Source organism: Tauraco erythrolophus, chromosome 17 (assembly GCF_009769465.1).
Source record: "Tauraco erythrolophus isolate bTauEry1 chromosome 17, bTauEry1.pri, whole genome shotgun sequence".
NCBI lineage: Eukaryota > Metazoa > Chordata > Aves > Musophagiformes > Musophagidae > Tauraco > Tauraco erythrolophus.
In genome coordinates this window covers 16,341,704-16,410,594 of record NC_141481.1, presented here as the reverse complement: position 1 = coordinate 16,410,594, position 68,891 = coordinate 16,341,704, and the positions used below count along the sequence as shown (strand labels likewise).

The 68,891-nt window shown below is 57.7% G+C and overlaps 2 protein-coding genes across 2 annotated transcripts; both read left to right on the top strand.

Moving 5' to 3' along the window:
- The first annotated feature begins 7,335 nt into the window (after positions 1-7,335).
- On the top strand, positions 7,336-7,974 carry LOC147527591 (noggin-2-like). Its single transcript, XM_086622395.1, has one exon. It carries the CDS (start codon positions 7,336-7,338, stop codon positions 7,972-7,974), a length of 639 nt encoding a protein of 212 aa, XP_086478521.1.
- Positions 7,975-36,345: 28,371 nt separating this feature from the next.
- On the top strand, positions 36,346-63,797 carry NTN3 (netrin 3). The gene is made up of 7 exons (XM_086622340.1): positions 36,346-36,386; positions 39,769-40,736; positions 47,641-47,829; positions 54,142-54,291; positions 55,203-55,256; positions 63,120-63,194; positions 63,469-63,797. Exons 2-7 carry the CDS (start codon positions 39,770-39,772, stop codon positions 63,795-63,797), a joined length of 1,764 nt encoding a protein of 587 aa, XP_086478466.1. The 5' UTR covers positions 36,346-36,386; position 39,769.
- The last annotated feature ends 5,094 nt before the right edge of the window (positions 63,798-68,891 follow it).

The following is a 68,891-nucleotide window of genomic DNA, read 5'->3' as shown; positions in this document are numbered from 1 at the left end:
CTTGGGGCAGACTAGAAGAGGCAGCACAAGGAAAGTGCTGTGTCCTCCAACAATGTTTGCTGGCGGATGGATGTCTCCAAGAAGACATGTGTGGCGAGTGGGCTGGGGAAGGGCCGTAGCTGGATCTTTGGTCCAGCTGAAGCTGGAGGAGGTTCCTCGTAGCTGCGTTGGGCCATGGATGTTCTGGCTGCATTGTGCAGGGCTGCAGCTTGTCCCGAGCGTCTCCATGGTGAGAGTTCCCATTGCCAGGCGTCCCTGCGTTTCAGGGTGGCACAGGGCAAAAGGTGGGGCTTGTCAGAGCGGAAGGGAGGGGTGGCAAATTTGGCAAAGTCTTATCTCACCGGGTTGGCCTGGGGCTGGTCATTTGGGTTTGGTTTACACTGACAGCAATGTGTTCTCCCTGAAGAGTGGCTCGGGAGTCCCCGAGGCAGAGCTGATCCCTGGCATGGCCACCCTTAGCAGAGGGCCGTGTCCCCGAAGCATGCTCTAGCCCTCTTATTCAGGACATTTTCAAAAAATAGCTGCCCTGAGCAGTTCTCTCTGCCTTGGACTAGTGTTGACAGCGACTGCCACGTACAACATGACGTGGCAGCATTGCTCTGTGTCAACACATGTGGTGACAGATGTATGCCAAGTGGGTAGACATCTCAGAGCTCCATGTTGTTGGTTTTTAATGTTGGCGGCTGTCCAGGGATCATTCCTGGTCTCTCCGCCAAGGAGTGTTCCTCCGGGTGCCCTGGGAGAGGAGAGCTCACCCTGTTGAGTTTTTGAGGACTCCATCCTAACATCCCAGCTTCTGCCGAGCCCTCAGGCTGCGCAGTGGATGTTTCAGGCCAGAGCGGGGTCAGAAAGATCAAACTACTCCATCGAGGACATTCCTTCTGCAAATTCCCTCGCTGGAGGGTGAGGTCCCCTGCCTGGGAGTGCTGGGCCACAACGACTGATGCATGTGAATATTTACCAGGTGAATGACAACAAAACTGCTGATGGCTGCAGAGACACGACCCTCCTTCTTCCTCTCTGCAATGCCGACACCTGCCTAGAAGAAGCTGAGCAAAGGACACCAGCCTGGTCAACACAACCCATCAGGTGGCAAGTGTTACAGTCACTACGAATGGGTTGGGACCAGCTGAACCTTTTGCTCCGTGCAACCTTCTCCACCACCCTGGCATCACCTGTCCCAGCTGTCTAGGCTACAGGACACAGCAAATTGGACATAATCAGCCCCAGGTTGTAAGGAAGAGGGAGGAAACCCTCCCCCTTGGATTTCTTCACATGTAATGGCGATAGGGTAGGGTTTTCTGCAGCATTTAGGACATCTGGCACTACTGGAAACGTGCCAGGATTCGGGCAGACTGTTAACTGGAACCAGTAGAATGATTGCCGGGCTCTCCGGGACAGCAGGGAAACAGGGGGCTGGGGTGAGGGGTATCGGGTATGGGAGACCAAGGGGCTGCAGCCAGCACACAGCGCAGGCATCCACGGTGCAAATGTCGAAGGACAAAGTCCAGGCGGCTGATGGGGACTGTAAGGTACAGCTGCATGGAAAACAGGGAGATACAGGGCCAGGCATACAGCAGGAAATCAGTTTGGATCAGAAATGGGTGAGGCAGCGAGGGACGGGGCACAACACCATGGTGGCAAGATGAAGAAAGTCATGAGCTTGAAAAGCAGAAAAATACCTGATAACAAGGACAAAAAAGGACATCAGGAAGCTCAGAATAGCAAAAACACCCTACTTGGTATAGAGAAAATGTGTTTCTGAGACACAAGTAATCCCCTCCCCGTCCCTGGAGCTTCAGGGATGTTTTTTGTCTCCCATCAGCTCTTTGACATATCTGAACTGGGTGTGGGGTAAGTGCCGGGTGGTGCTGAGCTCCCAGGAGTGTGGCTATGAGGTCTCACCAGGGCACTGTTAGCTTGGCTTCTCAGAGGAGACCTTTGCCAGATGCTCCTCCGCAGCCTCGCTGAAGAAGGGCAGCACTGAGCAGCCGAGGGGGATTTGTGGGGGCTGGTGGCCCTTGGCTGTGGAGGAGGGAGCTGGGGGTGATACTGACCTGCACAGATTTAAGCCCCTAAAGCAGAAGGTGGCTGGGGCCACCTTTCTTCCCATCCCATTTCTCCTCCCATCCCAATCCTTTCCTAACGGGATGGGAAGAGAAACCTGTGAGCTGGTGAATACCTTCGTTAATGCCAGGGCTACTGAAACACTTACAGAAATTAAACTTAAGTAGGTCTATGATGAAGATGAGAAACACTGTGTGTGTGCATCCCCAGGTCCTGTTCATTTGACCCTTACGGTGACATTTTTGCCCCAGAGGAACCCGGCCGTCTAGAGACAACTGAGTCGTGCCCCTGCCCGCCGCAGCCGGAGGTGTGTGCCGAGTCACAGCCGGTGCCAGCCGCCTGCGTGGGCCTTGCCATCTCCTTCGCCTTCACCAGGTTTTGGGGCCAGCCAGCCGCTCTCAGCCTCGGAATTCTTCCTGCTCGAAGCAGACCGCTGGGAACCGGCAAGCCCGTGAGCTGCTGCAGGAGGCTGCTCCGTGGACCCCTGCCAACCACTTGCCATGGCATACTTTGGGAACCGCTCCTTTAGACACACTGACGAGAGCAGGGTAATGTATTTCTACTGGAAAATAAACATATCTCTAATGAAAACCTGGTGCACTGTTGTTTAGTCCTTTTTTTTTTTTTTTCTGGTTCCATAAGTGAAAATTAGGGATTTTGTCTTGTCAGACCCAAGCCTTTCCCTATATTTGCTATGCCAGCCCATCGGCATTATTTCTCAAGCATAAAGAGAGCCTGGAAAACTTAAACAAGCAGACAGAAAGCAACAGAAAAACCCAAAAGAGACAAAGGATGTTTGGTTGGGAATTGGGTTCTTCTCTTCTCTTCTCTTCTCTTCTCTTCTCTTCTCTTCTCTTCTCTTCTCTTCTCTTCTCTTCTCTTCTCTCCTCTCCTCTCCTCTCCTCTCCTCTCCTCTCCTCTCCTCTCCTCTCCTCTCCTCTCCTCTCCTCTCCTCTCCTCTCCTCTCCTCTCCTCTCCTCTCCTCTCCTCTCCTCTCCTCTCCTCTCCTCTCCTCTCCTCTCCTCTCCTCTCCTCTCCTCTCCTCTCCTTTGTTTTCTAGGTTTCCAAGAATGGGCTTCCTGCTCTCCTGGACTGGGCAAGAGGGTTTTTCATGGTTTAAGATGTGGATTTTGTGCCCACAGCTGAAGGAATAGGAATGACTTCATAACAAAGATCATTTTGTTCTGTATCTTTACCCCAGCTTCGAGTTAAATTACTGCTGCCTGAAACAAGCTAAAAGGTAAAAAACTTTGTCAGTCCAGTAAGTGTGTTGCTAAGACAGTATCACTGATGTTTTGCTCTTACTAGGAATTTACTTGCTTGTGGAGCCTTCCAGTGAAAACAGAGTAGGCACCACCTAAGTTTCAAACGTGAAACAGAAATGCCCTTTTTCTTTTTTCATAAAATTTTTCAGGTCTTCTTTAGATGGCAAAAGGATGCCAGATAAGGGAAAGAAGCAAAAACAAGTAGCTTGCAATCATTTTAGCCTTCAGAAGGTGCCTTTAGCATCACGTCTTTCTTCTTACATGGAATTATTTTGATATGGCTTTTCTGTATGCGATACGTACCCTTTCCAACTTTAAATCCTTTAATTAAGGGCTAGATTGTGAGTTGGGCTGTGTGCCCGCAGAGAGCAGCAAGAGGGAAGGTACATGAATGCATAGCACTGCTCAGCCTCTTAGTCCACGCACGCAGCCATAAATAGGATTTCACCCCAGTGCCTCTGGTCCCGAAGAGAAGAGAATGGGAAGGGGCTGGAGAAGGAGCCTTTGGCTGGTGGACCCCTTGGGCGGAATTAAGCCTTAAATTTCCTGCCCAGAGGCTTGTCTTCATTCCTCTCACTCCTTGAAAGGTTCAGAAGAACGCCCACTGAAATGCTGCACGCCGGCTAGCACAAGCGCACGGCGGTTAGCCCATGGTGTGTTGCCCGCTAGAAAGGCTGGGAGGGTCTTCCAAGCCCCCTGCAGACCTCTGAGCCTTCCCTTGCCACTCCTGGGATGTGCCAAGCACCATTTTCCAGGGATCTTGCCTCCAAAAAGGGAAACCTTCTCCAGCCCACCCTGGAGAGCCTCTCCTCTCCCACGGGAGACCTGTCGAAGAGACGTGAGCACGCCCAGACCAAAGCCATCTTCGCCTGGCGCGGGATGATTAAGAAGCGTGTTTATAAAGTCCAGGAGACAGCTGAAGGAATTAAGTTACTCGAGTGCTTTGGGATCCTTCAGGATGAAAAATGCTGTATACACATCGGATTTTATTATTACAATTACAGTCAGATGTTAATCCCCTCACCGGGATTTACTAAGGCAGCAGTGCCAACAGCAGTATGTCTCACTGAGTAATTGCCCCGTTGCTGACTCTGGGGTGTCTCTGCCCTGAGCTGCTTCTCGTTACCGTGTTTGCTTTAATCCTGGCACTGCTGGGAGACGCGCGTTTTCCCACCCAGCAGCGGGCGAAGGCAGATCCCCGTCTGCCCGCGCATCGAGGCTGACTTCGGTTCAAGTATCACATTGGGGTCCGGAAATCGGTAATGAGAATGTTTTACTGACAAGACTCGGTGTCGAGGAATAACGGTCCTGATCTCTTTCGCAAACTGTTTCGAGAGCTGATGGTAAAAGAGCTGGGGAACAGCGTTGTTTCATCACTCTAATTACAGAGCGTGCGTGAGCCAAAGGAGCGAAGAAAGGCTCAGCGTTCAGCAAACCGAGCCGGGATCGCGATAGCGGAAATCCGCAGCAAGGGAAGAAAGGTTGGATCCGTTTAAACCGTGCGCTTTAATCCTGTGCGCTGCAAATAACTGGGATGCACTGTGACCAGCTCCTGAGTTGTCAGGCAGCTTTGTCTCCCTGAAGGCCAGGGGATGCCCTGACTTCGTGCAGACTCAGGGCTGGATCTCCGACCTCTCCGTTTTTGGGGGGATTTGGTTTCTTTTCCTGTCTCAACCCACCGTTTGGCGTTTCGGGGATACCGAAGAGACACAAACCCAGGGGTAACGCTCCATTCGTCAGCGCCACGCACGCTCAGCGCGCAATGGTGGGATGCTCCCGGCCAGCCCGCCGTTGCAGCCCTTCGCGTTGCTTGGTGGGTCGCAAGCACATCGCAGCGCGAAATTGGTCTCGCAATCTGCCTCCTTCCCTCCGCGCCCTGCCTTGGCCCCAGTGGGTAGCTGGTTATCTCATGCCTTTGGGAGGGAGTGACTGGCATGGGCAGGAATGTTCTTACACACTGTCAGCCTGGAGGAACCAGCTGTGTGTCCAATTTCTGGATGTGGTTCAAGTGTGAGCTCAGTGCCGAGCAATGTGGAGGTAAAAGAGGTGAGAAGGGTTTGGGTTTTCGCTGTGTTGACACACACCAGGCTCCCACCCTCTGTTCCTCAAAGGTTGTGGGTCCAGCTCTCCGCCAAGAGATTTAGCCCCACACTGCTGAGAAGGGGGTGAAGAAAGAGCCGCTGATTTAACCCGGCATGCTGTCACACCGTGTCACACTGAGGGATGAGAGGACACTTCACCTCTGGTGAGAGTGATGCTCCTGGAAGGCTGTAACCTCCCTTGCTGAGCTGCCGATGCTGGAGCGAATCCGGTGGTTCCACGCTGGTGTGCTGCCCCAGGGGTCCTGCCCAGGAGGGGCTGTTGGGACATGGTGCCCTACTCATCTTTTAGCTGGAAGAGAGTTTGGAAGGTGGCGTGGGCTCTTGAGGAGACGCAGCTATGGCGGGGCAGCAGCGTGGATGTGGCAAGCAGAGGCGGAGCGAGGGCCCAGCTACCCAGGAGGTCCGTGCCGGTGCCGGGACCACCCTGGGCTGGCGCAGACGGAGGATGCCGAGGGCAAGCAAGGGCCCCTTCTGCCTCGGGGGCCGATGCGACGAACCCAGTGCCGCGCCCGCTGCTGGGCTGGTGGCCCCGGTTCCTCTCCGTCCAGCCCCGTCCCCCCCCCTCCCCGGTCTGGCCCCGGGGCCGGCAGGTGGGACGCGCTGCGCGGCGCTGGCCGCTCCCGGGGCGGCGGCGGCAGGACCCGGCGGCGGCCGCGCGCGGCGCGGCTGTCACTCAGCGCGCGGCGAAAGTGACAGCGGGGGCGGGGCGGGCGCGCGCCGGGCGCGTATTTAAGTTGGGCGGCGGGCGGCGGCGCGGCAGTGCGCGGCGGGCGGGCGGCGGGCGCGGAGCGGAGCGGGGCTGCGCGGCGCGGCCGAGGCGGGACGGCACCGGACTGCACCGAGCTGCGCTGAACCGAGCCGAGCCGAGCCCCGCCGGGCTGGGCTGCGCTGAACCGAGCCGAGCCGGCAGCGCAGGGCACCGAGCGGGCGAGGCGCGGAGCCGAGCCGCGGCTGGATGCGCTGAGCGCGGCGGGGCCGACCGGGCCCCCGGAGCAGCGGCAGCATGGGTCGCCGGGGTTGCTGAGCGGCGGCCGAGCCCGCCCCTGCCCGCCCCCCCCCGCCGAGGAGCCGCGCGGAGCGGCGGGCGCCGCCAGGGACCGCGCCGGGAGAACGGGGCGCGCCGCCTCGCCGCGCCGCGCCGGTGCCGGGGACCATCTCCTCCCCCCCCGCCACTCCTCCGCCGAGGATGCCCCGGGGGGGCCGCGGGCCGCCCCAGCCGCTCGCCATGAGGAGGAGCCCGGCCGGGCCGCGGGCGCTGCCGGCGCCGCCCGCCGCCGCCGCCTGAGCCCCGCGCCCCGGCGGTGCCCGCGCAGGGGCCGCCCGAGCGGGCCGCGGCGCCGTGACCCTCCTCCCCGCCCCTCGCCCGGCTCGCCCGGCTATAAAGGAGGGTTTTATTCTCGGGCTCCGGTCTCACGCCAAACCCTGTCACACCGTCTAGACAAGCTGTCGTGGGGCTCGGCCCAGCTGTCACCATGGCGATGGAGACGAGTCCGCTGTGAATTTTGGGGGGGAGCGAGCGAGCGAGAGCGGCGGCGGAGGACGAGGAGGAGGAGGAGGAGGAAGGCTCGGCCGCCGCCGCCGTCGTGCCCTGCCCTGCCCCGCCGCCGCCCGCGGGGGAGGCACGGACCCCCCGGCGCTCTCGGCCGCGGCTGGAGCCGGCCCGGCGGGGAGCCCCGGGGAGCCAGCGGCCGCGGGCGCGGAGCGAGCCTCAGATGCGTCTGTCACACAACCCCGGCCGAGCTATTTAAAGTAACGGGCCTCGCCGGACTTTTGTCTCTGCCTATTTATGAGTCCCCGGGAGCTGGCAGGCGCCGCCGGGCAGCGCTAGGAGCCGAGCCCGCAGCGCCAGCCCCGCGGGGAAGCCAGCGGCGAGCCGGGGCCGGCGGGGGCCCGCCCGGAGCATGACGGCGATCCGGGCGCTCCTGCTCTGCTCCTGCCTGGGGCTGCTGCGACCGGGAGGCGGGCAGCCCTTCCTGCGGCTGCGACCCTCGCCCAGCGACAACCTGCCCGTCAAAGACATCGTGGAGCACCCGGATCCCGAGTACGACCCCAAGGAGCAGGACCTGGACGAGAGGACTCTGCGGAAGAAGCTGGGAAGCCATTTCGACCCCGGTTTCATGGCCGTGGCCGTGCCGGGGCCGGCCAACGCCTCGGGCGCCGAGGCGGCGGCGGGGCGGGGGCGGGCGGCGCTGCCCGCCGAGCTGCGGCGGCTGGAGCTGGGTCCGCCCCAGGGACCGCGCCTCAAGGTGGGCAAGAAGGCGCGGCGGAAGGTGCTGCAGTGGCTCTGGGCATACACCTACTGCCCCGTCCTCTACACCTGGAAGGACCTGGGCGTCCGCTTCTGGCCCCGCTACATCAAGGAGGGCAACTGCTTCGCCGAGAAGTCCTGCTCGCTGCCCGAGGGCATGTTCTGCAAGCCCGTCAAGTCGGTCACCAAGACCTTCCTGCGCTGGCACTGCCAGGGCTGGTCCAGCCAGAAGTACTGCACCTGGATCCCCGTGCAGTACCCGCTCATCTCCGAGTGCAAGTGCTCCTGCTAGCCTCCCTCGGCCCCTTGCACTGCCGCCTTCTCTCGTTTGGATGATTATTTTTTGGGGGGAGGCGGGGAGGGGATTGTTGGTTTGGGGTGTTTTTTTTCCCCACCCACACCTCCCCCAGCGCGGGGCTGGGGGGGGAGGAACCGGGGAGTTGGGTGGGTTTATTTTTTTTTTTTTTTTGGACTTATTTTAATGTTATTTTATTTGAAAGGGGAAAAGCGAACCCAGGAACTGCAGGGCAGGCCAAAGGCACAGTAAAGCACTACAATCAGATGTCTATTTTTATACTTATATAGCCTTCTAACAAAAGGAAAATAAAAAACTAAAAAAGAAAAAAAGGAAAAAAAAATTACCAGCCGTGTAAATAGAGAGATTTTAAAGGAAATGGGGAAATTGCAGCTGTTTTTTTATTATTATTATAATTATTATTGTTATTATTATTATTTTAAAGACATAGGACCACATTTTAAACCCATCCCCACAGAACCTGAGTGCTTTCCTGCTGAAGGGAAGGGCTGAAATTTCCTGTAAAGATGATTTTATCAAAAGGAGAAGGGGGGGGGGGAGGGTGAAAACAAAAAAAAAGAACGGCAGCATCCCCGAAGACGGTTGTTTCTCTGCTGTTTTGTTTTGGGTTTTTTTATCTTCTTCAGACCTTGTCACTGATGTTTGAACTAATCTGCCAAGCTCTCTCGTTTTTTTTTTTTTTAAGTGTATAACGATTAATTAAGGAGGAAATTTTAAAGAAAAGTACAAATCTATGAAAAAGTGGAATCGTTTTGTTGTGTGGGAATACATATAGTCGTGTAGAGATGTTAAAGGAAATTTTCTGTGTACAGTTTATTTATTTTTAACGTTTGTGTATAGGAAAAAAAAAGCTAGAGATTATGCCAGAAACTATTGGAAATGTTTACTTGAATATTCCTTTAAAAACATATCAATGTAAATATGAGCTATCACTGATCAAAACATTTTTAGCAATAAACTCTATCTTTGAAGAAAAAAAAAAAACAAACCCGTGCAGCACCCCAGCTCCCTGGGAGACCAGCGGAGACTCGAAATCTCGCTCGGAGCAGGTGATGAGTAAAGGGCTTTGGCTGGGCCACGCTGGGGTGAATTGTGAGACGCCCCGAACGTTGGTAGAGCTCCACCGGTTTACGCCTCTCCGGGATCCCACTCTGGGTTTTCTTTGCGTATATAACCTGTTCGGGAGGAGAAAAAAAAAAAAAAAATATGGGAGAGAAATGGCTCGTTAACGCATAGAAGAGCTGCGATGTCCCGGACAGGAGGTGTCATCTGAAGTCCTTGGAAGATTCCTGCTTCATGTCGCCCGTCCAGGGCTCCCGCATGCTCCGTGGCTCTTGGATTCGGCTCTCCCGCTGGCAGAGGAAGCAGTCGAGGTTACCGCCCCGGCCATCAAAGCGCCTGACACAGCTTGGCAGCCCTGTGTGTGTCAGAACAAATGTTTTTTTCTCGGCTGCCGCCACTAGCACAGGAGGGAAGGATGGAGACGAGCCCCGTGCCCGGCCCTGCTGCCGCGACAGAGCCCCGGGGTTGGCATCTGCCCCCGCAGCGCAGCCGGTTGCGGTCCGGGGTCGGGAGGAAGCGCTGATCCTGTGATGGTGCTGGAGCCCACGGAGCCAGGGCAAGGGAGAGACGGGCCGGCTCCGCACGGGCAGGCTGCCGGGGGCACTGGCAGTGCAAGCCCGCTCCCAACGGAGATCTGTCTGTCTGTCTGTCTGTCACAGGGCTTGGAGCGGGGCCCTGACGGGCTGCCAGACCGTCCCCCTGCGTGCTCCACGTGGGCTGCTGATGCTGGAGGGGAACGTCTGGCTGGTCCCTCCGGTGTCTGAAACGCACCCCGCGTCCCCGAGGAACAAACCGCTGCCGAAGGCCCTCGCCAGCGAGGAGCCACGCTCTGCCCGGCTGGCTGTAGAGCGGCGGGAGACCCCGTCCCACTCCAGTTTGGCACGCAGCGGAGGAGAGCAGCATGACCCCGAGCCCATGGGAAGGCGCTGGGACCCTCCGAGGGGTCCGGCTCGCATCCCTCCATCCTCCTTCGAGGGGACCACAGTCTGGTGAGCCCCCCTGGAGCAGGCCTGCAGAGCCCGGAGGTCGTGCACGGGTTGCAGCTGAAACAGGGAGAGAGCTTTTCTAATGGGCATGGTGGGGACGAGGCGAGAGGGACTGTGACATCCAGAGCCCCGCACGAGGAGGCAGGTTGGCCTTTCCACGCGTTCATCAGCGAGGGACCGGGGAAGGGGGGGACACGGAGGGCAGGGTGGAAAAGAGACCTCGGTGAAGGCAATGTGCGAAACATCAGGGGCATTTGGGAGAGGAAGGGGAAAGCTCATTTTGCAAGAGGAACAACATCTGTGGTGTGGGGGCCGAACATCTGTAGGAGGGAGCATGGGGGGAGGGCATTCTGGGAAAATATTTCTGACATAATCCCAACAGTATCTGGTGTGTTGGGATTTGGTTACAAATGGCCCTCTAACGTCTTTGTGCGTTTTGTTCTGCTGGTTCCAGGGGCACACAGAGACCCCGGCTTTGTGCTAACCTGGGAAATAAACCATTCGCTGGGCTCAATGGCTGAGTTCAGTTGCGCGGGAAGGGGGGGGGTGGGAACGGGGAAGGCGAGATTTGTGTGAACTCTAGCGAAAAACAGCCTAAAAGCCTCCGTGCCATGTGCTGGAGGGAGGAGGGGGGCTGCCTCCGTCTCTGGGAAGATCTCAGTGGTCCCGCTTGAGATGACGGCTTGTCTGGAGGCAAAAGCAAAGGAGCCGAGCGACGAGGTGCTCGGCGCTGGCCAGGGAGCAGAGGGCAGCCCCGTGGGGTGCGTGCCAGCTTCCCCGGCCATGCCTCGCCAACCTGCCGCCGCGCCGGCGTGTGCTGACCTCGTGCCGGTGCGTGGCGACCTCGTGCCGAGGCGCCTCCTGCTCGGCTGCCTGGGGGAGGCGATGAGTCGGACCTGTGATGGCCTGGCCGTGGGCGAGATGGCTCGCCTCATCTGCTGAGCCTCAAAGGAGCAAAAGACAAAGGGGAACAAGCCTGGTTCTTTGGTGCGGTTACTTCATTGTCTCCCCAAGCTGCTTGTGATTAAGGGACAAGCTGGGGGGGGGAAAGGGGGTAGAACAGGCAGAACCGGCAGAGCCCCGAGATGTGGTGGGTGCCAGCTTCTGAAGACATGGGTCTTTCCCCCTGTGCTCTGGGGTGGTGGCCCAGGAGATGGGCCCAGAGAGCCGAGGGTGGGTGTCATCCTCTAGGTTGGGTCACACTTGTCATCATGTTGGCAAGAGACGTGCACGGCCGTGGCCACACACTGACAGACGCATGCACACCCGCTGCCGGGCACGCAGCCGGTCCCTCCGTTCACCCAGTATTCGCAGGGGGACCGTGCCCATGCCCTGCAAAGCTGCCGTGAGCCGCATGCTTTGCAGGCTCCCTGCTCTGCGCTAAGGCTCAGGGCTCAAGCAGAAGGTGGTTAGTGGGACCAGCGGCGGTTTAACCCCTTCTTCCTTTGGGCAGGGTAGAGCGGATGTGGCGGAGGAGGCTCCGCGGGACCTGACGGCTGCCCCGTGCGCTGCGGGCACACGGTCACTGGCGAGACGGGGAAGTGAAGGTGGCTTTCCTCTCCACAGCCAGCGCTGGCCAGAGCTCACCTGCTCCGACACCACGTGCTGTGCTGGAGCAGCTCCCTTGGCTGGAGCACATCCAGATCTCTTCACTGTAGTCCCTACAAAGCCCAGCTTGAAGCAGAGAGCCCCTCTCTTCAGTCCATAAAGGTCTCCATTTCTTCCTTCTGCATGCCAGGGCTCTTCTGTCACCTGCTGAATTGCCCTCCCATGCCTGAACCCCAGATTTAGACGATCTTGTTTGTCTTGGGAGAGAGCGTGAGCTCAAGGATGGCTTCTGGCATTTGACTCCGTGGTAACGAGACACTTTTCCATTTGCCTTTCACATCCCGGTTTGGTTTTGACACCAGGAGCAGGGTAACTTTTCTGTCTCTGTTGTCAAAGGGTGTTTCATCCCCCTTTTCCCATGCTGCATTGCCCCATTTAGCTCAGGTCCCCTCAGCTAAGCCCAGTCCCAAGGAATGCAGCTTCTGTTGGCGTGCCGGCTCTGCCAGGGTGACCCAGATTCACAGGGCCAGAGCTCACAGATGTCTAATGCCAGGTCTTGAGATATCTGACTCAGGCCCGGGTGATGATCTAAGCCCATCACTCATCATTCCTAGAAAGGCAGATGAATGGTCGGGAGGCCAAAGGAGCATCCCCTGCAGCCCTGGCTGGAGCAGTTGGGGTGGGAGTGTCTCGGGGGCCAATTACTGTCAAGCTCAGGCTAAACTGGGACTTTTCTCAACATGCAAAATTGTGTTTGTCTCCTCTCCCAGTGCTGTCACTTGCCTTCGCAGGCTGGCATGGCCACCAGGAGCTGTCAGAGAAAGCCAGTCCCCCTGCACGCCCTGCTTGGTCCACCAGCAGGTCCCTGGTGAGCCCGTCCTGCTGACTGCTGCTGTCCAGGAGCTCCAGCTGAGCTGGACCTGCTGCTTCCTTCAGCCACCTCCAGCTCCTCGTTTGTCACCACGATGGAAAACACGCAACAATGTTCAGGTTAACAGTGCCAGTACAGGCCAGGGTGGACCATGCTGACCGCAGGCATGCCCCACGGGGTGGACAGAGGTGGGCTCTTGTCTCGCCATCTCCCCAGGGCTGCTGGGCGCGAGGGTGCGGGTCTGCTTCCTCTGTGCAAGACCCACCTCAGGCTGACTTTCTCCCTGCTCCTTTGCAGTTCTCCTTAGCTGCTTGTGTCTCCACGTATACTAAACCCAACCACATGCCCAGTCGCTACTCGGCGGAGCTGGGCCCTGACCTCTCGCCAGCATGCGTGTAAGGGCATGCAGGGAGTGTCTAAAGCTTTACTTACCATCGCTCCAAAGGTGTCAGATGGTTCATCTGCAAAAAACGGGCATGAACCTGCCTTTCCCCTCGGTGACGAAAACCAAACATTAGCAGCAGCATCATCCAGGAGACACGGTTGCTCTTTGGCATTAGCTGTTTGGTATTCAGCTTAAAAATGTCAGACACCCCGTCAAGGAGAAGGGAGCACGTCATGTGGTGCCTGGAGCCCAATCGGAGAGACGGAGAAACGACGAGCAAATCACGACTAGCTGGGAGGCAGCACTCGCAAGCCGACCATTGGCTAAAATGGCTCTTTCAGGCGGCCGCTGAATGAATCCATTCACAAAAAAAAGCAGGGCTAGTTTGCAAACAGCAAAACAGTCTACATATTTTTTTTTTTTTTTGCACTGGATGAGCCTTCCAGAGAGACATTCAAGGCCTGAAGCAGATGTGTGGGACGTGACTGGTGCAGCTGTGCCCAAGCCCAGCGTAGGTGCAGCGAATTCGGGAGGACCGATTCCGCCTCTCTCAGCTTGCAGGCCCTGCTTTTCCTGCCGGGGAGGTTCGATGCCCTGCCCGGAGAACCTCAGCCTCCTGCCAGACTCCCTGGAGTGGGGCACAGACTGCCAAGAGCCCACGGACCACTGTTGGGGTGTGGTAGGAGACCCTGTTCTCCAGCATCGCACAGATGTCCTGAAAAGGGAGAGGAGCCCTCGCAGAAGCTCATGCTCCCAGAGAGCTGACAGAGCGTATGATGGGAAAGGCTTCTCCTTGGATCTGGAAGCTGGGGGTGACGGGCAGTACTTGGGGGGTGCACGGTTTCTCATAGAAGGCTCAACTAGGTCAGCCATGCCATGTGCCTTGTCACCTGGTCCTTGGAAACCAGTTATCTCCCCATACTGGAGAGCAGAGAGCGAAGTGGCCAGCAAGCTCACTGGCCGGCCACATTAGTTAGGATCTGGACTTTTCTCCCCAGCGAAGTCTTACAAGCCACTACGAAAAGCTTTGGAGCCAGTGCTGCCAGAGCTGCTGGGGGTCCACAGGGAGGATTCTGCATCTCCCAGGATGGCGATTCCACACACTGAGTGGCAGCAGGCCCAGCACACACCATGTTGCAGCTCCTCTGTCTCAGCGTTGGCTGCTTTGGAAGCAGCCTTTGGGGAGGTGGCAGGAGGCAGAACTGAGCATCAGGGATGCTGAGAAGGGAAGTAAAAGCTACCTCTCTGGGTGCCAGGGCAGGACAGCCTTTGGGGAGCAGGCTCTGAGTCTGGGGTGGGAAAGAGAACGATGATGCTGGAGAAAGAGAGCTCCTTGTCATGGATACTGGCTCACTCTGCAGAATCACGTTCAGGTGTTGAGGTCTATATGCTCCTCGGAGGGTTGTGCAAGAGCCATCAGACCGCCTCTGAGCCTGGCTGTGTCCTCAAGCGTTAGCTGGTGTGCTTCCATCCCATTTACTGCCAAAAGACACTTTCTCTCTGGGAGATGATGCTAACAAAGGACTGGGCCTTCAGCCTTGGCTCAGTTTATCTACTTTATTGGGACAGGGACCATATTTCATCCTGGAGCTGAGATTAAGCACTGAGCTGGACTTGGTGTTCCACTCTTTGATCATATTTTAGGAAAGAGCTTACTTTTGCCTTTTCTCTTCCCACCGGGAACCACAGCCAACAATCCCCTTGGTCACCTCTTTGAGCCAGCGCAGGCAGCGTGCAGCTCAATGCCTGGCCGTGGACTTTGCCGATGATAACGAAGGATGTTGGTGACAGCGTGCGCAGTGCGGTGGCACCCAGCGAGAGCCCTTGGCTGAGCTGTACCAGGAGGTGCCCTCAGCCACCGGCTGCGGAACTGAGCTGCGACGTGGTTTCCCCACCTGGAGCACGGGGTGCTGCTTCCTCCCAGGCACTGCTCTTGAGCTGGTCCCAGTGGGGGACAGGGGACCCCAAAGCAGGCAGAGGTACCCCGACCCCGGCGCGGACAGCGGTGCCGAGGGCAGCGCCGCCGCGGCCGCCCCCCTCGCTGGGAAGCTCCGGGGCTCGCCCCGGCCCCTGGCCGCCCGTCTCCTCCCCCCCCCCCGCCTCCTCGGCGCCGGTGCCGGCAGCGCCGGGCAGCGCCGGGCAGGGCACACCCGGGGGCCGGCGCCGGCCGCCGCGGGCGCCGTGACCCGGGAGGAGGGCGCCACCTGGCGGCCGCGGGGCGCCTCTCCCCGCACACGGCCCCGGCCCCCCGGACCCCGCCGGACCCCCGCAGGCCGGTCCCGGGCGGCCACCGCGGGTCCCCCGGGGGCTCTGGCTGTGCCCGCTCCCCCGCAGCTCCTTCCCCGCGGCCCTGCCCGCTCCGGGGGGCGACTGGCGGGGCCCCAGCACCCGCCACCGGCCCCGAGGAGCGGGCAGCCGGAGGCTTCGGGCCCCGCTGAGCCGGAGGGGAGCCGGCGGTGGCGAGTGGGCTGGGAGGGGATCGTGTCGGAGAGGAGTGAGGAGCGGGTCCCGCCGTCGGAGCTGTGCGCTCCCATGGAGTGACCCGGGGCTCTCGGGGCCGAAGCTGCGAGCCCCGGTTGGGTGATGCATGTTGGACACGCAGCAGCTCTCCGGGAATTCCAGCGTCTCGCCTATGATCACCGGCCCCGGAGGTCCCGTTAGGCCACCCCGGTGTTGCAGGAGTTGCCTTTTCCTCTCGCCACTGCCGCAGGAATGGCAACCACTGGCCAGCGAACAGCCCCGAGAAGTCCAAAGCCCTCCACGACTTTCTTCTGGGCCGAAGTGAATTTGTTCTTCATGAGGAAGTTCAGCATGTCTTGAATAAAAGGGCTTCCCATGGGGACTGACTAAGCAGCCCTCCATCCTCCCGAAGGGAGTGGTGGAAGAAGCACAACCAAAGATACCCTGCCTAGAAGAAAGGAGACATCCTCCACGGATGCTCTGAGTGAAGTGGGATTCATCTAGGCCCCTCCATCTCCGTTGTCTATGCACCGAGTGTCTGTACACAGTTGTTGTCCTGGTCCAGGTCCAGCCCTGTTGTCCAGCTCAGTTACTTCAATAAGCCTTCAAATTGCTTAACAAATACCACACAAATGTTTCAACCCTGAGAATTTGTACTCTGGGCTCAAAATGTGATTTATCTTCATCTAAGCCTGCAAAATTTATCAGCCCCAATTAAGGGAATGGCTGCGCTCTTCAGAGTGTGGTTCTAGTCAGAAAAAACAACTGGAGTCTCCTCTCAGTAAGTAGGATACATGGCCAAACCAGAAGGGAAAAATTGAGAAACATTTTTCTAAAAAAATCCCTGTGTTTTTTGGTAAAAAATTTGGAAGCATGGCTGAATTTAGAAACATTCAACCAACTCTGTAGTGAGCCAGGAGTCAGGAAAGGAATTGTGAAAATTCAGTCATTTTTTTTTTCCTCTGTTCTTCATCAAAATTTCATATTTTTCATCAAAAAGTGCTGGCAAGCACTATGCGGCACATCTGCCTAAGAAAGGCTGTCTGCAAACCTCCGCCCCTTTGTAGTGCCAATGGGAGATGTCTCTGTGGATGTGGACACAGGAGAAAGTAAGAGCACTTGTTCATGTGCTCTGGGCAAGCCTGCTGAAGCATGGGACGTGAGGACTTAATCCTGGGCATAGAGGATTGCACTGGTAGATACAGCAGTAATTTCTACTAACAAACCCTGCAGATTTGCAATTCCGATCATCGCTACCGCTCTTCTTCCTTTCTTCTTGCCGTGACACTGAGCTCCCAAGGTGGGAGGCTGGCTCTGCTATGCCCTGAGAGCTGTTGGAGCAAGGCCAGGATATTCCAGTGCTGTGGACAGCTTCAGAGAACATGGAGTCTGTTCTCCCCTCTTAAAAGCTCTTCAGTTCGATCTCTGAAGTGCAGGCCATGCTCAGAAGGACAGGTCCGAAAAAACCCAACCTCCAACAGGATAAAACCTCAAACAAGGCAGAGTAGATTATACAAGAAGATGGACCATTGAATATTTGTCACTAGGATCTAGAGAGACCAGCTTTGGAGCCAGATGACATTAAGCCAGAGCCATACTGTTAAATGCACCTCGTCTGGAAGTGGGAAGGCACGGAAGATGGGTGCAGAGACCCATGCTGGAAAGGAACAGCCCTGGGAACTGGATATGCTATTGGCACGAAACTTTTTCGGACCAAACTTACCTTGAACCCATAGATTTTGTCTATCTGTGCAATTTCCCATCAAATTAAATAGTAGCCAAAAAAAAAAAAAGTCATGATAGGGCATTCTAGAGGTTTCCTTCAGACAGCATCAGAGCCCTTGATCCAGTTTGGAGCCCCTAGACTCTGTACATTCAGATTGTGGTGCTGGTGTGGTCGCAGTGACGCAAGGCAAAAAGGTCCTTTCAGGCTGGATGGTGGATGTGATCCTTTCCCAGTAAGTGCGAGAAGAATGTTTTATTCCTCTTCAACTTGTCTGGGTCAGTATGTTTTTCTCCCCTAAAGAAAATCCTTTGTAATTAAGCCTTTTCTGTGCAGTATTTCAGGGTGCATAACTGAACGGATTTTCCTGCCTGGAAGTAGTGTGCTGTTAGACATTTCTAGCTACAGCTCTCGGACTGGAGGTACGGAACAAAAATCTGACCTTTTGTGCCCACCATCTTTGACGCTGGGAGGGTCCCGATTTCAATCTCAGCAACAAAGGGCACATTCAAGTCTTGATTTAAAAGGTCTGAAATGGCTCTCATCATCTCCTCTGGCTGCTTGTCTCATCCAGCCAGTCTCACCTCATCCCGCCTCACCTGGAGTCAGGCACAGGCATCTGGATCCCATCCGCACCACCATCTCGGCCAGCATGTGAGTGAGATCATCGGGGCCAGATGTCCTGAGGTGGGGGCTCGAGGGGCACTATCCCCCTGTTAGTACCCACGTCACATAGCGCGGCCGTGCAGCTGTGCGGTCCCCGCAGACCTGACCCAGCCTGGTTGTCGGTTAGCCCAGCCGTGCAAGAAGCCATGCAAGGACAGGAAGAAGCCCCAGGACTGACTCTTTCCCAAGGCTGAGCCAGACCCATGACGAACGAGGAGCCCCAGGAGATGCCCTTCTTTCCCCTACCACCATCAGCAATACGTTCTGCAGCCAAAGACCTGAGAGCAAGCCCGGCCCAGCTTCCACAGTCCCCATGTGTCACCAGTGACGCCTGGTACCGGCTCTGCCCATACTCATCCCCTTGGCTACGTCACGGAGGATGCCAAGCAGCTGGCATCCTGCTGTCTCTGTCTCACACACCGTTTGGCGCGCAGACAGCAAAGGGCTGAGAAGATGTGCAATCAGGAGTCTGTAGGGATTACCTTGCCATTGCCTTTGCAAACACTTTTAACTAAGAAGAGATGATAACCCACTGACTGGCAGGTGGCTGCCAATGAGCAGAGTCCCTGCGCAGCGCTGCTGGCACTGGGAGTGCAGCAGGCAATATGCTCCCCACCAAAGAGCATTAGCTGGCGGCGCGTGCGGTTTTTGCCCAGACGGCGAGGTGGATCACAAGTACAAAAAAATGTTCCTGATGCTGCCAGTGCCTCTGAGACACCAGGTGAAGTAAAAGCAGGGTCATGGTATCCGTTATCTCAGGATCTCTCCTATGCAGGCAGGCGTGTCTGGGCAGATGTGAATGAGTTAAATCGCACCAGCAAACGAGATGGCCTCCTTACGGGATGCGGGAGCTTGGCTACTGCTCAACGTGCTCTGGGAGTCGCACTCAGCATCACAGCCCTGTGCCTTCAGTCAGCGATCTAAGAACTGCAGCCAAGGCTGCCCGGACCCCTCCCCAGGACTCCCTGGGCATGTCAGAGGGCTGTCCCTGGGGTCACTCTTCATCCTTGGCTTTGTTTAGTGTCCCCAGGCCTTTCCTATAAGAGGAACTGCTGGAAGTGGGAATTTCTGTGCCTCAGGACTGCTCGCTGGAGCACATGCACTCCAAGAACCAGTGAACAAAAGAACACGGTCCCATCTCTTGCTGTAGCTTCAAAACCTGTCTCCTTCTCCTTGCCTAGTGTCCTACTGTGGGAATCTGCAGCTTTCCTATGCCTCCTGGTTAGGAGTAGAGCTGTGGGGTTGTGAGGAACACTTCACTTTCACCTACCTGCCCATGGGCAAGTTTCACTCCTATGTGTGCTAGTTCTGCTTTTGGACAAGCCAGGGGACCATCTGATGAGTGTTTGAGTCCAAAGCTTGGTCCCAGGCTACAACTCTCCCAGGTCTGAGCTACTTTTGAGACATCTGCCGCCCAGGGCTGAGAAGAGGTTCCCAGGCCTGCTCAGGAGAAAACCATCGCTGCCTGCTTGGCACCAGAGCTTGGACGGGAATTCTCTTGTTTTTCATGAGCAGGCTGAGCGGTCAGCACATACCACGAGCAACAGTCAGAGGAGCAATAAATAGCCTACCCAGACCAGAAGGAGACAACCTGCTCAGACTGGACCGCTCATCCCCTGCGCTGGGCAGAATGACTATTGCTCTGCGTCAAGGTCTCGTGCGTGCTGGGGAAAGAAAGCCTCCAGCCTGGCCCGGACTGCACCAAGTGGGTCCTCCAAAGAGGAGCCATGGTTACTGCTTCGATCGGCACGTCTCAAGGAGGTAGTAGGCGGCCATCAGGGTTGTCTTTGTTCCAGTGGGACGTTTCACTCCTGCTCCCGAAACTGTGCCAAGAGGCAGATGCCACTGCCGCAGGCTGGCTGTGGACTGCTCCTCCAGGGCTGGTTCCCATTTGGGATCACTGCCCAACTGTATTCCTGCATCCCAGCGAAAGTCCCAGCTTTGCTCATTCTCCAGGAAAAGGAGCACTTTGAAAACGTTATGGTTCTGTAACTCACCCCAGGAAAACCCTGTTTTCCCAGATGATGTTTCTTTGTGGTCTTACGCCACCCATAAGGCTGTGGGGAACAGGACAGATCCTGAACGGTCAGTGCAAGCCCATCACGTGGCGTTTCCCCTTCTTCCCTTTCAGATCTACAACAGAAGTAGGCATGAAGGGTGTTCCTACGGCTACAGGCCAACATTTCCTCCTAGTCACCTCGTGCCGAGCATCAAATATGGAATAGCAAGGGGTCGTAAAGTGCTCTGAACCTGAAAAGTGCTAACTAAGGAAATAAAGCACAACACGAGTGTTATTAATAAAGGCCAGCCGCTGTTATATAACTCCTAATCATGAGCCGCGTCTTTCGGCCCCAATTGTTCCATTGTCAGGCCCCATTATCTGGGAACTCTTACCCACCGACCACAAGAAATAGCCTGGGCTCTGTGGGTTTGCAAACTTTGTTGTTGGAAAGCTTTTCATGCAATTGTTTTCGCTTTGCGCCGTTGCCTTCCTTATTGTACAGATGTGGGTGTGTATCGCAGCCCACACCCTCTGACTTTTGCCTCGGGATAACTTTGGAAATGAGCTGATCCGTCTCAGCGAGTGTTTTTCCTAAGAATTCTCTTTAACAACAACAACATTCAAACCAAAGAAACCCTCGTTTTCCTGAAGTGAAGCTTGCGCTGAGGAAGGATGCTGGCGTGCCATCCCAGCAGAATGAAGACGGCGCTTTATCCTCAGAAGAGACTCCCCGCAGGACTGGCAGTGCCGTAGCCCAGGCCTGAAGGAAGAAGGAAGCGTGGGGTAACCGGGTTTCTGGGCTCGTTCGGAGCAGGGCATCTCTGTGGTTGCAGGGCTGGGCGATCCGTCCTCCCCTACCAGTCTATGAGCTTGCAGCAACCCCACGTTAGTGCTTCTTGTCCTCAAGGTGGGCTTCCACGTGGCGTTTCTACCTGAGGGTCAACTGAAAGGGTTGTCAGCCACTGGAATAGGCTGCCCAGGGAGGTGGTTGAGTCCCCATCCCTGGATGTGTTTAAGAATAGGGTGGATGATCTACTTGAGGATATGGTTTAATGGGGATTAGGGACGGTTGGACTCGATGATCTCTAAGGTCTTTTCCAACCTAGAAATCTATGAATCTATGAATCTATGAAGCTCATCTGGTGCCGGCACAAGCTTGTGAGCCTCAGCTCTCCTTACAAGCTAATCCAGATCCGTGGAAAAGTTTCCGTGCCCCGATGAGGGGTGCGTGGATCTTCGTGGCACCTTCACACTGGTCGGTGTAAGCTGCAGCAGCGTGGGAAGCTGTGCAGGCTGGGGCATGGCTGTTCACGTTAGAAGGGCCGTCGTTTCCCAGGGCTCAGGCTAGAACTGACCGCATCGAAAAATGGCTTTCTGGTCAAAATGAAAAATTTTACTGAACTTCATCTGGGTTTGGAAGAGAAATCATAAATCAAAACCAGAGAATGTCAGGCAAAAAGCTTTTGGTGTTCGGTTTCTGAGGCCTGTATTTTCTCTACCAACATGTTTTAAAAATCAGTGCGTTTTTTCCTTCCTTTCGCTGGAAAACCTGAAATGACACAGGAAGCTAAAAATAGTAACAACACCCAACCAAGTCATTGGTGTTTTTCAATCAGCTCCAGTGCAAACTTTGGTGTTGTCTCGGGCAGGATTTGTTATTTTTCTGACCAGGACCTACATTAGAGTTGTGAATATATCCAACCAAAATGGTCTAGGAAAGCCACCAACCCGTTCCTGAATGGTTTTCCCTGGAGCTCATCCAGCGCCTCGCACCTTCAAGCAGCAACATCCAGTAAGCGCAGTGATGCTTTTGGGATGGAGAAGGAGGTGAGGAGCGCCCACGGCAGCACTGCAGTGTGACCGTGGTGTGGTTCATAAGCCTGGGGCTGCAGCCCTGGGATCACCCTTCCTCACCCTCAGGAGAGATGGGCTCTGGGACACTCTTCCACAGGACCATCCTTGGTGGCTGCTTCTCCTCCCCAGATGAGTCTGAGCTCTCCCAGGTGGCCGTCCTCTGGCCCATCCTGTGTTTTGCAGTGAAAGGTGGATGTAGGACATGCGTGGCCACCACAGGGCATCTTCTCACCTCCTTCTGCCTGGCCAGTCCCAGTGCTTTCCCTTTAAGAGGGAGTGAGATACAAGGCACAGTGGTTGTGTGTGCTGTGCAGAGAGCTGGGGCGGCCCAGGAGACCACTCTCCTGGGACCTCTGCATGGCACAGAGACGTCTACCTAACAATTGAGGGAATATTTTCCGCCCAAAGAATCCATCTCATGGTCCCCTCTTCGTTTGTGACACAAGGGAAAATGTGAAGCAGCCAAGACGCGTGAATCACTGTCCCAAACAACATATAATGAACTCATAAAATCAAAGGCAGGGTTTGTTTCAACCCGTGCTGCCAGGGCTCCTTGGACATTGTCTGGAATGAATTTAAGTTGTTACAAAACTCTCTGTGTCTCTATGTGTCTCTCAACCCCCCAACTCGTCTTGTCTTCCCCCTTCACGCTCTGCTTTCCTATGAGCTTCTTTCCGCTCCTTTCCCTCCCACTTTTCCTCTCCCTCTCTTGCTTTCCTTCTCTCCCTCTTCACCCTGGTCCCTCCTTCCCACCCTTTGCCCCAGCCCTTCCCCTCGGAGCCCTGATCCCTCCAGCCCTCCCTGTGGCTGGGGCCAGATACCCCCCCAGTCCAGCTGGACTCATTTCCAGGACAGCTTCAAATGAAGACCTTCAGCCAGTTCAACAGGGGCTGGTCATTCCTGCTCCATGCGATGCGGCCACACCAGGAAACACCTCCGGGCTCTTCCCCAGCCGGAGCTCAGGCCCACCATCAGCAGAACCTGGGTGGAGAGGTGACTTTCCCGGGTAGTACCTGGAGCTGGAGGAGTGTGGCCACAGCGAAGCAGCCTGAACCCCACTGCGAGCGCTCTGGCTGTCTGTAGCCCCAGCAAGTGCCACGCTGGGGGCTGAGGGCGGGGGCACGCTGGCCCGTGCAGGATGCCACAATGAGGGGCTTTGGCAACACGGCAGCAGCCGTGCTTGGAAAATGCCTGCACAGCCCGTTTGCACACACTGGCTTCAGGAGAGCGTCACGCTCTACCCCGCCGCTGCTGGGAGCACGGGTGTGCTCTGTGGTCTGTGCTGGGTGTGATGGTGCTGACAGTGGCACAGACGGCTGGTCCTGCCGGCACAGCAATTTCACCAGGTGCTCATGCTCCTACTGCCACCCAGGAATTGCCTTCATCCCTACAGGCCTGCCCGTGTGCCAGCACCCCCAGAGAGGACAAGGAAGCAGGCACTTAAATCCCGTCACCACTTCAAAAAACCAAGGATTTGTTTCCATCATGCAAAGTGCTGCTGCTCACAACTGAGCAGGCTCTGGAGCTGCAGGCTACTAGCTGAGACTGTGGGGCACTGCCCGAGGCAACTTTGGGCAGCAGCAGGTCCTGCTGCTTTGGGAACCTGGGCTGGCATCTCCGTGCTGTGACTCATGGTCCCAGCAGCAGGCTGGGAGCAAACCAAGGGCCCCCTGCGCCGTGCCCGGCTGAGTGGCAGAGGCACAGCCTGAGCTGCTGAGGCTTTCTGGAATCCCAGCCCAAATCTACCCGAATGCTAAAGGCTGAATTGGTTTGGAGCAACCAAGACACAAGAAAATCTCAACCTCGGCCATGCCAGAGCCAGCCTAGCGAGCTACTGCTGTCTTGCACAGGACAGCCTCCATCTGCCAGGCAGGTTTGTGGACCTCTTCCCTTGGCGTCTCGCTGGGAACACCCCTGTGGCACCAGGAGCGTGCTGTGCTCCGATTGCAACATCAGCAGCCACTTTCTGTGGGGAACATCTGCTCCTCCAGCGCTGCACATGAGGTGTCCTCCACCAGCCAGCATGGCTCAGGTTCCTCCAGGGCAGGAAGACATGGCCTCCAGACCCCTGCAGTAAGCCCAAGGTTGGTGGCACCTGGCTGGAGCTGGGAAGTGAGAGCAGACAGGAGTAGGGGCCCCAGCATCTGAAGGTGCTGGGGTCCCTAATGAGGCTGATTAAAACAGCTCCTTGTGCTAAAGCCAAGGTTTGCTGCTGACCTCAGGCGGGTGGACAGTGTTTGGGCCCTTGGAAAGCCGCGCTCAGAGGTCAGATGAGATGTTTTCCAGGAGAAACCCTCACTCTGCATCCACACAACCCTGCTGAGCAGAGATGCTTCCCGGAGAGACCCAGCCACGCAGGGAGCGTGCCGGAGACTCCCGCGATCACACGCGCAGGCGTGCAAGGCACCGCACAGCCTCCTCCTGCTGCTGAAATCACAAATTTAGCTGAAAATGCCCCAGGTTACAGGTTTTTCATGAGTTCACCGCACCGAACCACCCGCTCCCGGGCTGCCGGAGCCTCTCCCCGCCCGAGCCCCGAAGAGCCGGGGCTGCTCCGGGGGCTGCGAGCCCGCAGCTGCGGGGAAACGGCACCACCTCGCGGCTGCCCATCGGGGCCGCATCAGGCCGTGCACCCACGGCCACAGCTCGCCCACCGACCGTCGCCCGCGGCTGCTGCTGCTGTGCCTCGGGGGACAGCCCGGGACATGCGTGTCCCTTTGCCTGCCGTGGGGCCGGGAGAGGCCGGCTGCCGCAGCCGTCACTGCAGAGCAGGGGGTGCCCGGACACAGGGTGGCGAGGGGGGGTGACGGAATTCCTGGGCGATGGGCATAGTTGAGAACGAACCGTAGCGTGGCTGGAAAGGGCCAGGCTCAGGGCACGCGGCTCAGAAAGCTGCCAAGGGAGGGAAAGAGGCACCAAATCAATTCCTGCCCCCCACTAACAGCTACTTGCCAAGTCTGGGGACCTGAGGTTTAGCTGGACACACGCATCGCGTTCGGCATTGCCCAGGGCATGACTTCACCATGGCAGTTAGCATCAGCAGGGGCACGCCAGCTGCCTTCATCGTGGGGCGAGGGCAGCCGCAGGGGGATGACACAGAGCCGGAGACATGCTGGAAGAGCAGGATCGGAGGTGCCTGCGGAGCTGCAGCTTGCTGTGAGCACAGAGGGTGTTCAGGGAGGTGTTGCACATCTTTCCTGGTCTCTGCGCCCTCCTCCCATAGCATCCCCCCAGCCCAAGGGTGATGGGGAGAAGGGTGATGGTTGCTCTACAGCTGGCACTGGCATGTAGCCTGGGCACAGACTGGCATGGGTTCAGCATCCCTCCGGCATCTCCCCGGCTCCATCCTCCCAGGGAAGCTGCAGGGTGGGCTGGCTCTCGGTCTGCCCCTAGTGCTTGGTCGTGGGCTGTGAGCTACAGCTCCAGGTCTGACCCATGTGATGTTCATTTACAGCATCCTCCAGGTGGGCAGGGTTGAGGTAGGAAAAGACCCAAGTAACGTCGCTCTGCAGTGGTGTTACATGCTGGACCTTGTGATGTTGCACCTTGATTTTTTTTTCCCAAGCCACATTCATTGCACACCTTTCAACTGACAATCCCTATCCCCACCGGGGTCTGGCTCTTGTGTCTGCTTATGCTTGGAAACAAATATTTATGTCAGTGGTGAAATGGCTCATGTATACATGAGGCTTGAGCCCCAGATGCTCAGCTTTCCCCTGGAGACGGCCGGCAGAGGCAAAGGAGTGTGTCTGTCTGTGTTTCTGTCCGTGGTAACATCGTGCTGATTTTACGCACGCTTGTAGGGGCACCCAGACTTGAAAATCTCACCGTGAGCTGCCCCTACCAACCGTCCTGGGTGGCAGAGAAGAGTTGTTATGGCACAGAGCAGCACTACTGGTGCCCAGGAAAGGCCTATTTGGGCTGCCCCACAGCCCCACGATGTGCAAACCCCGGGCTCTGCCTGCACCTGGACCGCAGGGTGGGCTGGCAGCCAGGGCAGTCTCTGTGCTCTGGCCAGGCAGAGCAAGAACAAGGACCTCAACACGCCATGGGTGTGCTGGGCCTGCAGGAAGGCTGGTGGTGAGCAGGAGGCTCAAGGCTGGAGGGGGCAGACCCCATGGGCTGGGGAGCCACAGGTGAGTCCCGAGCTGATGTCATGATGGAGTTGTGGCAGGACACCTTGAGTAAAGCACATCCAGTGAGGCAGGGTGTTTGTACTTCTCTGCATGTCCTGGGAAGACCACGTTTCAGTTCCTGGAGACAGATGGTGTGACCTGCACTCCAGAAGAAACCAGGTGTGAGGACAGGCTCTGAAAATGGCGTGGGAAGGGAGATGTGTCTACCAGGAAACTGGCAGCCCAGCAAAGGAGGAAGGTGAGACACAGAGCATCCCTTTGAAGAGTAAATGGCACAGAAGGAAAGGAAATGTGAGAGTTATGGAATCATCCGGAAGACGAGCTGGTGGCTAAACCAGGATCCTTGTCTCTCACTGCACTGGGGCAGGGGCCTGCTGGGACCACCTGAAGGAAGAGTCCTCCCTTCTAGCGGCCAACCTCTTCCTTCTCCAGTGAAGACATTAAAGAAGGACTCGAGGAAGGTGGTAAGTGGGGTCTCTTCCCTGCCTGCCCAGCAAGGTGGCAGGACCTTGCCTGGGAACATGAATCTCTGACTCTTCGAGCGTTTCCTACACGCTGGGCCGTGGAGACAGCGATGGGGCTGGTGCTGCCTGGTGCCAACACACTCCCCTTCCTCTGGCGGGGCTGGGGGCTGCGGCCGTCCTGCTGCGGGTCTGGCAGGTGGCACAGCCTCAGAGTCCCCGGCTCTTGCATCCCCGTGCCTTCCCGCACCCACCTCCGCTCCCGCCTCGTCCCGCCCCAGCTGCGGCTGAGCAGGAGGGCAGGGAGGTGACCCGAGCTGTAGCGCGCCGTTCCCTGCCCGGGCGGCCCGAGGGCACTGCAGGGAGGGGGGTGCCGCCCGGCAGGGGGCACGCGAGGGCCGCGCAGCGCCGCTCCCGCCGCCGCGCCGGAGCCGGGGGGGCCGCGGTGCGGGGGGCTCGAGCGGGCACCGGGGCAGCCCTCCCTGCAGGGCGAGGGCAAAGGCCGAGCAAGTCCTCCGCGGGGCTGCACCGGCTGGGAGCGTGCGTCGCGGAGAGGAGGGGAGATGTTGGTTGGCGAAAGGGAAGAGAACAACGGAATGAAAAGGAAAAGGGAAGATGAAAAAGAAAGAAAAAGAAAAAAAAAGAAAAGGAAAAGAAAAAGATGAAAAAAGAAAAAAGAAAAAGAAAAAGAAAAAGAAAAAGAAAAAGAAAAAGAAAAAGAAAAAGAAAAAGAAAAAGAAAGGAAAAAGAAAAGAAAAAGAAAAAGAAAAAGAAAAAGAAAAAGAAAAAGAAAAAGAAAAAGAAAAAGAAAAGAGAAAAAAGAGAAAGAGAAAAAAGAAAAAGAAAACAGAGAAAAAGAGAAAAAAAGGAAAAAGAAAAAGAAAAAGAAAGAAAAAGGAAAAGGAAAAGGAAAAGGAAAAGGAAAAGGAAAAGGAAAAGGAAAAGGAAAAGGAAAAGGAAAAAGAAAAGGAAAAGAAAAGAAAGAAAAGAACAAGAAAAAGAAAAAAAGGAAAAGGAAAAGGAAAAGGAAAAGGAAAAGGAAAAGGAAAAGGAGAAAGAGAAAAAAGAAAAAGAAAAAGAGAAAAAAGAGAAAGAGAAAAAAGAAAAAGAGAAAAAAGAAAAAGAAAAAGAAAAAGAAAGAAAAAGAAAAGAAAAAGAAAAAAGAAAAAGAAAAAGAAAAAGAAAAAGAAAAAGAAAAAGAAAAAGAAAAAGAAAAAGAAAAAAGGAAAAAAGCAACTGAGGTCAAAGTACCGTATGTACAGCCTAGGCCAGTGTGGTGCCATCAGCTGGGAGCGCTTCCCGATGGGACAGCGGGCCTGCAGGGCTGTCTGGAGGAGAAAGCCAGGCTTCACTCCTGCTTTTACATCCCGGTTTCCTCCTGGGTGAAGCCTTTGGGATCAAAAATTGTTAGAGGGCTGGAGTATATCTCCTATGGGGAAAGGCTGAGAGAGTTGGAGTTGTTCAGCCTGGAGGAGAGAAGGCTCCAGGGGACCTTACTGTGGCCTTTCAATATGTAAAGGAGGGTTATGAGAAAGATGGAACGAGACTTTCTATCAAGGCCTGTAGCAACAGGACAATGGGCAACAGTTTTAAACTACCAGAGGATAAGTATAGATTGGATATAAGGACGGAATTTTTTACGATGAGGGTGGTGAGGCACTGGAACAGGCTGCCTAGAGAAGTTGTGGGTGTCCCGTCATTGGAAGAGTTCAAGGTCAAGTTGGACAGGGCTTTGCGCAACCTGGTCTAATGAAAGATGTCCCTGCAGTGGAGTTGGACCAGATGATCTTGAAAGGTTCCTTCAACTCAAACCATTCTGTGATTCTGTATCTGCCCCAGCTGACTCAGAGCTGGAGCCGTAGCTTTTGCTCCAACAGCTTGTGGATGTCTGTGTCCTTCCAGCAATCCTTCATTAAATGAGAAGCCTGGCTGGCACCAGACGTCGTGCCTTCACACGGCATGAGAGCAGGAATGGATGCACATGCAGAACGGGAGCTTGCAGAGGGCAGAGCTTCCTGCAGACATCAGGGTGACAGAAACCACACGGTGCATTTGCCCTCTCCTCCTCCCAGTCCTTGCAAATCTGTCCAGGACCGCAGTGAGCACTGGGTACCCAGTTCAGGGTAGTGTTGGTATGCTGAGGGACACCCAGCAGGGTCTCAGCAGTCCAATTCCTACTACGTGAGTGTTCCATTGCAGCATCCCCATTTGCCAAACCCAGATTCACGTTTTTCTGTCGGACTCTCCATCCTGCAAAGAGGGAATATGGAGGAAACAGTGGAAATGGAGAACCAGGAAACAGCTTCTGCTCTTCTCAGCTGGGCTTTCACTGATATGAGGCCTGTGGACACCAGTCCCAGGACTTCCCCGTATGGTGGGGATCTCAGGATGGGAAGGTCTGACGAGTGCGAAAACAGCAGCACTGAGGTTGTAGTGACACAGCCCCCCAGCTCAGCACCACCCTGGAGCAGCCAGGCCAGCCTGGCTCAGCATCACAGCTCACGGTCATTGTAGTCCTTGTGCTTTCTGGTGAGGAAAACACCTTCAGGTCCATCCCTGGGACAACTCCTGCTTTGCATTGTGTCAGGATCTTTGAGCACCGTTGCTTTGGTCATCCCAGCCTGTTCTCAGCCTCAAGCACAAAGTCCCAAACTTTCCTGACAATTGCTGGCCTCACTCTGCCCCATGCTCCGATCTGGCCCCATGCAAAGCAAACACTGGACCTTCTGTTGCTTTTCTTCTGGGATCTGCATCTGGGCTGCTGGGGCTTTGTGGCTTGGCCTCCTGGCTCTTGAAGTTCACAAGTGTCCCTAAGAGAGACGGAAGGGCTGCAGGACGCCCATGTCATCAGACTTATAAAGCCTTGAGGTTCCCCTGTCCATGGCCCAGGTCTCCTCTGCCCTGTCACCTGACGGCTTTGCCCGTATTTATCCACATGCCTGCTGCTGGAGCAGGGGGAATGTGCATTTTGTGCAACAAGGCTGAGAGCAGCAAACAGCATTTCCCCCGGGAATCGTGGCCAGCCGGAATCTCCTCCTCCAGCATCTGCCAACCGGCTGGGAAGAGGTTGCTGCTTCTGCAACCTGCTGCCCTGGAGCAACAGGATGTGGGTAACCAGGGGTCCTCTGGGAGCAGGGCGATGCTGGGTGGGGGTCTTGAATGTGACAGGTGAGCACCGTAATTGCACCTTGCCCTTCTCCCCACTTCTCTCTGGTACCCTCCTCGTTCCTTGCATCCATTGCAAGGGCACCTATGGGATGTTCCCCGGGCCAGCCTGGAAGATGTGGGGGCTGCGGTGCTGTGAACACGACCTCAGTGATCAAGGGGATCCAGGTCCAGGTTTTCTGCTCTCCTTCACCACCTCCCACAAATGCTGATTAAATTAGTTTCACCTTTTTTCCTGCCAGGCTGGCAGGTGGCCTGGGGATGGGGGGAGGGAAACCCTCCTGGGGAGGCAGCTGTGCTGAGCAGACTTTTGCAGTGGAAATACCCCCCTTTCTTCCCCCCCCCCTCCCAAAATGAGGGGCCAAGGCCGGCCCCGGTGCGGCAGCACGTGAAAAGCCCCCGCATCACGGGATGGAGCAGAGACTCCGGCCTCCTCCCTAAGAGGCGGCTGCTCCCCGCCTGGTAAATCCCTCATTTCTTCTGCTTTGGGAAGCAGCGGGAGGATTACCGGCTGCCTTCCTTGCGGCACCGCCTGAGCCCTTGGCGTGTTGGGCTGCGGCTCCGGAGCCACCGGCACGCTCGGGGTGATGGACCCGCTCCGGGCGAAGCAAATTCCCGAGGTCGCGGCGGGGCTGGCGGGGCAGCAGGTGGGAACCCGCCGCCCCCAGGACCCCCGCGACGGTGCCCCGCTAGGGAGGGCTGTCCGCCGGTGGGGCGGCCCCTTCTTCCCCTCCCGGCCCGCTCCGCTCCCGGCCCCTTCCCGCTCCGCTCCCGGCGGGGCGGCCGCGGCGGCGGGAGGGCGGGGGCAGAGCTGGCAGCGCCGCGGCGGGCGGCGCACACACGCACACACACCTCCCTGCATGTGATTAAATGGCTCGAAATCTGCTTCTGATTTCCTTGGGGAGGTGACTTTTCCCTTCTTTTCAACCCGGGATTTATTGGAGCCTTTTTACTCCGCTTCCAGGCAGCAGTCGGGGCTCAGTTTCTCCACTTCTTCCTTTTCTTTTTTTTTTTTCTTTATTTCTTTTTTTTTTTTTTTTTTTTTGGTTTTTCCTTTCCTCTTCTTTTCTCCCTTCCCTGCCGCCTCCCTCCCGCAGCCGGAGCAGCCGCGGGCGGTGCGGCGGAGCGGGCGGGAGCACGGCCGGCTGCGGGTACGGCGCTGGGGGCCCGCCCGCACCACCGGGAGCAGCACTCCCGCTTTGCACTATTTTGTTTTATTTTGCTTTCTCTCTTTTTTTTTTTTTTTTTTTTTCTGTTCCCTGGCAATTTGTTATTATAGCGCTTTTTTTTCCGCTTTTTTTTTTTTTTTTTTTTTTTTTTTTGTGTTGCGATCAGCCAAGGGAAGAAGGAGCTGCCCCACCGCCCGCCCTGCTGCTGCTGCTGCGGCGGCGGCCCCGGCTCCTCTCGCCGCCTCGACCCCGGAGCTGCTGCCCGGACCGACCCCGCTACCTGCCCGGCCGCGGTAAGCTGCTCCTCCAACTTCCCTGCGCCGGCGGCCCCGGCCGAGCAGCTCCCTGCTCTCCTCCCCACCGCTCCCTCCCTCGTTGCCTTTTATTCCTCCCTCTTCCCCCCCTCCACCCTCCCTTTATTTCCCTTTCCATCCTTTCACCGCCGAAAACGGGACCTCCCCGCGGCGGGGCCGGGGGTACCGCCCGCCCGCAGCCGGGCACGGCTGAGCCCCGCTCCTGGCACCGGGCAGCTCCGGCGCCGCTGCTCCGCGCTTTCTCCCGGTCCGGCCGGGCTCGGCTCGCTGCCACCGCCCCAGCAGAGCCGGTGGGGGGACCGCGGGGGTGCTCGGCGCTGTACGAAGCCTCGCGGTGCCGCAGTTCCCCCCCGCCCCCGCCGCGGAGCTGCCGGGGGGACCGGAGCCTCCCGAGGCGCTGAGCCCCGGCCCCGCCGCGGGTGCGGGTACAGGCAGCGGCGGGAACCCTGCCAGGCTGCTGCCCGCGCTGCCAGCTCCGGCTGCCCAGGCACGGGGCACGCACGTGCTCTGCCCTGCCCGCCGCTGCACCGGAGGCTTTTATCCCTTGGGAATGTCCTCACCAGCACAAAGCTACCGGGCACCTTGGCAGGGTGGCTTCACCCTTCCCAGGCTCGGGGCCATCGCTGGTCCCTTCCCAGCACAGCTGCCTTGGAGGGACCCCTCTGCGGGGCGAATCCGAGGGTGGGTTCCCTCCGGAAACAGCTCCTGCTCGACACACTCGCTGCGTCACAGTCCTGGGGCCGGGCTGGGTGAGACCCCTGGGCACCCCCCAGCACCCTGCCCCAAATCGCAGCGGGGGTGAGGGCCAGCAGTTGCGGCCAGGGCATGTGCAAGCAGGTGGTGGCACAGGGAGACGGGAAGCTGGGCTGCGTTCGGTGAGTTTGCTTTTGCTTTTCTGACTTGGAGCTGCTGAACCCTCGTTCCTTCAGAACGCTGTCCCTCCCCCAGCTCCTCCGGCCCGCTGGAGAGTGGGTGGATGGAAATACCTTTCTTGGGATAAGGAATAACTGGTGTGATGGAGGACGTGGCACTCGGCAGTCTGCTGCCTCGCTTGGCTCTCGCCGAGCAGGGTGGGTGAGGAAGGCCCCATGGGCAGGAGCAGCGGCTCCTCTAGAAGCGTGGTGGTCCTGCTGGCTTGGTGCTCAGCTGGGCAGCACTTGGATTCTCCTCTCTCGGGTGAGCTTACCCTGTGAATGTATGGGATGTAAGCCGGGCTGAGCATCCTCATCTCCATCCGTGCCGTTTGTGTTGGACCTGTAGTCGGGCTGAGGTGATACTGAGCGTAGACCTGGATATGCAAACCCCGGATGGCTGGAGATGACACAGGTCCTTCTTCCCCAGCTGAGTTCACTGTTTCCTGCTCTCAAATCCAGGAGAGGCTGGAGCTCCCTGTAACCAGTGCAGCAGGATGCAGCTTGAGCCGTGCTCCAAAAACACCCTCCAAGGTATTGGGATGGATAGAGGACACCTCTTTTTTTTTTTTTTTTCTGCAATATCCCATTTATGAAACAGAGGGAGCTGCTGTGCTTTTCTGACCACCTGGTAGGAGCAAGCTGGTGAGGGGACTAGAGGTCCCACTGCCCAAGTGCAGGGTGGACTGCGGGGGTCCCAACGTCTCTTCCTCCTCTGCCTGTGCGTGGAAGGGGAATCGGGTCCCTGTGAGACAAGGGCAGGCGTAATGCCTGATTGGGAAGGAGCTGAGGTGAGTCTGCCGCCTGGGGAAGAAAGAAGCCAGGCCCAGGGATGCAGCTGAGTGTGCTGTGGCCTGAAGCAAGGAGCCCACCAGAAGTGCAAGCTGCTGGGAGTCCAGGCTGAGGGATGTTCCTGCCGCTCCTTGGGCACCCGAAAATTATGTCTTCAGCTTGGGCTGCCTGGAACAGAGGTCCCACCTTGGGTGACAGCTGGGGGAGACGTGGATCTGAGCAGGATTTCTCAGCCGTGAAGGAGGTGAGCATCAGTGCAGACCTTGGGGCACGTGCTGAGATGGCTTCGTCTTCCTTCAGCAAGGAAGCAGCCCGCCGTGCCGAGAGTGTCCGTGGCATCTCTGCCTCCTGTTCCCTCACCCTGTTAGTCAGGCCCCGCTCCATAAGGAAGCGATTATTTTGTGCCCCCATGAGCCCCTCCCTGAGCCTGCGCAGGACACTTGCACTCGGTATGGAAACGCGACAGATTTTCCATATTCTGCTTTGCCCCGTGATGTTTAAAAACGTACGTGACGGCCTCTTCCAAATGCTGCAGGCTTGGCTGGCGCTCAAGCAATCGCAGGCTGTGTGACACCAGGGGCATGAAATATTGTACCAATAGCCAGAGGAGGGGGGAGATGTCAAAGTGCAGCGTGTTTCCGGCCCCGTTGTCGTGAGCCATCCTCTACCCGATGTGAGAGATCTTTCAAAGGCGGCCAAGTGTTGTCATCTCTGAATACCATTTTAAATATTCATCCAGACTATTTTCAACATCTGTGCCCGGCATGTTGTGAAAAGGCAAGGAGGGACGTTATGGAAACCAGATCACTTTATTCCCGTGTGGAGTGGAAAGGGCTTGAAGCGAGGAGGACTTCTGGGCCAGCACCGCACGAGTCCCGTGCGTCTGCTGGGAGCAGTGGGAGGAAAACCCTCTGCACCCTGAGGGATGCTCCTGGGAGCACACGACGGAGCCAAGTGGCACGGACGGAGTCTGCCAAGGGGCTCAGGGAGCTGGGGTGCGATTAGAGTTGGATAAAGCAACAAGTCGAGCAGTAGTAGAGGTTAATAAATAGGGCGGCATCGAGGCAGCCGTGTGTTCTGCTCCTGCAAGGCCAGGAGCTCCAGATGCCTCCTGGAGCTGCTGTTGCACTGGGAGCACGAGGAGGAGATCTCCAGCTTGCGCTGGCCGGGGGATGCAACGGAACGCTGCAGCAAAACGGATTCAGCTCCGCAGCGTGTGGGTGATATTGCTCTTAAATCTCCTCTCCTGGGAGCAGGACCACCGCTACCAGGGCTGCTGGCAGGCAGGGGGCACCCTGCAGGACACCCGTGCTGGACATTGCTCCTTCTTTCCCCTGGGCAGCGTGGCTTACAAATTACCGAAACGGGTGAGCAGGGATGCATCCGAGCATCCAGCCTTTGACAGCTCCATGCACATGGTGGAGTAGCCTGGGGACTGTTTGCTTTGTGGTGGATTTCTTTCTTTTTTTTTTTTTTTTTTCCCTTGGTTGTTTTTGATAACTTAGGAAATCTGGGCTCTGTTTCTGCCTTTTGTAACGTCAGGCTGCAACTAATTCAAGCCAGGCCAGATTCTGACCACAGGTATGCCAGTGTAAATTTGAATGGAGTCGCTTACGTCTTGGTTTGGCCCGATGTGAATGGAGTTACTTCTGGCTGATGCCAAGGAGGCTGAGGTCAGAATCTGGCCCATCCTTTCCTGCGTGCAGTGTAATTTGTATGCGTCTCCTGGCACCGCCGGGGTATCGTATGGCTTGTGTAATGCTGGCTCCAGCCTGCCAGAGCGCGTTGCAATATCTATCACCGGGAGTGCCTGCTGCAGGAAGACGCTGCCTTGTAATTGCCCATGCGAGCTGTGCTTACTTTGGAGAGCAGGGAGCGAAAGCCCACGGGGCTGCACGGAGCCGTCGGCTCCGCGGATGTGGGTCCGTACGCACTTGGAGGCTTCTGATATTTAAATATCCAAAGAGATCTGGGAGCTCGTAAAGAAAAGCGAGGCACCTCCCTGGTGCCATTAGCTGCGTCCCAAGTGGGCACTGGTCGCTCCATTAGTGGCTGAGAAGGCGATTAGCACGGCACTGCCCGCCGTGCCGCGTCCCTCCGGCCTCTCCCCACCACACGCGCTCCCTGCTGCTGGAAAGCCGAGCCTGGTCCCAGTGCCTTGGCTGCATGGGGTTTTTCCTTTAATTTTAAATACTTCTCGGTTGTGTTTTTTTGTCCCAGTGACACATGGAATGATTTATCCGTGGCTGGAGCACAGTTTGATCCTGATGCATTCCGCTTGTAAGGCAGGGGGACAAATCATTCCCCAGCTGGCATCAGCACAATGGGTGAGGGACTGGTGCCTGTGAAGGGGAGGGAGGTGATGGGGACCCAGGGACCCTGGCAGCTCCCCAAAAGAGGTCCTGTTCGTGGGACTGGGGCAGATCTGCAGCAGCACGTGTGGCAAGGGAGCGGGGATGCCCTTGTTAGAAAGGGCCCATAACAAGGTGGGAATGTGCAAGCTCTGGTAGCAGATGTGTCCTGGTTAAAGGACATGATCTGGTCGCTTGTGTCCAGTTACAGCTTCATCATTCCTCTTCTGCCTTGGGTCCCCTCCTGTCCCTCCAGCACCCTCCTTCTCAGAGGGCACCTGAGCTGGTGCCAGCCTTTACCAGGGCTTTGCTGGGGATGACACAGCTCAGGGACGAGCAGTCCTTGTGGATCAGCCCTATCTGAGCACTTTGGATTGAGTTGCTGGATCCCCTCAAGTGTTTGGGTCCTTTGGTCCTTGCCCAGGGTTTTCTGTCCCCCGCAAGGAGCCTTTTGGCACCCCAGGTGGGTGGCTGGCTCTGTCCCTGCCCTGTGCTGGCACCCAGGACCTCGTCCCTGAGCACAGGGTCATGCAGCACCTCGTGGGGACCAGACATCCCCATCCCAACCAGTTCAAAGTAAGGCCATGTGCTTTATTTGGGGGCTGCGAGCACCCCTTGCACCGTGCTGCCCTGGCCTGGAGAAGAAACCCACCCCGCTGTGCTGTGCCAGTGGCATTGGAGAAGACCTGGGGGAGCAGCGCAGGTCCCTGGCAGGAGGCAAGAACCATTTCACTGCCATTCCTCGGGGCTCTCTCCTTCCTTCCCTTCCCAGGCAGTGCTGGCTACTTGGCTTTAGCCATCGCCTGCCCTCTAAACCTAACGGTTTTTGGTGGCGGAGCACCGCTCGAGCTGCTCATGCCTTCCCCCTCCGCTTTAATTAGAGAAGCCTGCTGCCGTGCCGCAAAGGTCCTGGGATCAAATCTGGCTAATAACCCCCTTCCCTCCCCGCCCCGTGTTGTTCCACTTAATCCTGTAATTACCTCTGCAAAGCTGCCGCTGCCCCTGGTCTGCTGGGCGGTGACCCTGGGCCTGCTGCAGGCAGCAGCATCCGTATTTGGGGAATTTTGCTCTCCTTGCCCTGACTCACCTGCTGCACCTGCCTTGGGTGTTCAATTTTGGAGACTGAGCACCCACCCGATGGCTCAGCATCAGTTCACCCGGAGCTCTGGGTGTGCATCTGCGCCCGGCGTCGCTCTTGGCAGCACTGCCTCCCGGGAAGGCGATGGGAAGGGGAACCCACGGCGGGCTGGAGCATCGCCCCGACGAGCCTCTTGCAAGGCAGGGAAGTGCTGCCGGTCGCCTTGGGAAGCGTGTTGCTGTAGGGAGAAGGGGTGTGGAGGCGTTGGATGCAGTAGTTAATTTATTTTTTTTTTTTTAAAGCACTTCTGAAGCGCTACGGCGGTGTGACTTCCTTCCAAACCGCACGGCTGTTAGCATTCCCCGAGCGGAGGAGTGAGGAAATCGCCCACCTCAAAAATGCAGCCACTTCTGGGGAGGAGCTGGGAGGGCGGCTGCTTCCACGGGAAGGGTGAGCCCATGTCCCCCCAGCCCTGCGGGTGCTGCTGGCGGCCGCCCGAGAACCTCGCTGGGGACGCTGTCGGGATGCTCTCCCTGGGAGATGCACCCCATCGCTCACATCCCTCCTTGTACCACATCCAAGCGGGTGCTGGGCTGGATTTGATGCCGAGGAGCTTGTCCCGTTTCTCCCTGCTTAGTCAGCAGCCTCTCCTTGATCTGAACCGGGGGCAGCAAAGATGGGAAGTGGAAAGGGGGGGGCAGATGGGGGCTGGGGAGAGAAATACCCACTCCCAGGCCTCTCTGGCAGCTTGCCGGCAGTCCCGGGGTCGCGCCGAATATGCATAAAAGGGAGCAGATTGCAGCTTGCCCTCCTCTCCGATACGGAGGTGAGGCCCACGGAGACCACCGGCCCCGGCTCTCTTTCAGCGGGATAATGGGGTGAGCCGAGCGCGGAGCGTGCGTGCCTGTGTGTGGTCTCGCGGATGATAATGGTTTCCATTCATGCCCTGCCTCCGCAGCGCCGAGCCACCACGGGGCCAGCGTTGGCTCCCCAGCAGGAGCAGAGCCCCCAAAAGTTGGGCACCGAATCTCTGGGGCTCGTGCCTTGGTACGGCTGGTGGGAGGGACAGAGTTTCCCATCAGGGCAGGGAGGACGGGCAGGAGATGCTCGTGCCCCCCGTGTGCCCCAAGAGCAGCAGCCATGCTGGCCCTGGCTCTGCTTGTAACACCTTCGCCTCTGGGCTCTCCCCTTGCCACCATTGCACACCAGTGCTGTCTCTCTCTCCTGGGCAGGGGTTTCCCTGTACTTTTGTGTCTTATCAAACTGGGCATTAAAAGGTCTTTGCAGGTGGCACACTTGAGTGTGGCCCTACTGCTGTCCCCTTGCTGCCATGTAGCAGAGAGAGGGTGGTGGGTGCAGGAGGCTCCTCCTCAGTGGGGTTTAGTGGGTGCCGTGTTCAGTACACCCTGAGTCCCCCTGCAGTGAACGGATGCAGCTGCTGGGGCATCCCTAGGGGGGTTTCTTCTCTCTCCTCCCACCACCCAGGGTTGTCCCCATGCTATGTGCTGCCCTGGGGCTGGTGGGATAGAAGGTGGTGGTGACTGCACCCTGCTGGATCCCCCTCTGTGGGGTGGGGGTGATGTGGGAGCTGGTGGGAGTGAAGGGGCCCTGCTGGCCTCCGCGGGTACGCGCGTGTCTGGGCATTGCGGGAGGATCCATCAGCATTTCACAGCTCGCTGTGCTGGGTGTGAGTGCAGGAGCAGGGCTGTGGCTCACTGCTTGGCACCAGGCTGGTGCTGGGGATGATCCCGTCGAGATTGTGTTGGTGGGGGGGGGGTTAACCGAGCACTGTCTTTGCTCAGCAGTGCCCAGAGAGGCAGACCCAGCAGAGCCCGGTGGGCTTCCTGCAGCTGGGGATGCTCTTCACTGCCGGCTGCTTGTGGCACTGGTGCTTCGTCCGCTGTGGTCGCTGCTGCATCCTGGCTGCTCCCCTCTCTACTCCCGCAGCCTTTGCTCATGTGCCACACTCCTCGAGTAGGGGATTTTTGGTGCTCCAGGGACAGCATCCCTTGTCTTGCTGCCTGCCGGCTGCCCAGCCACCGAGCCATGTCCCCGAAAGGCTCCGCAGCCCTGCCGGATAGCGGGGGATGCGCTGCTGGGCGACACGGAGACCACCAAGGGAGAAGCTGATTTTTCGGCAGTGAGCGTCTCCTTTTCCATCAGCAGAGGATTAAGCAGTGAGGAAACAGCACGGAGATGGCAGGGCCAGGATTTGTCCTGGGGGATATGTCCGGGGATGGGCTGAGACCCTCGTCCCTGCTCCCCCCTCAGCGGGCACGGGCTCTGGTGCTGGCTGCCTGGCTGAGTGTGGCTGGGAAGGGAGGAGCTTCCCCCCATTAGTGGTTTGGCAGCTGGGAGAGAGGCAGCTTTCTTCTACAGAAAAGAAAAAAAAAAAGAAAAAAAAATGTCCCAGATCATTTGAAATGGGCTGGCCCCTGCCAGTCTCCTTCAGCTGGAGCGGGCAGCTGTGCAAGCAGGAGTGGTGTTGGGGGCAGCGTCTGCCACGCTGGGTCATGCTGCTGGCATCAGGCTTTGTTCCTGAGATCAAAGTGCAAAACCCAAGTCATCCCCTAAGGATTTATGAGCAGGAGAGGGGACGATGGGGGAGATCCCCTCTGCCTGCTCTGGCCATGGCACAGGATGGTAGAGGCCAGAGAACCTGCCTTGGTGGCTGGGGTGGGCAGCGCTCAGCTCAGCCCCTCCGGCCGGGCACGTGGGGTGGCCAGGCTGATGCCATCCACCCGACTGGGCAGCTCAGGGCTCTACTGCCAGCTGCAGCGCCCGAGGCCCTTCTCTGATGAATGTGTGAGCCGTGGCTGCTGGCACAACGCTCAGGATGGGGCATGGCCGATCTGCATCTCCTGGGATGCTCCCGCTGCAGCCAGAGCCGGCGGGAGGGGACATGACCTCTGGTCCCTCTTCCACCCTCCATGCCAGCGGTGTGGGAGATGGACCGTGTCCCCTGGGAGCCACCCAGCACCCCCTGGCCCTGTGCTGCGCCTGCCAGGAGAGGAGCCCAGCCAAGCCCTTGGTCCTTGCTTTTCCCTCCATTAACAGATAGGCTGGACCCAGAGCTGAGTTTCTTGGGGGTGAGGCCAGAAAATCCTCCTTTGACCAGTGGGGATACCTGGGCAGCTCAGTTAGTGGGATTTGGAGGGGATCCAGCCCCCAGCTCGGAGAAGCCACTGTGCCCGTGGTCAGCAGGATGCTCCCTGTCACATAGCAGGAAAGTGATGCCGGATCCAGGAGCCCTTGCTGGACCTTGGGGCTTCATCCTGGCAAGCTCCTGCCTGTTGCAAAGTGTCCCTGCAAGGTATTTTTGCTGCTGCTCCGTTCTCCCGTGCTGGTGGGAGCTGTTTGGGCTGCGGTCGACTAACTTGGGGCTTGTGGCTACTGTCACAGCTGATAGGTCTCCCCAGCTCTTCCCCAACACATCTCCTTGGCATCTGTGCATGACAGCCGGGGCTGCTGGCAGGTGTGAATGTCCCTGTCGCCCCTGAGACAGTTTATTAGAGGCCAGGGAAGGACTGAACCCTGATTTCAACTGCCTCCTTCCAAAGCTCAACTCTTTCTGCTGTTTCCCGCGGAATTTTGCTTCCGCGGATGGATTCCACAGGGAGGAATTGCTGTGGATAAGGCACTGGAAAGGAATCGCCTCCCTGCCCCGTTCCCAGAATGCTGCATCAGTAGATGTGGGGCGGGAAGGTGTGTGTGGGTCATGGGGGTGTTCCACATCCCTTACTCGGCGCGGGCAGTGCCGCGGCCGTGCTGCTCCTGCTGCCCTTCACTCTCTTTGCTCTCGCCCCAGGCAGGAGCCGCTTCCCTCGCCCTGGGAGGATGGAGGTCCTGCAGCTCCTGCGCCTGCTCCTCACCACTGCCATGCTGGGCCTCTCCCAGACAGTGAACCCCTTCGTAGCCCAGCAGACCCCCCCGGACCCTTGCTACGATGAGAACGGCGCTCCTCGCCGCTGCATCCCCGAATTTGTCAACGCCGCCTTCGGGAAGGAGGTTCAAGCCTCCAGCACGTGTGGGAAGCCCCCGACACGGCACTGCAACGCCTCGGACCCCCGCCGAGCCCACCCACCCGCCTACCTGACCGACCTCAACACCGCCTCCAACATGACGTGTTGGCGCTCGGAGACCCTCCATCACTCGCCCCAGAACGTCACCCTCACCCTCTCCCTTGGCAAGAAGTTCGAGGTGGTCTACGTCAGCCTCCAGTTCTGCTCACCCCGCCCTGAGTCCACCGCCATCCTCAAGTCCATGGACTACGGCAAGACCTGGGTGCCGTACCAGTACTACTCCTCCCAGTGCCGTAAGATCTACGGCAAGCCCAGCAAAGCCACCGTCACCAAGCAGAATGAGCAGGAGGCCCTCTGCACCGATGGCCTCACCGACCTCTACCCCCTCACCGGCGGGCTCATCGCCTTCAGCACCCTCGACGGGCGACCCTCCGCCCAGGACTTTGACAGCAGCCCCGTGCTCCAGGACTGGGTGACGGCCACAGACATCCGCGTGGTCTTCAGCCGCCCGCATCTCTTCCGCGACCTGGGCGGCCGGGATGCTGGTGAGGAGGAGGGGGGCACCGGCTCGACCCCCTATTACTACGCGGTGGGGGAGCTGCAGGTCGGCGGGCGCTGCAAGTGCAACGGGCACGCGGCGCGCTGCGTGAAGGACAAGGAGCAGAAGCTGGTGTGCGACTGCAAGCACAACACGGAGGGCCCCGAGTGTGACCGCTGCAAGCCCTTCCACTATGACCGGCCCTGGCAGCGGGCCAGCGCCCGCGAGGCCAACGAGTGCCTGGGTAAGCGATTTTGAAATATTTTATTTGGTTTTTTCTCAGGCTGAAACCCTATAACGGGTCGTTGTGGGAGGAAGCGATGGGTGCTGAGCCAAAGCAATGGAGAGTGCTTGTCTGGAGATGCTGGGGAGCGTCCACCTCACTGGAGGGCTGGGAAAGGCTCAGGCATCTGCCCCATCTCTGCTGCAGGTGCCTCCCAGGAAGAGGGTGGTTTGACCATGAGCCAAAGCACCAAAACCTTCCAAAAAAGTCACTGATGTCTTCCAGCTGGTCAGCAAACCTCAGTGTGGGATGCGGGGTACCCGACTAGGGGTGTTTCTCTTGGGCACCAAAGCAGCTGTCCCTGGGCCAGGAGAGGGAATTGTGGTGGTTCCCTGCAAGATGTGCTTTGGGGCAGGGGGCAGGCAGCAAAACCTGGCAGAGATTAAGGAAATACTTGAGACACCTCAATTCAACATTTTATCATTTGTGTTCGGTCTGGCACGGTGGCAGTTTTGGCTCGTCTGTCCTTGCAAAGGTTTCCATGAGTTGAAATCGTCGTTGTCGAAGTGAAACATTTCCGAAACATCAAACTGGCGTTGCTTGGCTGTCCTGCTCGTGAATCTTTGCGGGATTTTGATGGAGGTTTTTGCCTTTTGTCCTGATTTGGGATGGGGTTGGGAGATGCCAGAGCCCTGTGAAGGTCTGGGAGAGGGAGGAACAGCCTCTTGCTCCTGCTGGACCGGAGCCCGGGTCCCAGGGGGGTGGCGGGAGGATGGAGACAAGGGAAAGCTGTACCATTAATCAGCCCCTGAAAGGCTCAGTGGATGTGCCAGAGGTCAGAGGGACTTGTTAGTATTTGTGATCGATGCCTTGTTGAGATCCCAGCTGTCGGCTTAAATATATATATGTTACAGCACGTTTCTTCTAAGAAAGGCTAAAAAGGCAACGGATTCAAAGCAAGTGCCAGAGCCAATGCTTTAGGCATCCTCATGCCCTGTGGGAATGTGTCAGCTTCCCACTTGTCTCAGAAAGATGAGTTTTGGAGCAAGGCTCAGCTAAAAACTCCTCAACCTTTTGCCCTGCCCGTGGCTGCTGCTCCAGCTGCTGGCAGGTCGGGCAGGGCAGGGCTCCGGCTGGTGGGTGAACCTATGGAAAACCCCTGGGACAGCAGGAGGACCCCAACCGGCTGGCTGCCTCCCTTGTGCACCCCACGCCGCATCTGCCTCACTGCTGAATCCTCCGGTAAAGCAGTGGGATGGCAGCGGAGGTGGCTCTGCTGGCACAAAAGGGGTTAAACCGGAGGAGGCTCATTTTGAGGGAGCATCTGCAGATCTCCTGCCTGTCTTGTCCATCACAGAGTGAGGGTCTCGCTCCGCGGAACCGTGCTCCTGAGCATCCCTGCCCCCAGCTGTGTCACCCTTTTGGCAGATGGGGCTGAAAAGATAAACGAGGGAGAGAAGAGGAGGCGGGGGCGCAGCGCGGTCCCTTCAAGCTCCCCCCCGACAAGCCCCGCGCACAAAGACCCTTCCCCGAGCTGCGTGTGAAAGCAGTTTTCCCTGTTGATTCGCTCCCCTTCTTTCTCCCTTTCCCCTCTCGGGCTTTGTGCCCTCTCTGAAGGGACCTGAAAGAGCTTCTCCATCACCCGCCTCCGAAGGGCTTAGCGGCTGAAAGCTGGATTAGCTCCCCGAGCTGTCCCCTCTGTGCCTTTCAACAATGACATCCCCCAGCCAGCGCGAACAGACGCAGCAATTAGCACCAATTAAAAGGAGAGGCCGCCCGGGAAGTTCCCTTTGCTCAGTCTAGGGGCTGTGGGATTTCGGACTCTGTCCGGCAGCCGGGCATCGGTGGTGCTGGTTGGTGGTGGTGGATGGTTGCACGTGGCTGGGGAGGGGTGAGGAGGTGGAGGATGGGTGGATGAAGGAGCTTGGCAGCCTAGTGCCAGCTGAGCGGCAGGGCTGGGGGGCTGCAGCACCCCAAAAGTGGATCCGGATGGAGCCGTGGGGCTGGTACAGCTTCAGGTCGTGTTGGGAGGTCACCTCTTGGCTCTGCACTCCTCAGCACCCTGCCTGGGGGTTTTGTCCCCCTCTGGTGTGCTGGAGTCTCTGCCCACTCTGGCCTAGGGGCAAACTGGTGTCTTACACCATGTCACGGTGCTGGACATCCATCCAGGCAGAAGATTCATTCACAAGAATTTCTGCCTCTGGCTGGTGTGGGGAGATGCAGAGGTGAAATGGCCCAGTGATGCTTGAGGTTCGAGCACTGGCACGATGTGCAGCCCTGCCACGGCTGCCGTCGGGTGGCCGCGGCGTTCCTGGGGACATCGCTGCGGTGTTAGGGGGTCGGCGTGGCTTTGGCAAGCAGGCAGGTTTGGGGATGGCGCAGCTGGGACAGGTGGCAGTGGATTTGTCACGCTGCTGGCTCGGCAAGAGGTCATGGTGCCAGCTCTGTGCCGCAGGGCGTGTGGCCCCGTGCCTGGTGGTCAGAGAGCGGTGCCATCGGCCCACGGGCACAGGGGGCTCTCCTGGTACCGCGAAAGGGCTGCGTGTCCCACAAGGAGCTCGCCCTGCCAATATTGGGATGCTCTGCGTACCCTCTGCCCGGAACAGGGGAAAGAGAAGGACAGGAAAGAGCGAAACGTGTCCCCATCCATGTGTCCCCCCAGCTTTTAGCCCGGGTCGGGCTCAGTGAAGGATAATCCCAGCAGAGTGGCTGGCAGTAGGATGGCCGAATTCCCAAGCTCCCCCCTAGCGATGCATCAGCTTTATTCTTGCAGACTGGCGTCTCCTCCTTCCCACCGCCACTGCCAGTCCCGGCCTGCACACGCGGAGCTATCGGGGCAGCCCGGTCACCCCCTCGGCAGGCTGTCCCTGAAACACCCGGCCTGGGGAAGGGGGGGAAGCGGATTAGCACAAGGCAGCCACTGGAAGTAATTGATGCACTCGCTGGTGATGCGGGAGCTCTTGTTCCCTTTGTGGCCGCCGCGGCGGGAGTGCTCCCCGGAGCATCAGGATAATGCTCGGGGCTTGCTTTGATCCAGAGGCTCGGCAGGGAAGGGGCTACACTCTCCTGGGAAGACCTCGCTGCTCCCTCCGCTTCGGGATGGGGGGCTGTGGCGATCGATCCGGGATGCCAGTGCCTGAAAACACCCATCCCCAGGCAGTGATGGGATTTAGAGGATTCCATGTGTTCCCCCCCGTGTCCTCTGCGCCTTCCTCTACACGTTTGCATTCTTTTTCTATCTACCTCAGTGCTTCCCATGCAAAAATTATCTCAGAAGTCCCCCAGGGAGCTGGCCTGGGCTGTTTTACCCCATGGAGCCGGATCTGTGCTGCCGGTGGCTTGTTGGCAGTCGCATCTGCAACCCCTTCCCTCACCGCATCCCCCGACAGTGGGGGGCTCCTCGCCCTCTCCCCAGCAGATGTGCTGGAATCCGGCGGGTTCCCAGCAGCACCGGCCATGGCCCATGCCCAGGGAGAGCAGGGGGAGGTGATTCGAGGTAGATGATGGCTTTTGGAGTGGGCAAGCGGGCAGTGTCCCCCTGCCACCCCTGCCCGGGCACCTGCTCCCCGTGGGGTGCAACATCTGAGCGCACCTGGGGTGCAGGGGGGAGGCAGCCACTGTGGTGGAGGGGATTAACACTTGTCTGACCATCCCGAGTCCTGCTCCTCCGGGGCTGGGGCTTGTCCCTCGCACCGCTGTGCTCAGCTCGCAGCCCCTCGGGGAGGGCTCTCCGCTCCTGCTTCTCCTCCTGCTTCTTGGCGGTAGAGACACGAGCCCCGGCCCCACTCTCCGAACACGTTCCCCATGATGGAGGGGCAGCGTGGATAGGAGGGAAGGGGCTTTTCTGGTCTCGGTTCCCATCCCCAGGGCGGAGGTGCAGCCCCATCCTGCCCCGCCATCCCAGCTGGGCTCTCCTCCAGCCAAAGCAGGGGCGTAGCTCAAATCCGCTGCGGGTTGGCAGCAGCGGCCGGTCTAGGGTTTCGCTGAGCCGGCTGCCTTCGCTAATTATTCCCAGGGAAGTCGTAGGGGCGGTGAGCCCTGCTCCTGCCCCGTGGGCTCCATCGCCTGCCACGCGTGTGCCCCGGTGCACGGCGCTGCCTGTCCCGTGCCAGGGGGTCCCTGCCCCAAACCTCCTTGTGCTGTCGCTCCAGGCTCCTCCAGCCGCAGTGGCCGGGAGGAGAAGGGGTTGTGGGGTGGCCAGGGCCTGGGCAGGGGTTCAAACACCATCAAAAGGGGGACAGAAGGTTGCTCCATTGCAAAGTGTCGACATTTAATTAGTCTATTATTGCAAATTATTAGATCTTGTGATTGTTTAATTGATCATATGATTGTTTAATTAGGCATACAGTACAAGGGCGGAAGCGAGCTACTAGGTAATTAGCCCCAAACTGTGCAATTAAATTCTTATTAATACCCCAAACAGCAGGGAACATTCAAGCCTTTAATTAGTGATTAACGGGAGACAGACAGAGCTTGCAACCGAGCCGGCGCTGAGGAACAGTGCAAGCATTTAACCGGGGAGAAGGGGGACCCGTCTGCCCCGATTAGCGCCGGGCGGCTGCGCCCGAGGGTTGAGGGGACGGTCACGCGTGCTGGTGTGACCCTGTTCCCGAGCAGGGGACAGCCACCATCCCAGCATGGCCAAGCCCAGCCGGGTCCCTATGTCGGCTGGCCGGGATCGTGCCAAAATCCCGGCTTGGCTCCTGCTCAGCCGGCGGCAGTTCGCTGATGGCCACCCCGGCTGGGAGCAGTAACCCGGAGCAGGCAGCATCGCTGCCCATGGGCAGGGGATACAATGCTGGGCAGCAGGAGAAGGTTTCCTCCCAGAAGCTGTCTCCTGGGAGGATCTGCAGCATGTTCCCAGGAAAAGGTGGCCCTGGGGCTGATGGGGATGTGCCAGCTGGGAGGGCCCGCACGGCAGGGCAGGGTCGGTGATGCCGTGAAAAGGGCCCGGCCAGTTACTCTCTCACTAATTAAACTGGAGGCAGAGAGAAACCCGCGCTGAGGGTGGCGAATCATTTACCTGACCTTTCTCCTCTGCTGCCCATCACCTCTCTTCTGGGCTGCCGTCCTCTCTCCTTCCCCTGAGGATGCCGGAGGGTTCCTGGGGGTGGCCCCAAGCATTCTCAGGAGGACAGCAAAGCTGCCTTTTGGGGTGACCCAACTGGCCTTTCAGTGATGCAAGGGAACAACGGGGCTCCTCCACCTCCAAAAAGTTGCTCCTTTGCCACAGTTCCATGTTGGTACCTTGGTTGAGCAGCGTGAACCACCCCAGCTTGTCCCTGTCCCGCTATCTGGTGAGTGCCAGAGCAGACTGGATGTCGGGGTGCTTCACCGCATCTCTCCTGGCTCCGGCAAAACCTGGCCGAGTGTCAGAATCCCTGGCACAGCAGCATCCTGGGACCATGGGCAGTATTTGCTGCTCTCCCTCCAGGCGCCACGTCCCAGCACCCAGCCTCGTGTCAGAATTTGCCTCGAAAGTCCGTATTTTTCAATGGCAACACGGAAGAAAAATGAGCTCAAGAGGCACAATCCCCCAGAGGCACCTACCGCCACGCCGGAGTGCTGTTTTGATGCCCGCCATGTGATTTTTACACTCATCTCGCAACGCGGGGGAGCCCCGGGGGCAGCTGAGGTTTGAGCGCGTGGTGCCAGCAGCGCTGGGGCGGGCACCAACCTTTTTCTGCGCTCAGTTAAGCCTCCAAAAAGGCCCTTTTTTAGGGCTGAGGTTTGCTCCAACTTTCTTCCCCCAGCGTCTCCGGGGCTGGAGCGTTTGATCTGCGCGGGCTGAAGCTCCCACCGGCGCTGCCGGCCGGCGGGGAGGCGACTTCACACGACCGCCGAGCCAGGCCTGAGCAGTTAAATCTGGGCTGACACGTTAATGAATTTCACAGTACGCCTGGAAAAAACTCTCACCCAACCTCAATTTACCGGCGCGGGGAGGGGGCCGGGGCTGGGGGAGGAGGGCGCTGCGTTTTGCCGAAGGAAATCTTGTTCCCATTATCTTTTTTTTTTTTTTTGCGAGAGTGTGAAGCAGGAGCGGGCGTTGCTTTGCCTTTTTATCTGGCACACGTGGGATGGGGCAGGGGGGCTGCGTGGTACCTGTGGCTCATGAAAAAGTAGCCTCTGTGTGTGTTTGCAGGAGCGCGCACGTGTGCAAGCATCTGTGCACGCTTATTCGTGCACGAGTATGGATGTCCGTACGTGCGCATGTGTGTTTGGATGCGTGTTTGTGCACACGTGTGTGCGTGTGTGTAACTATATGTGGATGTTGCTGTGTGCATGCGTGTGCGCACACGTAACGGGGTGTGGATGCTTAGGTGCACATGGTTGCGTGCACGTGAACACGTTTGTGTGTGCTGGTGCACGTTTGTGTGTGCTACGTGGGCTTCTTTGCATGTGTGCGCATGCACGCAGGGTAGAGCCTTAAATATAAGGAATGTGGGGGCTCCGTTGCACACATGGAGGATGGCACCCCATGAGGCAGCAGGGGCAATGCCATCACACGCCCTGGCACGAGGCAGGTGGTCCTGCCCGAAAGGCTGGCTGGGCTCTGCCACCAAAGCCAGCTGCTGGGGAAGGGGCAGGGAGGACGGCGGGGCTGCAGGTGCTTGGCTGGTGCTGCCAGCCCCCCCAGCTGCACCCCTCCACCCCACACTTGCCTGTCTTCAGCCGAGCAGTGCCCCGATCCTACACGTGCCCTTTCTCCTCTGCCCTGACCTCCCAGCACCGGCCCCATGGGGCAGCGGATACTGCACATCTGGACGGCACGTTGGGGCCAGCTGTGCCGTGCCCTACCCATCCCGCTCGCCCGGCACAGGCAGCCCCAGGCCCCAGCAGCAGCAGAGGGCACCGGAGCAGCTCCAGCACACCCAGGGCTCCCAGGTTTCACCACCAGCCCTCACCCTCTCCCCTTCCCTCGCAGCCTGCAACTGCAACCTGCATGCCCGCCGTTGCCGCTTCAACATGGAGCTGTACAAGCTCTCGGGCAGGAAGAGCGGCGGCGTCTGCCTCAACTGCCGGCACAACACCGCGGGGCGGCACTGCCACTACTGCAAGGAGGGCTTCTACCGGGACCTCAGCAAGTCCATCGCAGACCGCAAGGCCTGCAAAGGTAAGCTGGGGGGTCTCCATGCAGGCAGCATGGGTGATATAATCTTTCTTGGTCTCCTTGCTCTTTCCTTCCATCCTTGGGACATCCTTCTGCTCTGCTCAGATCTAGGCTGCTCCCTCCAGCAGCTGCAGGTCACCCTCCATCAGTCTCTGTTACTCTGCTCATCTCTGCCACCCCAAGGGCACCAGGCGGGGACATTGCTTTGAGCCCAGTGCCTTCTCAAGGGACGGGGAGGATAATGGGCAGGGAGCAAGCAGGCTCCCAGGAGCCTCATCTGTCCTGGGAGGATCCTGGTGTGGCCGCAGTTATGGTCTTGGCAGTTGGTGTTTGGAGAGATGCTGGGCAGGTGCTGGAGAAGGCATGTGACTGGGTGTGCTGGAAACCCATCTTTGACACTGATGTCATCTGGGCCATAGACACACTCGGAAGCGTTCCAGCTGCTTCACAAAGTGACCCGTGGTGGCTTCCTCGCCTTGGAGAGCTGGCGATGCTGACGGAGGTTTCCGTCTCCCTGCTGGGCTGTGGTGCAGGACCCCACAGCATGCGTTTCAGCTATGGGATGGCTCCTGGGACCTGTTTCTGGGAGGATGCTGAGCACCATGGCTCCCAGTGCCTGCAGGCAGGGTGACTTGTCCCTGAGCTGGCCAGAAGCCACACTGGCTCCAAGCCATCAAACTGCAGCTTGACCTTGCAAAGTCCTCAGCCTGTGCCAAATATCACAGGACCTGCACTTCTCCTCTCCCTCCTCTAGCTCCTGGCCAAGCCTGTCTTGATTCTCTTCTCTCTCCTTGCTCAGCTCCCTCTGCAGAGCCTTCTTCCTCCGTGAAGCCTCAAAACAATAGTTTCACCAAAGATGTTGAGATAAGAAAACACCTTTCCAGTCCTTGATGGCCATGGCTACTCTGAAGCCAGGAATTCATCCCTGATCCCCAGCTTAGATTACAAGTACCCCCTGGAAGGGAGTGCAGCGTCCCTCTCCAGTGCATTGTGCAGCCGCGTGGCCGCCGAACACCTTCACTGCTGCGAGGACATGATGCTAGGATGTTTATGTAGGGTCTACAGGAACTGCTGAAGCTGGTTTTGGACCATTAGTGTTGTGGCCACAGACCCGAATTGAAGGATTTGGCTTTTGGAATTCCCCTGTTGGGTGCATTAGTGTTGTTTGTAGGTATGGCTCGTTTGGGTCTGGGACGTAACAGGTGAAATCCCTCCCTTGACCGTGCTGTGTGAGCTGCCCCCGCCTCTCCCCATCCTTGTTCCCATGGGAGCAGTCGTGAGGACGGAGCAAAGGGAGAAATTTCCCACGTTTGACCGACGCCGTGGCGGCAGCGGGAGCGCGGCTGAGCGGGCGCTGCCGTGCCCGCAGCCAGCTTGTTAGCAAACGGCCAGCTAATCATGTGTAATAACCCGAGCAGCTGAATTGACAGGTCCCACCTTGGCAGCCCGTGTCCCCGGGGGACCATCTGCTGCTTCCCAGCCCCATGGCCTCGGCCAAGCTGTGTCACAGCCATGGCTACGGGCATGGCAGCCCCCCAGCAGCAACAAGGGTTTCCTGTTGACAGGGCTCATGCCAGGTGGCAGCCAGGTCCCAAAGCCGTGCCAGGTGCCAGCATCTTTGGAGTGACACTGGGAGGCACTGGGAGAGAGGAAAAGGAGGAGGCAGGACAACATACATCCCGGAGGTCTATAGCACAGCCTCCCGGCTGAGCTGCCACCCAACCTCCTCAACCCTCCCCAAACGAGGGGTTTCTGCTCCCCTTTGGTTCACCAGCTCCTTCTGTTTTTGTTACCAAAATTATCCGATAAAATCCCAAGCAAAGTGGAAGCCTTGCAGGCATTCGCCTGCCTGTGGGACCTGGGGTCCCCAGTGCCGCCTCTGTGCTGGGCATTGAGGGCTCTGTTTCTGCTCCAGCCAGGGCAGAGAGCGTTCACCAGAAAAATAGTAATAAACAGAGCAAGCAGGATTTGGCCGGGTGCTGGAAGCAGGGAGGAGGGTAACTAAACGTGGCCCACTCGACACATGGGTCGGAGCTGGGTGCGGGTTTGTGGGACTGGGGACACTGTGGGAGCAGCGTTTCCTTCCCAGGCTGTGGCTCGGGTCCCTCCGTGTCCAGGGCTGAGGATGGAGGAAGCAGAGGGGCCCCGGCTGCCTGCGGTCTGCCAGGGCAAGTCCTGCTCCACCGTCCTCGTGGGGTGGCAGTTGTGGAGCATTAAGGTGATGGAAAGTCTCAGATTCGAGGTGGCTCCTCTGAAAGGGACGGGGTGAGCAGAGCATCCCGGGGTGCTCAGGAGCCGGTGGGATGGGGCAAGGGCTGATGTTGTGCAGGAGAAACACGAGCGACCAATGCCTCGGCTGTGGTGGAGCAGAGGAGCAGGGTGCTGTGGCAGGTCCCCCCAGCAGACAAACCTCCCTGCCCTGTCCCTGTGCCAAGCCACGGGCAGGTCTCTGCCAGCCCAGGCTGCTGCTTCCAGAGGGCTGGCAGGGTTTGCCTGCGGTTTGGAGATGCTGCAAGGGTTCAGCCCAGCCAGATGAACATGTGCACGAGGGCCGGCCCCGCTACGGTGCATATGTTGAGGAGGATCTGGCAGTATTGGTGGTACCCTGGGTCTTGGGAGCCAGTTCCTGGCTCTGCCTCAGGGAACAGAGTTAACAATAAAATCCCCGATGCTTCTGCTCCTTTGACTGCCCCTCCTTCAGTAAAGCAGACAGCTTTTCCACTCTTCTCGTACTTAGCCAGTGGTGGATCTGTTGGGATTGGGAGCTCCTTGGAGCAGGACCAGCACCTGGGAGCCTGCCTGCCTGGTGCCATGGATGGGAGCTGATGCTGCCAGAGAGATACATAAATACACAGAGCCATGACAAGGCAGTTTGGGCTTGATTTTTCCAAAGATGTGTCCTGTACCTACAGCTCAGCTCCCTACAGTCCTGCAAGAAAAAAGAAAGAAAAGGAAAAGCAAGTCTCACAACAGCAGATCTTAAAAGCAGGCGTGGAGCAAACTGCTGTGAAGTGACATCTGCAGCTTTGGATGAAGGTCTTTACGCCTACCGCAGCGCTGGTCCAGGGCAGGAGCTGAGCATCTCAGCAAAGGCAGATGTTGCAGGCGCTAGGAATGAAGCTCAGTTTATATTTGGGAGGCGAAATCCTAGCCCAGAGCCCAGGAGCTACTACCTTTTATTTAAACAAACCCCGATACTAAATAACTATCCAACCATGGTTCATCAGGGGATGTCTTTGAAATAGGCACAAAAATTCCGACTGCGGATTTCACAAGCCCACGTCTCCTGCCGACAACTGAGCGGAGCTCTCAGCCACCGGCCGGCGAGCGGGAAGGCTAGCTCTTCCCCCCGGCCGCCAGCCTGCCAGCAGCCAGTGTCACCGCTGGACGCTGCGAGATGGAAAAGCTGGGAGGATGGAAAAGGCAGAACAACCTACAGGATTAATTCAGTGGTGGTAATTGAAAAGTCAAATAAAGAATGGCTGTGCATTAATCCCCGTAATTTAAACAAAGCTGTAAACCGTGAGCTTTCTCCAATGAAAACTGGGGAAGCAGTAGCAGCTAAGCCTTAAGACGCAAAAATACCCTCAATATTAGGTGCAAGACATGCTTTTTGGCAAGCACAGCCCGATGAGTTAAGCTCCAAGCTAGGGACTTAATCCACCATTCAAGCACTGTGGGCCAGATCCTGGCAACCGGCAGGGCCGGGAGCTGCAGGGCTCCGTGTGTGGGCAGCGGGCGCAGGGCTGTGCTGTGACCCGGGGCCGGGGAGGGGTCCCCGAGCCAGCCCCCCTCTGCGGGTCATGTCAGGTCGAGGAGGGATGGAGATGCTACAGCTGGAGCGGTGGGACGTGGGATGCGGGACCTGTCAGCGTAAGCACTGGGCGATGCCTGGAATGCTCTTCCCATCGGAGTGGGAAGGAGCAATGGATTTTTGTGGGGCCGGGGGAAATCTCACCACAGTGGGGTGAGGGACCAGAGATTGATCTGGCTGAGACCAAGCTCATCTCCCAAAGACACCTATCTGTTGTGGATGCGAGATGAGCAAAGCTGCAGGGAAAACATGGCGAGTCACTGGAAGCCTTCTTCCACCGCATGGAGAGACATCTGCTTAGAGGAATTGGGTTGTGCTGAGAGTTATGTCCATCCTTAGACTTTACTCCAGGAGTACACCGCTGGGACCCGAGAGATTATCCGCAACTTGTGAAGCTCAGCGCTTGTGTAAGCCTGAGTGTGCCTCTGGCCATAGATTTTTTAGGGCAGGGACTGTCTGTCGCGGTGTGAGCAGAGCAGGAGCAATGGCTGCAGGGACCTCTGAGCTCCCTGCGTGGCTGAGCCTCTCGGACGAGCGGGTGTTTGTCAAGGCTTGCGCCCAGCCACTCTGAGGTGGTTGGACTTCACCGGCTGGAGATGGGCCCTGTGGCCTCAGGAGCACTCCAAGCAAGAGCCCTTCAGGCAGGGCAGCACCAGGGTGATGCTGATGGCATGGGGCCACTCTTTCCAGCACGAGTGGTGGTGAGGATGGGTGATGCTTCATGCCCAGCTCCACCAACAGAAACCCAAGCCTTTGCTAGTGGAAAAGAGACAAAGCAATGGATGGTTTCCAACAAGTGTACCTGCCAGCTTGTCAAAGGCACCTGCTTCCTCCAAATGCTGCAGGATCCAGCCGAGCCCTGTGGAGCAGGCATAGAGAGACCATCAAGATGCGTTTGAAGTGGCTGAAATGTCCTGGAGCATGGCGGTTCAAGAGAGGGCAGTAAGCCCAATGTTCTCCAGGTGAAGCAGCGGTGCTGTTGCCAGGGGTCATCCGGGGCTGGCCAAGCACCAGACCATCACTGCTGGCTTTGCTCCTCACAGTCTGGGGCCGGACCATGCCTTGATCTCAGGCCCTTTGAGGGTCCCCGATGACCTGACGGCAGGCGTTTGCAGGAGAGCTGGCCGCCCTGGCAGGAGACGAGCCTGTTGTGGCTGAAGAAAGACCCCATGTTTCCGACAGCCCCGCGTCATGCCAAGACTCCCTCGCTCGCTGCCATTTGTTATCACAGCTGAGCCCCCAAAATATCCTTGTCAGAGCGACGTCCGCTTCCAGTCCCAGCCAAGATCTGATAAGGATGAAGCATCTGGTCCCCATTAGAGGCTGCTCACTCTGGTTTCTGGCTGTGCTGGAGGGGGCTGAGGAGCAGCACCGTGGTGCTCGCACCAGTCCCATCTGGTGAAAATTAGGGAAACGATAACATCGGGGGGCTGCGGGGGCAAGTTGGGGGGGGGGGATATTTTTGTTTTGCTTTGGAATCACATTCAACTCTTACATTGATGGAGGCCCAGATAACATCCTCCAGCTCATAACCAGCCCAGCCCAGCCCCGGGCAGTCAAGTGGGAAGGTCCTCTCCTGGGTGAGCATCTTCTTCCTGCATCCCTCTATGTAGACATCCCTTGGTGGGTCTGTCATCCAGTGTGGTGTGATGGAGAACCCCTTCAGGTCTGTTCTGAGTGAGAAGACCCAACTTTCACCCACCTCGAGTATAGCTTGTCCCTGTGGAGGCTGTGGTAGAACAGCATGGGGACATCCTTTGGCTGGGGTCTCCAGGAGGCAGGATGGGCTTGGGAAGCATTGAGAAAACCCACTTTAGACCATCCTAACACCAAGACAAGGACAAAGCTTGTGTAAAAGCTCAGTGGTCGTTCAGCTCTGCGGACTGGAAAGCTCAGAGGTGGGGGAGCAAGTAGAGAAAATGCCTTTTAGTGCTGTGACAGGAGCATCGCCCCAGGGTTGAAGTGGAGGAAGAGCAGACCCGGGCATGTATCTGCCCGCTTTCTGTGCCCCCAATCCCACCCTGGCCGTGAACAAGGGTTTGCATGGCCCCGCATGAGTCCCACTCCCTTTGCTTGCACGGGACAAGGCTGGCAGCAGGCGCAGGGCTGCCTGTGAAAATCCCTCCTCCTGCCTGCATGCGTGCCAGGCTCTCCCCAGAGCAGCTGCCGGCAAGGCGGGCAGGAGGAAACAGTTCTCCTGGTGTCAGGACCTTAAATGCGACCTGGTGGCTGCAGGTGACTGCGTGAGCTGCGGGGTATCCAGGGGCTCATCCCTGTCAGCAGAGGCTGTGCCCTGTCCAGTGTCCACTCACCCTCCTGCCCGTGCTGCTCACAGCACACATGGGGCCATGGTCTGGACCCAGGGGTCTTGGCGGTGCTGCCACTGGTGGGCTGGAAGAGCCCACCTCCTCCTCGCCTCTCTGGGGGTGGCATATTGGGTCCAGTTTGGGTTTTGTGTTGGCCATCACCTCTCCTGTAACCTTTTCTCTCTCTCTCACCAGCTTGTGACTGCCACCCTGTCGGCGCAGCCGGCAAGACCTGCAACCAGACAACAGGACAGTGCCCGTGCAAGGACGGTGTGACCGGCCTTACCTGCAACCGCTGTGCCAAGGGCTACCAGCAGAGCCGCTCGCCAGTGGCCCCCTGCATCAGTGAGTGCCGCTGTGCCCTGCCCTGCGCTTGGGGACCACCATCGGCACTGCGGGATGCTCTCCTTGGGCTGGATCCAGTGGGTGCCTCTTGGTCCTCCACCCATGTGCAGGTGGCTTGTGGTGGGTGGGAGGCTGAGATGAGAGGGCATCTGTCCTTAAGGACATCCTCCAGTTAGGATGGTTGGGTCACCTTCTGGGGGCACCCGTGCTTCACATCCCCCAGCTCAGGAGGCTCCGAAAGGCCCCTTGGGTTGGTGCTTTCAGCTGACTGGTTGCATCTTTAGCTGCAGCAAGGTGCCCTCCTCAACCAACTGAGCCCTGAGCATGGTCAGGTCTGGGGCAAGGACAGATGCTGTGGTCAGCGTAAAACCGTGTTTATTGTTGCAGTGGGTCTGGATTTGACCCAAGTGACCGAGGCTGGCACTGCTGGAGCGGTGGCAGTGGGGGTGAGCTGGCGGGGCTGGCTCTTTTCTCATCGTTCTTCCCCAGATTTGGGGTCAGGACAGAATTTCCCCCAGGTTTTGTTGCCAGGAGTCCCAAGAAAGCATTGTCTTTGCCCACACTTACCCCTGTGCTGTGCAGCCTGGAGCACACTCAGATCAGCCCAGGATCCGTCCGATGTCCAAACTGAGTTGAGATGAGCTGAGTATCCAGGGAGCATCTGTCCCTGGAGCACGTCCTCTGCAGCAGCGACTTAGGGCTCTTGGAGGTTCCAGCATTTTGGCCTGTCCCAATTTATTGAGCTCAGTTTGGGCATCTCCAGGTCTACTTAATGGCCTGTGATATTCAGGTCAGACTCGTCCCATTGTCTTTCTTCACAAGCTGCTGGAGGTGACCCACAAAATGCCCTCTGCATCACCCCCAGAGGTGGGGACCCTTTTCCTTAAGACATTTCTCACTTTCTCTTCCAGAGATCCCTGCCATCAACCCCACGTCCCTGGTCACCAGCACAGAGGCGCCTGCGGGTAAGTGTTCCACGTCCCAGCCCGAGGCCCCAGCCCTGCCCAGAGACATCTCATCCCACCTCCCCTCTCCCTGGCACACCAGGGCTGAGCCCCATCAGCCCCCTTTGGCAAAAAGATCAACAGCGAAAAAAATTTGGCAAAAAAAAATGACTCAGATTTGAAATCCTATGTATTTCTGGAAAGGGACTGACAAAGCTTGGCGGGGCTTTCTCAGGGAACACGTTTCTCCATGCTCTCCAAGGAGGACATCAGGGATGCAGCCCACAGGGCCCTCACCCCCCTTGGCAGGTTATGGCAGGGGTTGTGGCAGATGGCACCGATGGCACCGGTGGCTCGGTGGGTGCTTGGGGGCTGACTTTTTTCAATCTGCGTTTATTGGGGCCAGTGCAAAGAAGTTTCTCCCAGGGTGGTGTGGGTCTGGCAGGCTGCTGGCTGCGGACAGGCTCAGGAGCCCCTGTGCTGGGCCATGGGCTGCCAGGTCAGCCCTGGGACATGGGTGACATTGGGCTCGCCCCGTCCAGGTCTGGAGGAGTGAAGTGTCTGGGTATGAGCTGCTTGTCCCAGTTCCGCGGGGTGATGGGACCACAGGGTGGTGGGACCATGGGAGGATCAATGTCAGTGCTGCTGTCACCCAGTCAGAGAGCGGGGCAGCTCCGGTGGCAGGCTGCAGGCTTTGGACAGGCGAGAGGGGCATTTCTGCTGCTGTCCTTAGGGCTCCTCAAGAGCCGCCCTGGTTTCCCCAGGCTGGAGTAGCAAGGCTCGTGTCTCCGTGCGTGCTGCGGCTTTGCTCGTGCTCTTGCAGAGGCTCAGCTGGGACTGGGCAATTGTGGGAGGGAAGGGATGCCATCCAGAGGGACCTGGACAGGCTGGAGGTGTGGGCCTGTGCGAACCTCATGAAGTTCAACAAGGCCAAGTGCAAGATCCTGCATGTGAGTTGGGGCAATCCCAAGCACAAGTACAGGCTGGGCAGAGAATGGATGGAGAGCAGCCCTGAGGAGAAGGACTTGGGGGTGTTGGGTGAGGAGAAGCTCACCATGAGCCGGCACCGTGCGCTGGCAGCCCAGAAAGCCAACCATGTCCTGGGCTGCATCCAAAGCAGCGTGGGCAGCAGGGCGAGGGAGGGGATTCTGCCCCTCTGCTCTGCTCTCCTGAGACCCCCCCCTGCAGTGCTGTGTTCAGCTCTGGGGTCCCCAACATCAGAAGGACATGGAGCTGTTGGAGCGGGGCCAGAGGAGGCCACAGAGATGATGTTAGGACTGGAGCACCTCTGCTCTGGAGACAGGCTGAGAGAGTTGGGGCTGTTCAGCCTGGAGAAGAGAAGGCTCCAGGGAGACCTTCCAGCAGCCTTCCAGTGCCTAAAGGGGCTGCAGGAAAGCTGGAGAGGGGCTTTGGACAAGGGCGTGTAGTGACAGGACACGGGGCAATGGCTTTGAACTGAAAGAGGGGAGATTTCGATGAGATCTAAGGAAGAAATTCTTCCCTCTGAGGGTGGTGAGGCACTGGGACAGGTTGCCCAGAGAAGTTGTGGCTGCCCCATCCCTGGAAGTGTTCAAGGCCAGGGTGGATGAGGCTTTGAGCAACCTGGTGTAGTGGAAGGTGTCCCTGCCCATGGCAGGGGGATTGGAACTAGATGGTCTTTGAGGTCCCTTCCAACCCAAACGTTCTATGATTGTATGCTGCATGCACGTGTGGCTTAGAGTCCCTCTTCCAGCCCAACCACAGCCCAAGGCCCCACCGAGGTGCCCTCAGCTCTCACCCTGACATAGCACGTGCCGATAGCACCACAGAGTGGTTGTGTCCGCCTCTGGACCCCGCACCACCATGCTCAACCCTCTCCAGCACTGCAGGATGCAACCCCACAGGATAAAGCAGCCACTTTGCATCTCCTCCCCAACCACTTCTCTTCCATCAGCCACCCCCTGCCATCTCATTGATCTTCCTGGCACCTCCATGTCCTGTGCGGTGGTCACCAGCACTGGGAGCAGCAGATGGGCTGTGCTGATGCCAGGTCAGCTCTCCAGTGGCACGCATGGCTGTGCATAGGAGGGGATTGGAGCAGGCCTTTTCTCTCTCCCAGCCTCTTCTTCCCCAGTCCTATTGACACCGTAGCATGGCTGTTCCTAGCCATCCCGCTTCTGTCCCTCTGTAGTGATCCCAAGTCAGGTCAAGGGGGAGAAGCTAGGGAAAGAAGGAGCCCCTTTCCTACCCATGCCACCCTTCACCTGTGGAACCCAAGACCTTGGTCTTCTCCCACGTGCCAGTGTTGGGGAATACACATTCCGCACCATCCTTCACACTGCAGGGTGGCCCTTCCCATGGCACATGGTCCTGGGAAGGGAACAGAGGCACCTCCAGCTCCCCATGCCCATATCTAATGAGGAGCTTCCCTGTTCCCCATTTGGGGTACGTCCATCCTGGGGGAGCCTACACACTCCTTGGAGACACAGTGCCCTGCCTGCATCCTTCTTCCCAGCTCTCCTTCCTGCAGCCACCCTACCTGGGGGGATGGAAAACATCAACAGCCCCTTCCCAGGCTGGTGCATGCCTATGATGTGCTCCTCAGCCTTTTGGGAACGTCTTCCAGCATGGCCCCTGCAGCCACGTGCGTACACGTGTGCAGCTCCGAGTGTGCCCAGTAGCTGTAGGAGGGGGAAGAGGACAAGAGGTGCTGGAGATACGGAGCCATGGCAGGAGTAAAGGGCATGGACGGGGATGGAGGGGCGAGATGTGTGGGAGGAGGCTGGTAGCTCAGCTCTTCACAGAGCAGCACACGAATCCCGCGTATTGATGCAGGGTCTGGGAGCGCTGCACAGCCTGGCGCCCACCCAGCGCCCACGGGCAGGTTTCAGCCCTCCTGGCCCTGCTCCATGGAGGCTCTGGGAAATGGGAGGTGTTGTTGGGATGTGAGTCAGCAGGCCTGCATGGATCTGGCAGAGGTTTCACTCCGCCGTGGTCCCACTGTAAAAGCCGGGCTGTCTGTGATGGTGACTCTGCTGGAGGGGCTGCGCGGGACAGGGTGGCCCACCACTGCCTCTGCTCCTGCCTGGCCTGCCTGCTGCTAGGGAGGGAGCTGGGAACACCAGGCTTTGGGAAAAAATGGGAGGGGAAAGGGGGATTTGGATGGTTTTATTGCAAACAGAGTGTGACACATGGAGCAGAGTTACTCAAGGTGACTCTCCAGCGCTTTATAAATAGGAGCACTCTTAGAGTGATGTCTGATATTTTCAGCTGCATAAAAATCAATGGCACTCGCTGGAGTGCCACCTGCCTGCTGCCTGCACCCTGATGCCCCTCTGCCTGCATCTTGCTGCCCCAGGAGCCCCCAGGGCACCCCTGAGGGGACATTCAACCCCTCAACACCCCACAGTCTTCCCAGCCCAGGCAGCCTCCGAGCCCCTTCTCCCCCTGTTTCCCCACCTCCCTCCCTGGCGCTGGCAGCAGGTGCCGGGCTGCGGGAACAGGGGGGCATTGTTTGGTGCCGCCGTGCTCAGGTGCTGGGCTCCCCCCCGCCTTTCCCCATCCTCCTCCCTGCTGGGGTCCAGTCCACGAGCGTGTTTGGGCTTTTCACTGATGTTGCCATCCTCTGCATCGCTCTTCCCAGCTTTCTCCTGCCTTTCCGACCTTCCGGAACCTTTGAGGTCCGGCTTTGATCTCTCTGCCCGAGCGGCCAACTGGCTCGGCAGCAAAAGGTCTTGGGTCTTCTTGTAATTTTTTTTATTATTATCTTAAAATATTTTCCACTTAGTGGAAAAAAAAATTAATCCTTGTTCGCCATTAGCAGAATTAACAAAACTTGTGGAGCGCAAAACAGGGCTTTAAAGGAATTCAAAGTCGGCAGTAAAAGATTTGCAGCCGTAACACCTAATTAAGTTACATCTCTCTTAAACCAAAATATTCCATTTTTTTTCCAAAGTGAAGAGAAGTAAACCAGATGTGCAAACTTGCCGCCTCTCGCACACGCTCCCCCCGCAGAGCCGGGGGATGCCCATGCCAGGCCGGTGGCTCGACGGTTGCTGACCACCTCCTCCCACATGCGCGTGGCATCGCCCAGTGCTTGCCCCACTCTGTCCATCCATCCCGCGTGCCAGCTCCCTGCCAGCAGCGGCGACGTTGCCCATGCACGCGGTGTTACTGCCCGCGCCACAGGCAGCAATTCGGTGGGTGCACATCTATGGCAGCTGTCCCCTGTGGTGTCTGTGGAGGATCCCACCCCTCGCCAGCGTCTGCCAGGTCTGCTGCTGATGCGGGTCTCCCCGTTGGTCCAGGGAAGCTTTATCGTGGCACTGGTGAGAGGTGGCTGAGGGAGGAAGCCAGGAGCCAGGACTGCCTGGGCTGTGGCTGTGGTGGCCGAGGTGCACCAAGAGCTGCCCTGGGACACAAACGGGACCAAGCAGTGTCTGGGACAGGGCTGTAGGGTATCCCAGGGGATACAGCGGTGTCCGGGATGGGGCTGTAGCGTATCCCGGGGGATACAGCGGTGTCCAGAATGGGGCTGTGGTGTATCCCAGGGATGCATACGTGTTCCGGGACGGGACTGTAACGTATCCCAGGAATGCAGCAGCATCTCAGGGTTGGGAGGTGCTCTTTCAAAACCTCGGGCTGTGACAGGTCTCTGCCATCCCCCAGCCCCTTCATGGAGCTCGGCTGCCCCGTCAGGCTGCACAGACCCGTCAGGAGGGGTGGGCAGGAGGGCAACTGTAGGCAGAAGCTAAACTTGATCTTCTTTCCACTACCCTGCAGCATGTGTAACATCAGGTCTGGAAAGTTTAAAAAGGAGCTGGGAAAGTGACGGGTTGCTCTGGGAGCTGCCGGGGAAGAGGCACTCGTGAAATGGTTTCTCCAATGGCCATCCAGCTTCTCCTGATGGTTTTGTGGGGTGAACAGAGAGCATGCTGCCCAGCCAGGCTGGCAGGACAGACAGAGCTGCGGCCGGGGTCCCTGGGGCCTGTCTGCTGGAAGAGCCACCACCCAGCACGCAGCATCCTGGCAGCGACAGGAGGATGGAGCTGTGGTCCATAGCCCTGTCCTGGTGAGGGGTGGGGGGATGAGACCCCGAGTAGAGCCTTGCTACGGGGGGAGCCTGCAGGGGCAGGACCAGGTGCTCAGGGAGAGGTGGTGTGTGGAGATCCAGGCAGGACCCAGCCGTCCCCCAGGGTAGTCTGAGCTGGGCGGCCACCTTGGCACCTCTCGCCCGGCCACTTCCCCAGGCACCGCACCCGCCCCACGCGTGGCGATGGAGGCCGTGTGCTCAGCGGCGAGGGAGGGAACCGCTTCCAGTTACTTGGTCTTTTTTTATTATTATTATTATTCCCAAGTTTCTTACATAAATTAAGCAGGAATTGATTTTATGTTTGAGGAATGTTCCTCAGCACAAAGCCGAGGTTAAAAAAAAAAAACAAACGAATCCCAAATTGTTGATTCCCAACACTATTTTCTGACTCTGGAATCACAGTTTTATGACATTAGTCATGAGCAGGAGCCCAGGGCAGTTACTGGTTTCCTTTCTGCTTTTCTTACCTTTCTTTCTTCCCCATCTCCAAGCGAGGGGGGTGTCAGGTTGGCCGAGGCTGCCCCGCAGCCTGGTCCCACCAACCATCACCCCACCGCTCGCAGCTCAGCACCAGTGTGGCCTCAGCACCACGCAGCAGCTATCCTGGCCGTCCTCCTTCCAGACACCCCAGTTCGTGCCACCCTCCTCTGACACAGCACCTCGTGCCCACGGGCAGGCCCATGGCACAACCGTGACCGATGATGGCTGTAGGATGGTTTCAGCACCCCTTGGCCACATCCTTTCACCGCCTGGCCCTGCGTGGCAAACTGCTGCAGTGGCACAGCTTCCAGCTCCGCTCCAGCAGCGGGGGCACCGCAAACCCGTACGATCCTGGATATTCACTGAAGGCTCGCACGGGGCCAGGACCCGGGCTGCACTCTGCAGCAAGTATGGAGGGTCACATCCTGCACCCAAAAAGTGCCTGGTAGCCCTTCTCATGCCAAGGCAGTTGCTTAGGCACACAGACAACCTACTCCGCTCTGCTCAGGGCAACTACCCTGCTGGGCACTCCCTAAAAGAAGGCAGGAGGTCCCTTTTGGAGTCCCCTTCATGTAGCAGGAAAAGACGGAGCAGCGTGTCAGGGATGTGGCTGTAATGTATCCCCTGGGATGCAGCGGTGTCTGGGATGGGGCTGTAGCACACCCCAGGGATGCAACAGACAGAGGCACCTTCAGCGCCATGGCTGAACACTTCAGTGTGCTCAGCAGCCCCCGGGCGCGGGGGTCCCTGTGCCCCCTCTGCAGCCACCCCTGCCACTCCGGGGGCTGCTGTGGGGCTGGGGCAGCTCAGCCAGCCTGGGCAGAGGGGCAGCGCACCAGCACAGGAGGGTGCTGAGCCCAGAATCGGGGCTCACCCCCCTCTGCCAAGAATTAGCTTCATGCTGTGCTGCTTCTGTCGAGGACAAATCTGGAACAGGCGGCACAAAGTGCCCGATAAAAGGGAGCCGGGCAGAAAGGAGAGCAGCAGAGCCCGGGGCGAGTTTGTGCTCCTGGGCTTCTTTCTTTCCTGTTTTCTCCTCCACCCCTTGGCACAGGGCGCTGTTATTCCTCCGTCTTCCCCCAGACCCTCGCCTCCATCCCCACCGATCGCTGTGGCAACCTGCAAACAAAGACAACTTCTGGGACTGTTGGCTCTGTCCCGGGACACGAGGCCAAGCTGGAGAGAGAACCTGCGAGGGGGAGAGAAAAGAAGAAAGATGGGCTTAGAAAAAACATGCCATTTGGAAAGAGACAAATTGAGATGTTCAAAGGAAGATGGCAGGGGGAAAGAAAGGAGGAGAACAGGGCTGCTTCAGGCAATTGTTGGGATCAAAGACTTTGGGGAGAAGGAGAGAGGCATTCCCTGCCCTCCCTCTGCTTGAGATGCAAATCTGGGGTCTTTAGAAATGCACAGAAAAAAGCCTCCTTGAGGGCATGAGCCTCCCCTGAGAGTTGGGGGACAGCAGGGAGGGATGCTGAGTGGTGTGGAGTGGGTGGAGGTTGGCCCACCGACCTCCCTGGCTCTGCTGGAGTGGCCTGAGCCTTGGATGCTTGGGCAGCAGGAGCGACCTGGCGGAGCAGAGCTGCTTCCCTCACCTGTCTGCTCCCCTGGCCAGCGTCCCCTTCCCTGCTTCTGGGGCACCAACAGGGCACAGGCCCCATGAGGATTTATCCCACCACCCTGGCCCCTGAGGGCTGAGTCACCCTGAGGATCACGGCCCCCTTGGTATGGGGTCAGACCTTCCTTTGGGTCCCATCTTTGCGGGGCCAATGATGAGGTTGGTGCTGCATCCTCTCTCCCCCACACGGCCCAGGTTCGCAGGGCCACAGCTGCCCTGGTTGACTCTCCTTGGCCATGGCCCTTGCCTGCAATCCCTGGTGGCCACCACCACCTCGCCTGCATCTCTCCCGTCCATCCCCTTCTGCATCCTGGAGGAGGGTCCCTAGGCTCCCTCCGCTGCCCCTGTGCTGATTTATCCTGCAGGACACTGTCACTCTTGGCACAGGAGTGGACACTGCCTGCCTGATGGGACCAAAGCCCCCTGGTTTCGCCTCCCAGGTGATGTGGTACCAGTGTTTGTGCCGAGGTTTGAGCCCCGACCCCTGCGAGCTGCCAGGGGGGCAGCTGGGCTCTCCAGACCCCTGTCCCCAGCAGCAGCCCTGGCCCTGGCTCAGGAGCCTTCTGGAGGGTGCTGGGACTTGGAGTACCCACCACCCTCTGCCAGGCTGGGTCTTGCAGCTGTCCCCTCCACCCCATTTCCCCTTTCCTTGCGGTGACGGGATCCCATGGGCTTCATGCTCCTCTGTGCTCAATCCTCTGTTCTTCCTCCACAGACTGTGACTCCTACTGCAAGCCAGCCAAGGGCAACTACAAGATTAACATGAAGAAGTACTGCAAGAAGGACTACGGTAAGGACCTCCTCCCTCCCTGGGCCACGCTGGGCTTTGCCGCAGGGGCAGCCGAGGGCCGGCCACAGGCTGGCCATGGGTGGGGGAGATGCAGATGTTGCAGAGGATGGGAAGCACCCAGAGCAGAGAGGGGTCCCTGAATCAGCCCTCCCAAAGGTGTGATGGATGGGGCAGGTGAGGCTGCTAGGGGTGGGCAGTTCCCATCACCAAAGCTTCCTTTGGGGAGCAAGGTAAAGCATCCTCCATCACCGTGCCTCCCCCTCTTTTCCCTCAGTGGTCCAGGTGAACATCCTGGAAATGGAGACGGTGGCCAACTGGGCCAAGTTCACCATCAACATCCTCTCTGTCTACAAGTGCCGTGATGAGCGGGTCAAGCGTGGTGACAACTTTTTGTGGATCCACCTGAAAGACCTCTCCTGCAAGTGCCCCAAGATCCAGATCAGCAAGAAGTACTTGGTCATGGGCATCAGCGAAAACTCCACCGACCGGCCAGGACTGATGGCTGACAAGAACAGCCTGGTCATCCAGTGGCGGGACGCCTGGACGCGTCGCCTTCGGAAACTGCAGCGACGGGAGAAGAAGGGGAAGTGCGTGAAGCCCTGAGGGGTTTCCACCCATCCCGTCCCGTCCCATCCCACCCCGCGCCCAGCCCCAGCCTGGCTGTGCGCTGCCAGACTGCGCCCAGAGACTCTGTACATATATATAGTGTGAACAGACTCTTCTGTCTATAGTGTATATTTTGGCAATGGTTTCCCTTTGGGTGTGCGTGTGCACGCATGGGTGTGCGTGTGGGTCTTTTTCTCTACGTGTGTATTAAAAATAATGCCGTAACGACAAACCTTTAACAAGGAGCAAAGCAGAGCGGGATCCCGTGGGTGCCTGTCACCTGAAGGAGCTTGAAGGGGATTGGTGTCTTACTCCGGGCGTGCTGTTCGTAACGCTCGTTTCCTAGGCTTTTCCCGTTAACAAGGTCTTCTTCTGCCCGGTCGGTTGATGCCTGAGTTGACAGCTCTCCCTTCTCCAGCATCCAGGGCCTGCCTCTTCCTTGCTCTCTGAAAATGTGCTGCTGTTAGACCTCTCGCTGCCCTTCTTCTTGCCCAGTAGGAACAGGAGTCTTCTGTCCTTCATCCCCATGTACGTACGGGCAGGCTGCATGGAAACCATGCAACGCTGCCGAGAGACCAGCCCCAGGAGCTCTACCAGGAAGAACAAATGAACTTTTGCAAGGCCCGATTCTCTGATGACCTCAGATTTACATGGACCCGTGCTGCCACCTGTGATAGGACCCATGCGATGCTGCAGTGCTATGGGGAGGACTCAGGCCCTGGCAGTGGGCTGGTGGCAAATCTGTGTCCACCAGGGAGAAGGGGACTGACTTTTCAACCCCCTGGCCATTACCTGTCCTGATGCATAGCCCAGGCGACCCAGCGAGAAAGAGCTGGAGACACCCATTTTCCTCTCCCATGTCCACCAAGGCCAGCAGGACCTGGGGTGGAGTAGACAGGCTGACCGGAGCCATCATCTATCACTGTCCCTCCACCCAGGTCTATATGCCTATATTCTCAGCTGGTACCAACTGGCATAATTCCACCCATTTCTGCTGAGCTGACACCAAGTGACCGTCTGCCTTGGTGTCCATCCTTCAGAGCCAGCCTGACCGTGCTTTCCTGGGAAGTATTGCTGTGGCCAAGGTTCTCTGAGAAGATGCACAAGGCAGAGGTGGCAGGAAGACAGAAGAGCTTTCGTTGAGCCACCTCTAGTCTTTTATTTCTTCTCCACCATGTATTAGTCTCCAGCTCAAACAGACATCAGTATCTTCCCATGTTGAGGTTGTAGTGGTCTTGGCATAATAAATATAAGTAGAAATAATAGGTGATCTGACAGTAGATATTCCTTTCCCTACAAACCTTGCCTTGCTTACTGAATGGCTCAGCGAGGTATTGTAGCCTACACCACAGTCTCCCAGTGCTTTAGGATGGTGCTTTGCCCTTTTGAGCCCATGGCAGCTTGCGTGGACTCCCCAACCATGGCTGGTCTGGTGCTTCTGGGCTCCAGCATACCAGGGGAGTGCTGGAGCCTGCAGCTGAAGAGACTGGTGGAGCACTGTCAGGGGTCAGGATAGGGGAGTTTGGGGAGTGAGGATCTAGGCACTGAGGGATATCTGTGTGGACATGCAGGTGCCCTAGTCAGGGAGCTCAGTGCATTGGTGAAGCTACTGGAGATGCTGGAAGGGGCTTTTCAGAGATGTGGGGGACCTGCAGTGCCAGCTTTCAGGTCCCATGGAAGCTAGGGTGCCTACACAGGGCACGGCCAGAGCTGGAGGCGAGGCCAGAAGCTGAGGGGCAAAGCGTATGTGGGACCACTTAGGCTTGGATGAGCTGGTTCTATGCCACTCTCCTTAGACCCCCCCCTTCCCTCCTCCAGCTGAGCTGAGGGGATCCTCGCATCCCTGGTCCTTCTTGTTCTGGTTGTCACAGACTATCAGCCTCTGTCATGAGATAGCCCTTGAAGTACCTGGGCCATCCAGCCCTCCTCTTCCTCTCATAGCTGCCTACACTCAGGAGCTCTGGAAGTGGAGCTGCAGACCGTGCCCCAAGCTTACTCTGTCCCCATGCACCCAAAATTCCTCACATGGGAGTCAGTGCTGAAACACCCTTTGGTTGTGCACGGCCAGGACTCCCTTCGGGGTCGTCTCCATGGCCCCAGAGGCTGCTCGGCATCACTCCATGGGCATCTCTTCTCAGCGGCCACAGCCCATGAAAGAGCAAGGAGGCACCACTGCTCCATGGGCATGGATGCTCATCAGGACAGGGCTGTAGAAAGCACGTGCTTTCTCCAAATAAGCACAGCCTTCAGGAGAGGCATGATGTGTCTGTGCTCCCCAAAAAGTGCCCTGCACAACCTGCTGGGGCAGAAAGCTCCAGGGTTTCCTTTGGCACCTGATTTCTTCCCCCTTGAAGTGGGACACCTAAAACTCCTTGAGTACTTTAGTGTTGGTGGTTGAAGTTCTTAATTTGTCCTCCCAGCTGGCTCATCCCTCGTGTTTCAGCTCTGCCACCTGGGACAGCCGACGAGGAGGGATGGCTCCCAGCTGGTGACCCAGTAAATGTCTGTGTCCTGCTGGGGCAGGACCTCCACATAGCCCATGGGCTGCTGCTGAGGAGAGGAGCTCTCTCCCTTTGTCTGGGGAATGTCCTAAAATCCTGGCCAAAAGACTGGAGCAGGCCACCCTGAACCTTCACTAAAGCTGCTGCCTAGAAGATGTTTTCCTGATTTCCCCTGCTTGTGTCGCTCCAAAAGCCAAAGAAAGAATTACTCTTTCTTCTTCTTCTCCCTCTGCCTGGCACGGCTGGGTGGAAGCCCCAACAGGTGGGTTCGGCTGTCCCTGGGACACGGGGGCTGCGTCCCCTGGAGCTGGTGCTGGGCTGCCGAGCGTGGTGGTGGAGGCACCACGGGGTTGCACGGAGATGCTGCTTGTCCTGCCCCACAGCTCAGCACTGCTGCAGGCACCGTTTGGGGGAGGGCTACAAAATGGGGGGTGCATCCCCAGGTGCAGGGGGACAACCCCAGCCTGCCAAGCTGTGCCTGATGCCCCAGTGGGTTTTTTTGGGAGAAGCAGTGCTGCCCAGGGGATTTAGACGCGGAGCGGATCCCGGGCACATATTTAAATCCCCACACGTGTCCACGTGCCTTTTTGTCTTCTTTTTCTGTTCACGTTGTAATTTAAATGCACGACTGGACGGGGCAGATCCAGGATGCCGGTGGGCTCCTTTGCGAGTCACCCAGTGCGGATTTGGGGGTGGGCTCTGCTGTGCTCCTCGGGGCTGCCCTGGGCCTGGCTACTGGGACACGTGTCGTGTAAATACCATCCCGAGGGCGCCCGTGTGGTGGGACTCGGGCCCTGCCACGTGACGGCGTCTGTGAAATATGTAAAAAGGACAGCCAGCGAATGTTATGGACCACAGTGTAACATATATGAGATATGTACGTTTGGGGGGGTTATTATTATTTTATTATTATTATTTTTAATAACATGAGTCTAATGAGGACTGACTGCCTGATTCTGCATCTTTTTTGCATGCACACGCAGCTTGCCTGTGGGCTGGGAAGACAGGGGGCTTCACCAAGGGCTTTCTCTGTCTCATCACCTCCAGCTCTGAGGGCTGGTGCTCTGCTGGCCCACAGGGTTTCATGAGCACTGTAGGAACTTCTCCACATCTGGAGAGGTTGGTCTCTCTCCCATTGTGAGTGAGCTCAGAGCGTGCAATGGGCCAGCTCTGAACATCCCCAGGTGCACCAGCGACCGATGGCTTGTGACCCATTGTGGTCGCCAGGCTTGGCTCTGCGGTTGTCCACTCATCTGGGCACAACGGGGATGGCAGACCCTAGAGAGCTCTTCCACTTCACCCAGACTGGGTCACCAGCCTCCAGCCAGCTTCTTTGTGCCCACTGAACTCATCAGGCAAATGAGGGGCTCTCCCCAGGCCCCCACCCACCTCCACTTCTCTGGCAGCTCAAGCATATGGAGTTATCTAAAGCCTGCAGGGCTTCGCAGCCACGGAGGTTAAATAGCTGGAAAAACTCTTCCACCTTCCCACCTCAACTCTCCAAGAGCTGTAACTGAAAAAAACAGGAAAATTAATGATATTACTTGCTGTTTATGTTATTTAGGTATTGTTTTTATATACTCATTAATGGCTTATGTAATTATTTCATTGCTGTTCATAACACTGACATTTAAACAAAGCCACAGTTACAAGAAGGAGCAAACAAGCCAAATTTGCAGTAGGTTTAACTGCTTTCAAAGCTAATTTAAGGGGGGGGAGGGATAATTAGCAGTCAAGCAAGGAGTTGCCTTTCCACCCACACTGATGGAGCAGGAGGCTGGTTGGCGCAAGCGCTGGCAGGCTGGAGCTGTGCTGGGGCGCTTCCATGTCCACCAGCGCCCACCCAGTCCCGGCCACCCCCTCAGTAGTGGGGAGTGCTTGTCACCACAGGGTGCTGCCAGAGCCCTGGGTGATGCCGGCGCAGGGGTGCTTGGGTGGCGGCAGGAGATGCTGGGCAGTCCTGGTGGCCATGGCCAACAGCCATAGGCTTTACAAGGGCAAGAGATGCTGCAGCACAACCCCGCCTTGCCATGGTGGAGGTGTACGTTTTCCAAAACAGCTCTTCAAGGCAAAAAATGCTAATTTAGCAAAGGATCTGAACAGACTTCGGCACACTCCGGTGCATTCTCATTTCCTAGAGCGCGGATCTTGCCAGCCCCATGCAGCAGCTGGCGGAGCTTGGGCACGCGCTGAGAAATGCCGCGCTGGGACCAGCTGCTCCAGGCAGCGGATGCCTCATCCCCACGAGGGAAGGGCCAAAATGACCACACAGGTTTTGCATCAGTGTTTTTTATTTTTACCAGACCTTTTCCTGGTATTCAGCTGGGGCAAAATGTTTGAGGTTCAAAGGCAGCTGAGAGAGAGACCAAGCTTGCAAGTTCCCTTCCTGCTTTGGGACTGGATTTTGCAGCTGGTTAAAATTTTTCTCGTTTCGAAATGCTGATGGACGTTTTTCATGGAAACACGGAATTTGGCCAAGGAAAGAACCAAAATGTGAGAATGCTACAGAAAATTCGATGCTCTTTTTCTGCGTCATCCAGCCAGCTCCACTCATGAGAGACCACAGGAGCTTGTGCAGCTGAAACCCAAC

Coding starts and splice junctions, on each gene's coding strand:
- NTN3 (XM_086622340.1), top strand. CDS start 39,770: ATGGAGGTCCTGCAGCTCCTGCGCCTGCTCCTCACCACTGCCATGCTG. Junction 54,292..55,202: donor GCCAGTGGCCCCCTGCATCA/GTGAGTGCCGCT, acceptor TTTCTCTTCCAG/AGATCCCTGCCATCAACCCC. Junction 63,195..63,468: donor GTACTGCAAGAAGGACTACG/GTAAGGACCTCC, acceptor CTTTTCCCTCAG/TGGTCCAGGTGAACATCCTG.
- LOC147527591 (XM_086622395.1), top strand. CDS start 7,336: ATGACGGCGATCCGGGCGCTCCTGCTCTGCTCCTGCCTGGGGCTGCTG.